This window comes from Scleropages formosus, chromosome 15, assembly GCF_900964775.1.
Source record: "Scleropages formosus chromosome 15, fSclFor1.1, whole genome shotgun sequence".
In the NCBI taxonomy this organism is placed as follows: Eukaryota; Metazoa; Chordata; class Actinopteri; order Osteoglossiformes; family Osteoglossidae; genus Scleropages; species Scleropages formosus.
Genome location: NC_041820.1, coordinates 11,633,653 through 11,704,449, shown reverse-complemented (window position 1 = coordinate 11,704,449; position 70,797 = coordinate 11,633,653). Strand labels below are relative to the sequence as shown.

General features: G+C 42.6%; 5 protein-coding genes across 9 annotated transcripts in view; 1 reads left to right on the top strand and 4 right to left on the bottom strand.

The window, feature by feature from the left end:
- The window catches only part of znf395a (zinc finger protein 395a), an 11,507-nt gene extending 4,933 nt beyond the window's left edge, over positions 1-6,574 (bottom strand). Inside the window, exons 1-7 of one of the 2 annotated variants that reach the window (XM_018733569.2) lie at positions 6,458-6,574; positions 6,263-6,341; positions 2,444-2,718; positions 1,606-1,811; positions 1,347-1,459; positions 526-731; positions 309-409 (exon numbers count right to left, since the gene is read on the bottom strand). In XM_018733569.2, the coding sequence (XP_018589085.2) occupies positions 309-409; positions 526-731; positions 1,347-1,459; positions 1,606-1,811; positions 2,444-2,641 (824 nt within the window). In that variant the 5' untranslated portion in view covers positions 2,642-2,718; positions 6,263-6,341; positions 6,458-6,574. Of the gene's footprint in view, positions 1-308; positions 410-525; positions 732-1,346; positions 1,460-1,605; positions 1,812-2,443; positions 2,719-5,204; positions 5,927-6,262; positions 6,342-6,457 lie in introns of those variants that run through there. The other variant, XM_029258558.1, reaches the window with a different exon arrangement.
- A 6,665-nt stretch (positions 6,575-13,239) lies between these two features.
- LOC108921673 (uncharacterized) lies at positions 13,240-21,277 on the bottom strand. 3 transcript variants are annotated; one of them, XM_029258735.1, is made up of 7 exons: positions 21,220-21,277; positions 18,783-18,929; positions 17,091-17,154; positions 16,670-16,730; positions 15,133-15,209; positions 14,896-14,905; positions 13,240-14,138 (listed from the first exon to the last, which is right to left on the bottom strand). In XM_029258735.1, the coding sequence occupies exons 1-7, from the start codon at positions 21,273-21,275 to the stop codon at positions 13,465-13,467; spliced, it is 1,089 nt and encodes a 362-aa protein (XP_029114568.1). In that variant the 5' UTR covers positions 21,276-21,277; the 3' UTR covers positions 13,240-13,464. The 3 variants fall into 3 exon arrangements, with proteins under 3 accessions (XP_029114568.1, XP_029114569.1, XP_029114570.1); XM_029258736.1 differs by lacking the exon at positions 21,220-21,277 and adding an exon at positions 21,045-21,144; XM_029258737.1 differs by lacking the exons at positions 18,783-18,929; positions 21,220-21,277 and adding an exon at positions 17,433-17,476.
- Positions 21,278-39,908: 18,631 nt separating this feature from the next.
- On the top strand, positions 39,909-41,817 carry il17a/f1 (interleukin 17a/f1). Its single transcript, XM_029258596.1, has 3 exons — positions 39,909-39,962; positions 40,022-40,242; positions 41,577-41,817. Exons 1-3 carry the CDS (start codon positions 39,909-39,911, stop codon positions 41,815-41,817), a joined length of 516 nt encoding a protein of 171 aa, XP_029114429.1.
- A 2,429-nt stretch (positions 41,818-44,246) lies between these two features.
- stmn4l (stathmin-like 4, like) lies at positions 44,247-50,654 on the bottom strand. Its single transcript, XM_018730965.2, has 7 exons — positions 50,606-50,654; positions 46,491-46,565; positions 46,040-46,132; positions 45,453-45,667; positions 45,165-45,305; positions 45,042-45,059; positions 44,247-44,689 (listed from the first exon to the last, which is right to left on the bottom strand). Exons 2-7 carry the CDS (start codon positions 46,501-46,503, stop codon positions 44,681-44,683), a joined length of 489 nt encoding a protein of 162 aa, XP_018586481.2. The 5' UTR covers positions 46,504-46,565; positions 50,606-50,654; the 3' UTR covers positions 44,247-44,680.
- Positions 50,655-56,740: 6,086 nt separating this feature from the next.
- Positions 56,741-67,937, bottom strand: gpn1 (GPN-loop GTPase 1). 2 transcript variants are annotated; one of them, XM_018757976.2, is made up of 15 exons: positions 67,915-67,937; positions 67,233-67,437; positions 66,298-66,391; positions 66,148-66,187; positions 64,192-64,258; positions 63,644-63,681; positions 63,456-63,534; positions 63,051-63,145; positions 62,504-62,549; positions 61,835-61,981; positions 61,306-61,388; positions 59,811-59,850; positions 58,653-58,743; positions 58,264-58,365; positions 56,741-57,524 (listed from the first exon to the last, which is right to left on the bottom strand). In XM_018757976.2, exons 2-15 carry the CDS (start codon positions 67,413-67,415, stop codon positions 57,433-57,435), a joined length of 1,197 nt encoding a protein of 398 aa, XP_018613492.1. In that variant the 5' UTR covers positions 67,416-67,437; positions 67,915-67,937; the 3' UTR covers positions 56,741-57,432. The 2 variants fall into 2 exon arrangements, with proteins under 2 accessions (XP_018613492.1, XP_018613411.1); XM_018757895.2 differs by having other exon boundaries at positions 56,744-57,524; positions 58,264-58,368.
- Between the last annotated feature and the right edge of the window lie 2,860 nt (positions 67,938-70,797).

The following is a 70,797-nucleotide window of genomic DNA, read 5'->3' as shown; positions in this document are numbered from 1 at the left end:
AGTTACTGGGCAAAACAATGAGTAAAGTAAAAGTGACCCAAACAGAAAAACAATATACAGAACCTGCCCATTATCGTCTGCTTATCAAGTATGTGTACTTTTTAAACAATCATTGGCCTGCAAATGCAGAAATGTAAAAACTGCAACAACTGAATGCAGGGAAATGTTGATCAATGCATTTTGAACAATTTTTTAAAAGGAATTATGATATGCCAAAAATAAATATATATAAATAAAGTTTAGACTTAAACCCTAGACTAAAAACTGGCACTGAAAATTTCAAGTGTGACACGAAACAGGAAACTTACCCTAAGTGCAGGGTGCGAATGTGCCTTTTGATGCCAACCACAGAGGTGAGCACCTTGCCACAGCTGGGCCACAAACACCGATAGCCCACCTTGACTGAATTCTGATGTGTGTGTGTGAGAGAGAGAGAGAGAGAGAGAGAAGCCCACCCATCAGTGAGGAAACATGAACAAATTGACTGAGAATCCCTGGTAACTCCAGCGCTGTGCCGACTCTTACTTTCCGCTTCCGGGGAGCTGGCTCATCGAACAGCACCTGGTCCAGCTCCATATCCAAGCCCTCATCGGCGGAAGGGGCGTGGCCACCATCTGCCTCGGCAATGGGCGGGGAAGGAGCGGGGCTACTGTTCCCTCGATCCCAGCTCCAGCAACCACTGCTGCCGCTGTCCGAGAGCTCCCCCCCAGCGCTCTCCATCCCACACGAGGCTGTGGCACAAAGAGGGGACAGTTGGTTTCGGTTAGTCTATGAGGCCCAGGCAACAAGTGACTAAGGAAAATACACCAATCCCACCCTGCAATTTAAATCAAAAACCTTTGGAATAAATGTCCACAACTTCACACACACAGACAGACAAAAAAAAAAAAAAAAAAAAGTCTGTATGCTACAATATTATTAAAAATTGTATACTTTTATACAAAGGGATTTACAAATTCTATTTGTTCATTGATCCATCCATTATCAACATCTAGTTTCCCAGTTTGCAGTCACACTGGTGTGGTACCTATCACAGAAGCACAGGGCAGTTGGCTAGACGGGGTATATCGTGGATGGAATACCAGTTCACTGAAAGACAAGTCTCTCACACACACACACACACACACACACGACAACTTAGAGTCACCAGTTCAAAAGAATACCACCTTTGGACTCTAGAAGACAACATATAAACTTCATACAGACCAAGGTGGATCCGAATCCATGTCCAAGCCCAGAGCTGGATGCTTTACTGGGTCAAATCAAATATCTTAAAGGCAGCACTGTACAGAGTTTTTCCATGGACCTGAATGACATTATCTGCAGTCTCCAGTATGGTTTCTCACCTGGGGCCAGTTCCCGTGGAGTGGGGCTCTGAACCACCGGACTGCATGACAAGCTGGTCAGTACCATGGCGGCCATCATCTCATCCATCTCCACTGACTCAGGGCTCTTGTAGCTGCAGAAGGGAAATGCCATGTCAGCTCGGGAAGGAGACAGGCGCCCTGAGAAGAGTGCCAGCTGACCTGACGTGACTCAGAATCCTCCACCCAAACACTCGCCAAAGGGGCGATTTCACAACACGGGCACTCCTGGTGGCTTCACCTTTTTGGCACGTCGATGCTGGAAGACACTGCGCGGGACAGGCTGGGGGCCAGGGTGTGGGCGGCTGTGGGTGTAGTCCACACGTCCTCCAGCTTGCGCAGGACGTGCTGCTCCAGCAGCGGCAGGAAAACAGACACCTCATTGTCCACATGGTTGTGCTGCTCCACAACTCCAGCAACCTCCCGTCCGCCGGCGCTCAGATACACCTGGTGGAGTCGTGGGTGCGAGAGTGAGAAAGAACGCCAGGAAACAGGACCCGAGGCCTGACCACAGTGTACCCGCAATCCTGAAAGTCGATTACTTCAGGCATCTTCTCTCACGTGTACTGTCAGACTAATGTATCGCAGGCAGTGGCTGCTTAATTTGCTTAAATTTTCCGTTTCGTTTCCTGGCATGTGACTCACAGCTGGCAGCTAGCAGTTTCATTCAATTCTCAGTAAGCGTTTCACAATTGGCTAAAATACTCTTTACTTTTTACTTTAACGGGCAACGGCGGACAGCGAAGATGGGTACAGGACATTCGTGTAAATGTCATTACTATCCACTCTGGGGGACACACATTTCATCACCATAAACCCACAGATTCCAGGAGGATATTATGCAGCTTTTTTTTTTTAAACCACACTGAATGACAGAAAACCAGAAATACATGTGGCAAATAACAGGTTCTTGAACATGCCTGAAAAAAAAATACTCATTCCATCTTCTACAAAACCATAACGCATAACAAGATACAATTTTGTTTGGATGTTTTAGCCAATCGTCTTGTAATTGGAAAATACATACATTATATATGGGCTCAGTGTCACATTTCCCGGTTGGAAAAGCAGTACTTTACCTTTTGCCCTGGGTAAAGCTTGACCCGGCTGCAAGGCTGGAATCCAGCCTGGACCCCAGGACCTGCACACACCTCATCCACCTCAGGGCCGTGGGCCCGAGCATCTAACAGCACATCCGTGGTGGGACAGGGGGCCATCACCAGCGCTCCCATCGGAGAGCGCTTCCCCAGTCGAGTCTTTGGCAGCACTGTCGCCATATCCGGCCTGTAGCTCTATCGTACTGAAGTGCACACGCCTTGCTGGGCTTCACCATCCACCGTGAGAGGATAGACAGCTGCAGAGGACACAAAAATTAGTAGCCTGCTCTTCTCTGGAAACCTACATCTATGGATGTCCCCGTTCACCGGAGGAACTGTATTCTCACGAATACAGAGGGTATGAGCAATGCAGCTTCACTACCTACTAAGTGGTGTAGTCCTCCAGGGCCTTATCCTGACAGACATAAGTTTACAAGCGCGTAACTTTAACTAACACATTCCCCATCACCAACTCCCTACAGACTGGTGAACAGGAAAAAAAACACCGAGAGTGGCACTGGGTGTGACAAACAAACCTACAGCAACCGGCCAGGTTCTATATCTAGAGACGACTTACTCCTTCGTAGTTGTAACACGTCGTAATTTCCTTATCATGCATGCTATATTCTAAAGAGCTATACACACACCTGCGTGCAAAAACGAAATATTTTTGGTTTCAGTTGGTTTGCAGGGAACGTATTTTAAACGCATACTGAAGATGTTAGCTTTGCAGCTATGGATATACTCAGTGCACATTGTTGCACTAGGTAGCGCTCATGCCTGACAGTTCCTGGGCTGAGGGTTCGAATCCAGCTCAATCTGTGTGAAGTTTAGACATTCTCCCTGTGTCTGCATGGATTTCCTCTGGTGACCCGTGGCTTGTGTTCCAGGTGAACTGATGACTCTGAACTGTCTGTAGCGTGCATGAGTAACGATGCGAGAGATTGCACTGTGAGGTGTACCCTAGAAAGGCTCCAGACAAGCACAACTCTGTACTGGACAAGCGGTTACTGATAACGGAATGACGTTAGTTAATTTGGTTCCACGTAGTTAGTCAATCACTTCAAGATGATGTTTTAAAAACGGCATGGGTAACTTGACATTATTTTTCTTGATTAATATGCTTTATTTGCATCGGAATACAAGAGTCCTGTACTGAAATTCAGCTGTTGTAGAGCATCTTGATTTAAATGTAGCGTTCCCTTCATTTAAGACAAAATAATCAACCAACATGCGTTACTCAGGCAACACAGCTGGCTTCATCAGAATCCATAGATGTCATGATAAAGTGTGGTAACCGCAAATACTCTGAGTCAGCAGAAATGAAAAAAACCCTCTGATCCCCACTAACAGATGAGAGTCGTGCCCGAGTGATAAAGTTGCCAAAAGGAAAAGGACGCCGGGTTCAATGACGCAAATCTCATGACTAACTATTCCAAAAAGCTATGGGAAAAAACCACATTAACACCTGATATTTAAAGCTGGGGAAAGGTGAAAGTGCATGCAATCATCTGCAAGCACTAAGATGTCACCTTACTGACAAAAACAAAAAAAAATGTGTCCTTTACCATATTTCATCCTGCTTTGATGTCTCTTAACGGTCATGTGCCCCCCCCCCAAAAAATTTTCCCTTCCAGTAAAGAATGATTCATCACCGAGACACTGGATTTGATGCAACAGTTGCAAACATCTTGCTTTAATCGCCATTGGCACACAAGTTCACCAGCAGCTGTAACATGACCATCTCACACCCCCCACCCCATTTTTGACACAAACTGTGAAAATCTATAACTCCCGTCGCTCCATACCCCTTTGTTATAAAGGCCAAAACTTGGGAGAACCTCATTCAGACCCTACACGTGCAGAGATGGGACACCATGAAACTGAAAACAGACGAATATGGCTTCTTAGAGCTGAACACCTCTAATACAAACAGCAACTTACATGCACTGCAACTAAAGAATGGAGGTCAGACAGCACAGTGGCACAGCAGGTAGCACTCCTGTCTCAGCGCCTGGGTGGTGCGAGAGGACGTCGTGGGTTCGATCCCTGCTCAGTATGTGTGGAGTTTGCCTGTTCTCCCTGTGTCTGCGTGGGTTTCCTCTGGGTGCTCTGGTTTCCCCCCACAGTCCAAAGATATGCTGTTCAGGTTCCCCTATAGTGTGTGAGTGAGAGAGTGTGCACTGATGCATGGATGAGTGACATAGTGTATCTAACAGTGTAAGTCACCTTGGTCAATAAGGTGTGTGGGCTGGTAACTACATAGAGTTCATTGGAAGTTGCTTTGGAAAAAAAGTTTCTGCTAAATGTAACTAGAAATGACCCTTCAAAAATAAACTATTACAAATATGTATGAGGTTGTACAAAAGGTACTGTCTTCTTTAACAAGACATCACAGTTACATTATTGTAAGACAGCAACATTTATGTTATAATAATAATAAATAAAAACATAATAACAGTCCTGATAAACTGGCCAGTTGGCCTTTTTTTTTGCAAGACAACCCACCTCTTCGCCACAAAAACTCTGGCATTCCACTACATCAACAAGTTCACAAGTCCTTTTCCCTCCCAAAAATCATTTTCAGAAACCTTTTCATTTATACACTTTACTTATTATTACTACAACGTTTAGTTCCTTAACCGACCCGTCCCGCCAGCTGCATTAATTATACTTGGCCCATTTTCTATTCATATTTTTATTATATGCAAAACTGTATCCACTCACACTAAAATTAAAATACCTGATCGAATGGAGCATCCGGGACTGAGACCAACAATCTCGTTCACAAGTCCGTGTCCTTAACCGCTAAAGATGCCTCACTTTTAGTACCGTAGCGCCGTTTTACCGAAAGCGAAGAAAGTCTTCAAGAGAAACCCTTTTAAACGTTAAAGGGGAGTGTCGCGAGCGCCCCGGTCCAGTACACGTCACGGGGAGGGAGGGGGAAGTGGAGGAGGGAGCGAGAGGGGTGTAGAGCACGCGGACGACGCCGCCCCTCCTCCCGCGCGGCTGGGAGCGACGGACACATTTCTCTCCGAACTACTCGCAACACCACAAATATCACGTGCGAATTCGTCAATGTGCAGCAAAAAGATAAAATAAGAGAGGAGACGCACGCGGCGAGAGGAACGTGTCACGAGCACAGCCACGCCGCATTGATTTAAACACAACTACCGGGGGCCTAGTGTATTATTTGTTTTTAAATACGAGCCTCCACCATACGGCATACCCAGTGAAAATGCAAACTGGAATTAGGATTAGGAGAGGAGTTAGTGTGTTACCGAGCCCCCCTCTAAGTAACAAACAAAAGCGCCAAAAAAGACCCACAACTGCAGGGATGTACAAGTACCGAACAAACTGACTTGTTTAGCGAACTGTGCAATAATTCACTTCAACAACCCACGTCCGTCAGTCCATGTTTTCTCTTACTTCGCTAAGACACAGTTAAGCAATATTGTACACACGGAATACAAACACGAAATTCAAAAAAAAAAAAAAAAAATACAAAATAGCAATAGAAACCTCACCGTATTTCACGCAAAACACACGATGCATTTGAATCATCATCACGCTGAACAAAATCATCTATTTACATTCAGTTTTTAAGCAGCAATCATGCCATGGAAAGAATCAACAGAGTATGTTTTAAAACAAATAAACGTGTTTTAATCCCTGATTTGTGCTAACTTCTGAGTGGCGAATAGCAAAGCAAAAGTGTTGCGCAGAAGGGCTAAAAAAGCAAAGAATTTGCGGGTTAGGCGTTGAGATAAACAATCCGAAGTTTCAATGGATGGTACTCACATAGGTGCCTGGCTCAACACACCCCCTCGCCGTGGGCTCGATCTATTCGGCTGGAACTTGAAAACGCTCTTTTCTACGGCTGCGGGGTGGGCGCATCGAAAACATGCAACAGAGTTTCAACCACGGATTGGAGCAGCGCTGTATTACCAATATGTCAGTGCGCCCTTAGCAAACAATAATCTCACAGCTGCTTACAGTTTCATTAAAAGTGGTTTTTGGCATGCGAAACCCGGGGTCGAATGGTTTTTGAATACTCAATCGGTGCAGTCTGTCGAGTTTACATGCGATCCTGATCGGACTGTATTCCTTTTTTTCCGCACGCCCAGCCGGGGTTTTTTTCCGGCGCTTGCCGTAAACAAGCATACCATGTGGCACGGAGGGGAGCGTCCATTGGTCGAGCGGGGCTTCGCGAGGCACACGCCCCGCGAGCCCGACTTGTTTACACTGGAGTTTGTGAGCGAGCGGGCAGCCGGCCGAGGCCCGCCGACAAGCAGGGGTGTACAGTACAAGGAGGAGCGGCACGTCATGCTCGTGTGATTCGAGTCACACCGACAGCCTTGCTCGTGCAACTCATTTAAGTCACACATATCTGAAATTTAACTGTTAGCATGCGTTAAGCAAATGTGATATAAGTTTTCACATATCAAAAAAAACACAAACACAGCTTGGCCCTAGCGGGGTCACAGCAAACCAGAGCCTAACCCGGCAACACAGGGCGAGGGGGACACACCCAGGACGCCAGTCCGTCACAAGCAAGGCAACCCCAGCGGGAGTCGAACCCTAGACCCGCTAGAGAGCAGGACCCAGCAAAGCTCGCTGCGCCATCGTTCCCCTAGCCAAAAAAAAAAAAAAAAGTGTAAACTGAAATTTATTTAAATCGACGCTTTGGTTCAAGCATATTTGATATTTATTACCACGATTAATACAATACTTGCAATGTATATGACGGTTGCATTTTAGTATTATGATGCTCGAGGCCAAATTATGCTGTGTCCACTGTGTCCCCTGATCAGGTTCGCTATTTTTGGTAAGGATGTTAAAGCAGGTCACGTCGGCTCGCGGAGTAACAAAGAGCTGTAAAAGCCTTGTACGTGCACGGCGGATGGGGGAGGAGTCCCAGCCTGTATGTTACGTAATGTACGCGCACACTGTATAGCGCGCGTCCGGCTGTTTTCGCGATAGCCCGAGCGTGTGACGTCCTCCTCAGCGCTCGCGGCGGGTGGGCGGAGCCTCGCTGTGTACGTGCCCGCGAACACACGCCGCGCTGTGGGACAAGTTGTGAAAGTCGGGACGCGCAGCGCGTGTGGCACGTCCGCGGTGGAGAAAGCGCTCGCGACGGCCATACCCACTGTACTTAATCATCGCGAGTCTTGCGTTGTCCTTGTGATGAAAACTTGAACTTTTTATTAATGCCAGTTAAACTGCTTCAGTTTAATTCAGTCCCAAATCAAATACACCAAAATAACGCATTAAATTGTAACACAGCCCTTAGCTAACCCCAGTGTTAATTTCGAACACCAATCAACGCACTTTCATTGATCCAGCTGAGTACTGTACTGTAGTAATTCGAAGTAACTCCTTGATACATGGTGTTATGGGTAGAACTGGCATTCAAACAAACAACCTTCTGAACTGAAGGTAAGACAGGAGTTCTACCCAGAGCACTACTTGCGGCCCGTGCAGTGGAAAAACCCCACCAAGAAATTATTAATAAGTTGTCCTCACTGGAGCTATTGGTTCTTTGGTTAAGAAATCCATTTAAACAGTGTAGCTTACTTGCACACATCATTCGTGTGTTCAATCACTTTTTGTGGTCGTTTAAAAAATAATTGTATACAAATGACATTTTTTATTGTGAAATGTTTTGTTCTCTCAAATTGAAAAATCATATGGCAAGAAACAACAGGTGTGTAATTACTTTCATATACAGTATTGCAGGTTTGTTAATGTAATTGCACTGATGACCTCTTTTTTTTTGCTTTCTTTTCTTTTCCAGAAGAGCATCATGTTCCTTCAGTAACCCACAGAATGGGGTGTAGAAAGTATTTTCAGAAGATAAGGCAACCTTCTGAAAAAGCACTCGTTATGGGAATAAAACAACTTGCATAATAGGAAATGAGATGCTGAAGGCATTAATACCGCACAACACTGATTTTTACTGCGGACATTTGTTGAGACTGTTGATTCTCGATGCTGCGTTTAGTGACATAAGAAGTCACGGCATCTTGTAAGCAGAAAAACCACTACAGAAGTTTCATGTATATGTCAAAATACAGGTTAAAAGTTTAGAAGAGGTACTGGGAGTTCATAAAAAAAAAAACAATGTTCTTTATTGCCAAGTGCAGGCAGTGGAAAAACAAATATTTTGACTTTAAGCCATTAGCACAAAAGAAGACAGTGTTTGCAGTCATTTTATACAAACAACATCCTGGACAAAAGGTGGGAACAATCAATTAATGAGTTAATCAATTATGGCACAGGGAGTCTAACTGAAACATCATTCCCAGAGCAACAACATAATTCCCTCAAGTAAGAGGGAATCCATTGTTTAATGGCATATGCAAGGTCTCAGGCCTGTTGTGGAGAAAATTACAAATAAATTCAAGTCTAAACAGAAGAGAGTGTACTTTTTACGATGTATGTCCTTAATATATTGCTTATTTATTACTTTTTGTCATGTAATTCAGTAAGTTTCTAATTCATGTTGGCAGTCACGCACCTAACTTAGTCTAACAGGGAAGACTTTGGGGGTCAAGTCACATACTGCTAAATATACTCTTTGTCAGCATAACAGAGTTACAAATATTATTTCTTACAGGGAATACAAAAGTGATACAGAAATTCATGAAATCATTTGGAATGTCTGTCTTCTATAATTACTGGGTGCCTTTTGAATGTTGTCTGATGATGGGCTGTCGGTAAATTATATCGCCTAATGCCTCCGTCATTGAGAGACATATAATACTGCGTTATTTGTTCTTCATCTTTTTCCATTTGCAGCCAGACTGAACATGTCTAGTCTTGTACTTTCCTGTATTAGGCCACCTTTGTCCAATTTAAGTTGAGCATGCTTTTTTCAACAATGACAGATAAGAGGCTCTGTTGACTAACTCATTGTCACATGCTTCATCATCCCTCAGCAGAATGAGCACTTCTGGGCCAGTGTTTTTTCTTCTTTTTCTTCTTTCCTCTGTATGAGTAATAGTGAATTCTGGATATTGTAGTACCTCAAAAGTAATTGAATGAAGAGTTATTATGATTGACCTTATTTTGTCAGTTACAAATAAGAAAATCAAATGCAACTTAATTTTAAAGAAATCTGTATGTCACTAACAATGGTTTTATTCTGAAATATGTCATACAGTATTGTACCTTTTTTAATAATATGTATGATAAAACAGCTTGATGCACTCTTAGGATGTTGAGATCGGACAGTCAAATGCCAAATTATACTTTAAATGAAATGTCTGAAATAAGACCAATGTCAAGACACTGGTCAGGCCTGTTTCGATGATTAAAAAACTATATTTCAGCAGTAGCTGGCCATCCACCACACTCAGCATTCTGATACACACAGCACTTCTTTCTCTACAGTGTACAGAATGAACACTTATGAAAGTATGAATGCTTTTTTCATTACAAAAACCAATAAATATGACCTCCAAGAATGCTTTTAACCTTAAACTGATTATTATTACATTTATTATATTTGTTTTCAACTGGTGCTTTACTTGGGGCAGGTTCAGCAAGCGCCCACTGTGTGGCAGGTCTGGGGTTCGAGCCCCGCTTGGGGTTTTTCGTGGTAGGCTGGCGTCCTGTCCGGGTGAGCCCCCTCCCCCTTTGGTCTTGCGCCCTGTGTTGCCGGGTAAGGCTCTGGCTCACCGTGACCCTGCTTGTGACAAGCAGTTGTTGGCAATGGTTATGTTATGTTGCATATTTAACAGTTACACATTTGTTTTCCTCAAAGCAACTTACAGTGATTTACCCCTTTATACTACTGGACTGTTTCAGGGTAAGTACCTTGCATAAGGATACTACAGCAGGAGTGGGGTTTGAAACCGTGTGCAGCCCCTTGACAAAAGCAGGCAAAAGGAGTTTAATAGTTTCAGAGCCTCACTGTTAAATGATACAAAAGCAGAGCTCTGTCTTCCCCAAAATTTGATCACAGGGATGGGTCTTTTTCATGAAACATTATTGACTTCTGCACAACCTTAAAATCACAGGTTGTCATGCTGGAGTTATGAGTTTGGCCAGTAAAATATTTCCACCCAATTACATTTTAATTTTTCATAATATTCAGGGTTGCAAATGGTTGTCATGTAATTAAGAAATGGGAGAGATATACTCAGGCCTCCACTGCTGCCTGAATGGCCTATTGGGAGAATATTACAATTGAACCTTTAAATGAGACACATTAACATGCAAAAGGTGTTTTCTCATGAGAAAAACAATTGTTCTTCCCATGGTGAAAAAAAACCTAATTTGTAGTTTGCAACAAAGGAACATTTACATTAATACACATGTTATAGTAGGTATCCAATGAAGATGTAACTTTTTTTTTTTTTTTTTTTTGCAGGTCCACGATCAGTAAAGTACATGTTAAAGACTTTTGATTTAACATTCAACGGGCATTTAATTTTTGGTACTGGAAAATAATTAAGATCCATTAATTGAATTTAATAATTAGCCTTTTGTGGGAACATTTCTAAAACCAATAGAAACATAAATGACAAAATCTACTCATCAGTCCTTTTCATTAAAATAATCTCAGTACAGCCACAGGGCTACAGAGTAATTCCCCGTTTCCCAAAATTCTTCCTGATAATATATGAAAAGAGTAATCACGAAAGCTGTCTTATCACAAAGCACCTGAAATCTCTTTTTGCTGCAGTTGTACTGCTCTTTTACTGCAATTATGAAAGCATAGCAAAAACATAACAAGCAAAACACACATTCCTATACAATGCATGGCAATATTTCCCAACAAAACATAAAAGGTTACAGTTGGAAACGGTGCAATATTTTTTCGCACGTATAAGTCATTTAAGTCAAAATTCTCACACAAATCTCTTCAATTACTATCCCATGAAACAAAACTGATCATAAATATGTGGCAGGTGCAAATTTAATCAAATTCAAATCTTGATTTGAGTATTTGAGGGATGTAAAATGTACTGTTCATTTAAAAAGGCTTAATGCTTTTTAAATACTGCTTGAAGGTCCGCTGTCGTGTAAATTTGTACACAGAAAATATTGACTCATATTTACTGAATTGATCCCTTTGATTTGTTTGTTAATTTTATTACTTCATTGCCCAGGCAACACATCTGTCTGTTCTAAGCAATTTACAGTGTTACCCATATATAAAGCTGGATGTTTCACTACAGCTATTCTAGTTCTGTCCATTGTTCAAAGGAACTGCAGCAATGGCTCCTTGGGGACTGGAATTAATGTCCTTGGGGTCAGAGTTCAGTGTTATCCGTTGTGTTATTATCCACCTATCAGGATCATTTTACACTGAGCACAGAGAACCTAAAGAGGTGAAATAAAAAGTAAAAGATGGTACATTTTCTTCACAGTGACACATGCAGTTTTTTGTGGCTCAGGTGACATAGTGGAGCCAGACTATTACAGTTTTTTAATTATGAAATTGTATTGTAAATCTCAAGCCAAAAAACTTAAACACAATTGTTTCTATAATTTAGCTGCAGAGCTGTATCTTTTTAAAATTAAGTTTTAAATTAAGTTTTTTAAGCATGTCTGCTGCCCAGCAAAAATCATTTTTAGTACTCTGGCTTCTTGTGTTATGAACATTGGAGTTGCAAACTTTTGAAGACATAAATTTTACTGTTTATGTGTTTATTTTAGGGGAGGTGCGGTGGTGCGGCAGGTTTGGCCGGTGCTCGCTGTGTGGCGGGTCTGGGTTTGGAGCCCTGCTTCGGGTGCCTTGCGCTGGACTGGTGTCCCGTCCTGGGTGTGTCCTCTCCCCCTCCAGCCTTGCGCCTTGTGTTGTCAGGTTAAGCTCCAGGTCGCCGTGACTCCGCTTGGCACGAGCGGTTGTAGACCTTGGTTAGGTTGTTTATTTTAATGCACTGACTGTGTTTTGACAGGGACGTGGTGGTGCAGTGGGTTGGACCGGGTCCTGCTCTCCGGTGGGTCTGGGGTTCGAGTCCCGCTTGGGGTGCCTTGTGATGGACTGGCGTCCCATCCTGGGTGTGTCCCCTCCCCCTCCAGCCTTACGCCCTGAGTTGCCGGGTAGGCTCCGGTTCCCCGTATGGGACAAGCAGTTCAGAAAGTGTGTGTGAGAATGAATGCATTTTCTCTGTCGGAAAATGACTTGCATTTTGACATCTAGTAATTATCTGACAGCATAATATACCAAAACACCAAAATAGGAAGCAGAGCACTCTAATTCTCCTGCCTTAAACATTGTGTATAGCCCATGCTTGAGGATGAGTGTTCAACAACAAGATGAAAAGTGTTGTATATGTTTATGACAAGAATTGCTCAATAATCAGCAAGAAATAGGAGTTTTCGGAGAAAGGGTGTTTTTATTTTCATTCATTTTAAATTTGCTTTAATTTTAATGCAGCTGAAAGCTACTGCAAAATTAAAAGTTTTACAATGCATTTTTAGTTATTACAGCTATTTTCAAGATTTTTACAGTCCTAACCTTAATACATACATCATGGTATGGCAGTATTTTTTTTCTTGCTGGTGTAGATAACAAAGTTGAAAGTGCCCAGAAGCTAACAAATGCTGTACATTTTTATGTGATGAATCAGGATTGAATGGGAGGTGCTGGAGATGACTTTGTAAATTAATTTTAATGCAGTTTGAAATCAGTAAAAGAAATGATAAAGTCATGGGTGTGTTCTTAGGGTGTACCCTGTTTTACGGCTCATGCTTCTGGGATAGGCTCCGGACTACCATGCCCCTGCACAAGACAAGTGGTTGTTGGATGGACGGATGGATGGATGGATATTTTATTATTATGCTGGTATCTAAGAAATGTGTGTGTGTGTGTGTGTGTGTGTGTAACATGTCTAAATGGAGAAATATCTGTATTATGTAACTTATTTTGGTTATGACTTTAGTAAAAGAGGTAAACATGATTTTGGAGTTAGACTTCTGGTCCCAATTGTGTTTGTGAGTTGAGGAATCACTGCATGTGGATTTTGGTTGTTCTGAAGTTTATACATTTATACCAGTTCTATTGTAATGAAGGACTCCTCAGATCCCCTGTGTGGGATAGGGGGTGGAGGTTCAACCTGTTCTTCCCTTTCTTCTTTGGGCAGTTGCGGTTGTGGGGTGGGGCTCTTCGCTTTCTTGCTTACTCGAGCGTACATGTCATTCAGCCCCCTGCCATATACACCTTCTCTGACCATCTCGGTTGGAGTAGGCGGGACTGATAGAGCTGGATCCCCCCCGTGCTGCAAGTTAGACACATGACTGGCTGGGCTGGAGTCAGGTGTCACCTCCTCTACAGCCTGGTGACTGGGGTCTTCAAAGCAGTCCTTGACAAAAGCTCCAGTAGCGGGATAGAGGTTGACATTGGCTTCACATAAGTCCCCTATGCTCTCGTACATACGCTGTGGTTTGCTGGGGTTCTGGGGAGATCGTGTCTCATGGTCTTCGCAAGACTGAACTGAGGAACCAAACCCCTTGGACTGGATCTGTGTCAGATTCTGAGAAGGGGTGGATTGCAGAGGTGTCTCCACATCCATATGTGGGGTAAAAATCGATACAGAGGCCATATCGGTTTGGCGAGCAGTGATGCTTGCAGGCCCTTCTGCTGCAGTCCTGGTCCCGTCTCTGGACAGGGTGCTCTGGGGCTCTGAGTGCTGCTCCTCGTTGGGGATCACGCTTATTTCACCTACAGAGGAATGCAGGGAAGGCAAGAAAAAATAATTTCAGAAAAAGGGTCCTCCTTTGTCTTGTGCAATATGCAAAGAATTGTTGCTTGAATACATTTACATGACCTAAACTTTGACTGATGTTCTAGTGACCTTCAGTGTCTTGCATAATACCTCTCTCTCTCTCTCACTCACTCACTCAAACTGGTTGTTGAAGTCAGGGTTGTGATGTCCAGAGCCTATCCCAGAAGCACATGGCACTAGACCAGTCAGGCTACACCGTGGAGAGGATGCCATTCCACTGCAACGCATGAAGCCTTGTATTGATAATTTACTAGTTGCAGTATGGGAGCCGTGGTGGTGCAGTGAGTTTGGCGTAGTGTTTGAATCCAGCTTAGGCTGTGTGGAGTTTCTATGTTGTCCCTGTATCTCTGTGGGTTTCCTTTGGGTGCTCTGGTTTCCCCGCACAGTCCAAAGACATGCACTTCAGGTGAACTGGTGATACTAAATTGCCCTTAGTGTGTGAATGGGTGAGTGACTGAGCATGAACATGTGGCTACCCTGCGAAGGACTGGCATCTTGTCCAGGGTGTGCCTACCTCAGCCTTGTGCCCAGCGATTCTGGGACAGGCCCAGGATCGCCACAACCCTGATCAGAACAAGCAGTTAAAGAAAATCAATGGATGGGTTGCAATACGCACCTACAGGGCAACATGAACAGAAGGACAAGCACAGAGCATTCTTGATCCATATTATGCATTTCATTTTGGAATATTACCAGAATTGATTTCGGCTGAGAGGGGGTGCGGTGGCGCAGTGGGTTGGACCGCAGTCCTGCTCTCCGGTGGGTCTGGGGTTCAAGTCCCGCTTGGGGTGCCTTGCGACGGACTGGCGTCCCGTCCTGGGTGTGTTCCCTCCCCCTCTGGCCTTACGCCCCTGTGTTCCCGGGTAGGCTCCGGTTCCCCGTGACCCCGTATGGGACAAGCGGTTCTGAAAATGTGTGTGTGTGTGTGATTTCGGCTGATGGAAATTTATCTCCTCTCCTTTCCTTTGTGTTGCCGTTGACTGTCTTCATTGGTTCTGAGGAATCACCTGCAAGCAGTTAAGGCCCACATTCGAAATTTAACGCTCTCTATTTTCACAGATGGTAGGCTATGGTTGATTTTGTCATACCACACTTCATTGCAATAGTACAAATATTTTTAGACCGGATTGTTTTCTGAACAAATTATTTTTAGGTGCATAATAACTGCAGCTGTTTGGACAAGACCATTTCCAAAACTTAGGCAATTTCTGACTGAAGACTCTGTGTTCCCCAGACTGTCTCCTGGAAAAATGGAAAATGCAGACATGTCCCGGATGATTTTCCACAGAGTTTTCTATCGAGTTTTAAGGACTGCTTGAATAATTAAAAAAAAAAAATAAATGACTATAATTTCTCACACACACACACATACAGTCTGATACCACTTGTCCCATTTGGGGTCGCAGGGAGCCAGAGCCTAACCCGGCAACGCAGGGCGTGAGGCTGGAGGGGGAGGGGACACACCCAGGACGGCACCCCAAGCAGGACTTGAACCCCAGACCCACTGGAGAGCAGGACCCGGGCAAACCCACTGCACCACTACACCCCCTGACTATAATTAGAATTAATTAAAACAATTAACAATTAAATAATTATCAGTTAAGGGATAAAACAATTATGCACAGAAATGGTGCAAGAAGAACCAGGAACAAGAGTCCAGGGCAATTTTATACAGAACTCCAGCTACCAGTAATATAGTTTCTCTTTCTGTCATTTACTACTATTTTAAGAGAACTATAGCTGGTAATGTAGTTGTTAGAGCTGCTGTCTTTAAACCCAAAGGTTGTAGGTTCAAGGCCCACCTACAACTTTTATATCCTTGAGCAACTTTCTTACCCTCCAGTAAAGTTACCCAGCTATATAAATGGGTAAATAATTGTAAGTTGGTTTGAAGAAAAATGTCTGGTAAATAAATGTGAACTCCGTTGTGTCATGTCATGTTTTCTCAGAGGTTTGACAAAGGCTGAGGAATTTCCTTTCTCATACTTACATGCGAGAGCCGAACAGCAGATACTGTCACATTAAAAGGAATTAATTAAATAATTAAAACACTCTCGGACTTTCAAGAGGCACTAAGAAGCAAATTATGAAATGCTGCAAAAGAGCTGCTTTTCTTTTTCATTTTTGGCACAAGACGAAACGTGTATTTCCCAGAAAAATCGGTTAAAGGTCTGCAGTAATTACAGGCAGATTCAAATCCTTCAGCAAAATAGAGGAAAAGACCTCATCTTTGAAAAGTGTTCGATAAATGATAAAAAACAAACCCACAATTAATGCATAAACACGCAAACAAAGTGACATGTAAAATAACATATTTCACGGAACACATTTTATTCCGCGAATCTGCTGTTACACATGAAATCTCAGTCACAAAGAGCAGTGCAGCGCTCGGTTACAAGTCCTAGTCACATGTTATGGCTAATTGTAATGGAAATCACTTATGTATATGGAAGACAACACTTTATACCTTCCTCGTCTTTTGTGATGTTGTTAATCCACGGGCTCTCTCTGACTTGCTCCAGATTCACCTGTGAGTCACAGTAAGCGCAGCACTTTAGACTTCATTTCAACAGCATCCCCACTGAAATCCTTTCCTTTTGCTGAGTCACTCGACTTGATGATGAGCAAGAAAACACATGGAAGGAAGGTTCTGTTTGGCAACATATATTTAATTACCTCTTGTCTTCTTGGTACCACAGTATGAATGGTAAGGATGTTCAGTATTTTAAGCCTTAGATGCAGAATTGATTGGCTGCTGATTAAATCGCTGGTCTAATCATGTATTTTTAGTGTATGAATGTGTGCCTTGTTGCAGATCCGAAACACTAGAAGTGCTTACAGGCGCCTGGGAACCGTGTGCAGCGGGACTGTATGGCTTCGTCACCTACCACTCGAATCATCGTGGATGGAGTCCTCTCTTTTCTAGGCCTCTCTTGCATGTGAAATGAATACCTGTGAGCACAAAAGCAAACGGTTACTTCGCAAACACAACAAAGCACACACATTTACATTCATATTTACGTCCATTCTTTTAGCTCATGCTTTTCTCCAAAGCAACTTACAATGTTAAGGCTCTTAGAAGTATTTAACTTGTTTATACAGCTGGGTAATTTTTTTTTTTTTTTTTTACTGGAGCAATTGAGGGTAAGTACCTTGCTCAAGGGTACTACAGCTGGAGGTGTAAATTTATTAAAGAATAGTTTCGAAAGAGCATAAGGAGTTTTCCTGACCTCCTGTTATAATTGTTGTCCATACAGCAGTGAAAACAACCCCACTGGCTTCCCTCCCCACCACCCTGATCGACCCTAGAGCGGATTTCCATCCCCTTCAACGTCAAGGAGACTTTTGTCTCCCCCTACAGGTCACTTTCCGAACTGCAAGCGCTGCCACACACAAATGCGTGGTTTTAGAAGGAAGGGCAGAAGGTTACAATATTTATAGGATGATCATGTATCACTGTCTAAGGAGTTCCAAAAGTGTGTCCAGACATTGCTTAATTCATCTGATCGTGCAGATCCAATGTTCGTTTGAATAAATAATTAAAACGCTTCATTTTCATTTTTCATTTTCACAGCGGAAGAAAGTTCCGTGCTCAAAATACATTTTCTTAAGAAAATAACGTAAAAGTAATCAGCCCATATTCTGTAACTTCCTCAAAAAGCAAGTATGAGTTAGGATACACTTAAAAAAAAATAGCAGGGTGGTAGATCTAACTTTATAATCAGGATTTTTTTTTTGAATGGTTGAGTCAGTAGCATTCCAGTAAGTTTATATCAGAATCAGAATCAGAATGAGCTTTATTGCCAAGTATGTTCACACATACAAGGAATTTGACTTGGTGACAGACTTCCCCAGCGCAGACGGAATACCAGGGTAAATGTGTCAAAGTGTCCGAGTGGCCTTACATGATTTAAAACACACAGTGATAGTGATATTTTTGACATTGACAGTCATATTTCTGAGGTGTATGAGTGTCAGTACACTGCTGTAGCAACTGCCGCTTGTAGGCTTGACAGATTGCTTATTCTGTATGGATCCTTGGGGTGAACACACTTGTCTGTCCTGTTCCTCCTCGCGTGTACAAAGGCTGTTGACTCTGCCGGCTGCTCAGTATGATCAGCCACAGCATACCAGGCACTTCGCTTTGCACCCACCACAAAGTGAGGTCAAAGCCCGCTAGGGCTTTTCCTTTACCCACAGCACACCTGGCAAATTGTGGAATGGTGGGGGTGGGGGATGGGGTGGGGGATGGGGGGGGCTGGCACTAGAGTTGAAGGCTTGTGGGAACTTCCCCTGAGCGGGGAACTGTCCTACTCTAAAGTACGATGTACACGGCATCAACAATATCAGGGCCTGATTTATTGATCTCCACTGTTCCAGCACCAACTGAATCAGATCCATACGGTCCACCTTCGTAGTGGCAGGCAAAATGAACCGAATGCCCCTCACCTACTTCATCTGAATAAACGACGAGAGACCTATACCATTCCTTTCACCTCATTTCACACCTTATGTAAATACAGTACATGTTTCATCTTGTCCTTTGGTTTTTGTTCCAACAAAGAAGATTGATGACCGACCTTCTACATTCGGTGCAAAGTGCAAGAGCGATCGCGAGGATAAAGAGGGAGCAGAAGGAGAGGAGGACAAGACCCAGGGAGACTGGGGCGACCTCCATGGCCGCTATCCCTGGGCCTCCCAGGACCACGGTAATACACCCTCCTTCACTGCGGGAACACAGATAAAACAGGTTACGTTAATAGAACACCTGTGCAGAGCAATGATAAACACATGGGCCATGTGGTGTTTTCTGCAGTTTTTCACAGCGATTCGTTTATGTTGGAGACAAAATTAAATGCACTTCATTTGAGCATTCTGTATGAAATCTGTATATATGACATTTCTGTTTGAACTGACATAGTTACAAAAAGCAGTCCAGAAAACAAGAGCATAAGAATAAATTTACATTCGTTATGCTTGTAGAATAAACGTAAGGAGTACAGCCAGCTAAGACTTCTTTCTGTGTCACATTCAGCTCACCATAGTCATGTGTTTAAAAATCAGATGTTCTCTAATGTAAAAAAAAAAAGATGGATTTTAATTAGCAAAATGTAAAGTAAAGCTAATTCTGGCAAATTCATAATTGCAGATATTGTCAGTTATCTACAGACAAATTGGTTGACACTATTGCAAGGCATCAGTAAAAGATAATAAATGAAAAAGAACAAACGTGTGCTGTCTTACTGGATTTAAAGCAAATCTACACTGGTTTAAATGAGCAACAGAATAAAATCAGTTTGCGGTTTAAGAAATCAAGCGTAATAGGAATCTTAGCAAGCGAATTATTAAAATAATTCTTTGGTGTGCAGGTAAAATAACACGTAAATTTCACTCTGCCATGTGTTTATGGAGCCAGTATGCACTGTATTTTTGCAGAATTTTTGTGGAATCACAAATCAAATCCAGATTAGTTTACACTACACGTTACGTGCAACATAAGAAATGCCGACACCCGTATGCATCTAACGCTATCTTGATTTTAATGTACCGTGCATTTTCAAACACTAGCTATGATGTGTTTTTTTTACGCTTTATAGATGGTAGGTGAAATCATTCTACTTGAACCTTCCACAAGGAAATTAGAGAGGCATTGACTTTTTAATAAATTAAATAATAAATTAAGAACACTGAGATAACTCCGTACATAACAAATAAAGGTCAGCGACAGAGCAGAGAATTATCTCAGCGGGTGTAAAATATGTATTTAGTGTTACTGCAACACAATGGCCTTATCCCTGCTTTCACACTACCTCCCAGTTTATAGACGGCCGCGCCTTCCTTTTCTCAGCCACCAAGGGGGGAGTCGACCAAAACAAGTGTGGTCTCACTTGAGCAAAGAACAAACACGGAAAAGGAGAAGAAAAGAAGATCCCCAGTGCTTAAATTCCTTCAGTACAGGAATAAGTGAAGTCTGAGATTTACAGAAGCGATGATCTCTTTGCTTGCTTTGCTTCTTTTCAAAACGCTATTGATTCAGGGATTTCTTCAGTTATCAGCGAAAATCAGCGTCAGAATTTTGGATTCACCTTTGGGTTTGACCGGTTTTTGCAGTTTACATTTACATTTACATTTGTTTGCTTAGTAGACACTTTTCTCCAAAGCAACTTCCAATGAACTCTGTATAGTGTTATGAGTCCATACACCTTATCCACCAAGGTGATTTACACTGCTAAATACACTACTTACACTGGGTCACTCATCCATACATCAGCGGAACACACACACTCTCTCTGTCACTCACACACTATACTGCAGATACCGTCAGCAATTTTTTGAAGTTCTGCTATTCTGCCTTTCTTCACAATTTGTTGATCTGAAAGCTTCCTCCGTTTTCTTTGCATCATCTTGCAGAACGCTGCCGGCTGACTGTACTGCGCTCCTTCGCTGAGTCTTTGCATGGCAGAGCTCACTCTGTCGCGACCCAAAGCGCTTGCATGGGCCTCTGCTCTGATCAAATGAAGGCGACAATTTCCACACCCCCGTTCTTGTTCACGTAAAGCTTTTCACCCGCGAACTTCCCACACATCGTCACCCTAAATGGGGAACCATCGGATCAAACGGTGTGATTTATGGAATGCGAAGCGAAACTCCACCAAGAGTTTACTTACTGTAGTAATAATTTAAGAAACTGAGGCTGAGTCTTGTTTGTTAATGGATTTTACCTGTGAGTAGCTGTGGTTCTTTCACTTTTCGTGTACCGCTTATATGCCTTTTAAACTGCGACAGCCGTGGAAGCGTCGCGGCCGTCGAGACCCGGACAGCCGAGCGGTGCCTGTACTCACAGCGTCAGCGGGCCGTCGGGCGTCCACCTCCCCCCGTGAGCTAACCGCTGCTCCCAGGACGTCGGCCCCCAGGAGCGAGCACTCTATACCGGGACGTGGACCACGCTGCACACCTTGCTATAAACCTCTCCTTCTTCCAATTCAGTGCATTATTCCGTTGAGCCCACCCCGTTACCTCGTTCCAGAGCCTTTGCCGCTGCAGTTGGACACCTCTGAGGGGGTGTGACGCATGACCACAGTGTAGAAAAGTGAACTTTGGCCCAACTTGCTTCCTTGTTCTCTTTCCCTCCCTCCCACTCCTTTTACACTCACACACACACACACACACAGGCGCACTTGTAACTTTCAGCTTTCTTGTTATCGCTTTAAGTCAAGAAGTCTACATATATATAAAGGAAAGGTTTATGAACCAGTTGAAATGGTCTTGATTTCTACATGAATGGCTCCTGAAATGTGATCTGATGTTCGTCTAAGTCATAATACACACACACACACACACACACACACACATTTTCTGAACCGCTTGTCCCATACGGGGTCGCAGGGAACCGGAGCCTACCCGGCAACTCAGGGCGTAAGGCCGGAGGGGGAGGGGACACACCCAGGATGGGACGCCAGTCCATCGCAAGGCACCCCAAGCGGGACTCGAACCCCAGACCCGCTGGAAAGCAGGAACCGGTCCAACCCACTGCGCCACTGCGCCCCCCAAGTCGTAATACATTTACATTTATTTATTTAGCAGACGCTTTTATCCACAGCAACTTCCAACGGATACTATGTAGCGTTATCAGCCCACGCACCTTATTGACCAAGGTGACTTACACTGCTAGATACACTACTTACAATGGGTCACTCATTCAGACATCAGTGGAACACACACACTCTCGCTGTCACTCACACAATATGGGGGAACCTGACCAGCATGTCTTTGGACTGTGGGAGGAAACCAGAGCACCCGGAGGAAACCCACGCAGACACGGGGAGAACATGCAAACTCCACACAGACTGAGGGGGGGATCAAACCCACGGCCTCTCAGACCACCCAGGCGCTGTAAGAGAGCAGCGCTACTCGCTGTGCCACCCTCATAAAAAAATAAAGACAATCTTATTTAAGCACACATAATATTTTACCATTACGGTACATGTCTTTGGTATATAGCACATTGTGCATAAAGAGGAATGTATTTGAGTTATTATCGCGTATCAAAGCCACTGTGAAACAAGTGATTAGATATCAAAGTCTTATCTCTTATTTTTTATTCTTCCACACAACAGATTCATTGAGTTGTATTACCATAAAAAACCTCCAAGCAATATTACAGTTTCTTCTTTGTGTAAGACATGTCTTTGTTTTGGGAATGTGGTTGCTTTTATCTTTTATAAATGCCCTGTGTGGATATGACCAAACCTCCAGCACATTTTCACAATGCCTGTGTTGCGTCTGGAAAACGCTGGATTATTAACGCAAAGGGTGATAACATCTAAGATCTGACAAGACAGGGTTTTAAACTTAGCAGAAATCTTTGCTCCCCCCCCAATTCATTGCATGTCACTGTGCAGCTGATTCAGATATGGTAGTGTGATGAGATGTGTGTACCGTACGCTGCGCTTATATTCGATAGAATAGAGTTCTATGACATGAAAATACATCAGCATCTTACATATGTTCTATATTCAATGTTTCATTCTGTTTTGTCCTTGTTTGTACTTCCACAGCCTTCTTCATAATGACATTTATCTGGCAGTATTACAGTTTTGCTCTTTTTCTCAGAGGCAGATCTTATTTGTCTATCGGCTCTGCTCTACAGCCTCCTTTTTTCCAACCGCAGGTAAAGTAAGTAAAGAAAAGTTCCAAGGCCCCTGCAGTCTGGATTAGTGTTTTCACATCGGTACGGTACTGTTCATTCAAGCACTGGCCCGGCAAAAGTGGTGCAGTGCCATCCAGAGGTCAAGCCTTCAAACTGCAGGAAAATGTCTTTTATTTTTACCTTATTTGCCTGGTAAATATTTGTGAACTACAGCTCCTGGAGAGGGAGGGAGGTGCAGTGGTGCAGCAGGTTTGGCCAGGTCCCGCTCTATGGCAGTCCTGGGGTTTGAGTCCTGCCTTGAGTGTCTTGTGATGGACTGGTGTGCTGTCATGGGTGTGTCCCCTCCAGTCTTGCACCCTTTGTTGCTGATTCAGGCTCTTGTCTTGTGAACCCCCCCGGGGGCAAGCAGCTTCAGATAGCATGTGTGAGTTCAGCAATGGGTTCAAACCCTGCTCTATCTGTGTGGAATTTGCATGTTTCCTCCTACAGTTCAAATATGTGTTATAAATGAACACACACACACACACACACACACACACACAGTCTGAAACCACTTGTCCCAAGCAGGGTCATGGCAAACCAGAGCCTAACCCAGCAGCACAGGGCTGGAGGGGGAGGGGACACACCCAGGGCAGGATGCTAGTCCATCACAAAGTACCCAAAGCAGGACTTGAACCCCAGACCCACCAAAGAGCAGGACCCAGCCAAACCCGCTGTGCCACCACACCCCCTCCTTACAGATGAAGTGGTGACTGTAAATTGTCGGTAGTGTGCGTGATGTCAGTAAACAAATGTGTGTGCCATCGCCCTGTGATGGACTGCCATCCTGTTCAGGATGTACCATACCTTATGCGCTACACTTCTGAGATAGACTGTGGACCATCGTGGAGACAGGACAGGACAGGACTTCATTAATTCCTGCTGAAACATACCCGCACAGCAGATCAGCATGGCGTAAAATAACAAGGTGCGCAGCTATGCCGATAAAATAACAAACAAAAAGAATAGCAAAATAAATGACACAATAAAAAAAATGAGTAATAAATAAATTAACCACTAAATAATAAGATAAACTAAATGCTGTTTAATTTTAAAAATTGTGTTTATCCTGGCTATTATTGACTGAATTTCATTCAAGGAACTGTCAACTGTAGCAAAACATATGCCCCTGCAGTATTTGTTCAGCAATAACATAATTTCCACCCTGCTATTACTGCAGACGAAGCACTAGAGCGTAGCTGGAAGTACCTAGGAGCATCCCCGTGGTCTCCTAGGTCTCCGGTCTCCTTTGTTGTTATATGCCGAAGGGGAAAGAGCTCCGGCTACTTGATGATGCAGTTCACTACTTCCAACAGGACAAGCTATTTCCAGCTGCTTCTGCATCTCCGAGGGTACGGCCCCATTAGCTTAACGGCGAGTATTTCACCAGGTTCAGGCAGGGTAATGGACTCTAAGTGATTGCTAGGAGGTACAATAGAAAGCTTCTGCTTTGGGCAGGTCACCATAGGCTAACATGATACTTGTAGGACCTGCAACAGGATTGCTGACCGAACAGCTCCCGCCCATCAGCCAACAGGAGTTAAAAGGAGTAGTGTAGGAACGGACAGACGAAGACCAGACGGAAGAATTTTACACTACTTGCACCCAACTGAAAGCTGCCCTTTGCCCCGTCCCCATGCTGGGTCATCCAGGCTCCTCGCACCTTTTCTATCTGCAGTAAGATCGGGTGGTTACGGGGTGGGTAAGATGTAGCTGCAATGCTCACATGTAGATCATTAACCGGAGCAGAGGAGAAGTAGTCCGCATTCCGAGGCAGAGCGTCTCGCAGCTGTGTGGGCAGTCCAGCGCTGGCGCCATTATTTGGAGGGAATGCACTCTGAATTCTTTACTGACCGCACAGAGCCCACTTGGGCTTTCAACACCCACACGGTTCTTCTCCATAGTCCGGCTGTGTTAACCGGGGCAGCTGGTAGCATCGTGGTTACAACTGCTGCCTATAGAACCGAAGGATGCAGGTTTGAATCTTGCCTCCGGCTGAAAAACCCTTGAGCAAGGCACTTACCCTAAATTGCTCCAGTAAAATTACCCAGCTGCATAAATAGACAAGTAATTATAAGTAGCTTAACACTGGAAGCTGCTTTGGAGAAAAGCGACAGCTAAATGAATAAATGTGAATATTACATTGCTGTGAAGACCACCGTATCACCTGCTGGGTCTTACAAGCGCTCAGCAGCCGGACACAAATATTTCACGTTTCGACTCATCGGTCCATAAGGCCAACCCGCGCTCCTCAAACATCCAGTTTCTGTGTTTTCTGCCCAGGCAAGTTGGTTTTCAGACAGAGGTACTCAGACTTGTGACTGGTCATTTCTGAAGAGATACAAAATCATGCAACTGGGCAGTGAATCGAGTTCATGCCGTCAACAGCTCAAACATAGTATTTTTGACCTTTGACTTGAATAAAAGCAAAATACAATGTTTTCTGTAAACACATTCATGACTTTTTCTAACATTTTTTCTCAGAGATTATGTGTAAATCCCCGAGCAGGAGCTGTAAATGTGTCATAATTTTGTTTATTTTGTTTTTGTTTTTTTTTCAAGATGTGAACACTAGAAAGGAGTACAACAGAAATATTAACAATCAGTCTTGACAATCTAAAATTTTCGTACCAGAGACAGTGCCTGAATATTAAAATATTGAGATGATAGAATTAATTTGGAAGACGTTTTTATGATATGAGATATTGAGAGAATATTCTGCTTTCAACGGCTGTTGCATATCAGTAAAACTTTAAAATCCGCAAAATCTAACAAATAAAAAATAATATCTGTCATACATTCTTACATATTTAAGTTTACAGTTCAAAGCACCACATATTTTTGTTACCACAAGTCATTTTTATTTGCCTCAGAAACGCAAATCAAATATGAAAGAACTAGAATGTCATGTGTATCCCTATTTTTTATGCATTAAAAACATACACACAACGTATAACATACAGGAAGAGGGCACATTCAAAACTTCAGACTGACGAGTTATTAGGCACAAAGTTAAATTTATTTAAAATGACTGAGCATTTTCTTAGATGTCTTATTATGCATAAATGTGATACATATTAGGAGGTTAAATTCAAGATTATCATGATTTACAAAGTCGATGCAGCAATGCAAACCACAAATTACAGAGAACACATCACCTACTAAAGAGATCATAATCATTTAAATACTAAAAATGTGCGTTACCTACCTTTACACTAAAATCATTGATCGAAGCGGAAGCAAAATGGAATATTTTCTGTACTTAATATGAAGGTTGTTGAATAATTTACTAAAAAGAAGACTCATAATCAGGTCTTATTTAAGAAATCCTGCGTTTCACGCAGATGCAGCCGACGGAGATGGAAATGAAGGATGCCTGATAGCCGTTCAAGGGCTTCACCAGGTTAAGCACCAGCACAGTCTGGTGTATCGGCACCGAGATCAACTTCTCATCCAGTTCGATTTGATCAGGGTTAGTCTTTGGGTTTATACAGTACGTGAAGCTGCACACAGCTTCAGTGATGGTCTTGGGGATCCGGTTCTCCTCGTGGTTTATCCTGAAATAATAAGGGCGTTTTCATGCCATTGCTTCCCACTAGGAAGCAGAACATGAAGATACCTGGACCTTCCATCTGAAATGTTTGACCGAAAGCAACTCACGTCCAGGTCCAGGCCGAGAGCGAGCGGTTGTGGATGTCTCCGTTTCTGTTCTGGAGCCCCGGCTGGGCTCTGTGGTAGCCTCTGGGGATCTTCAGGGTGTTCCCACAGACTGTTTGCGGACTGGCTTTGCTCAGGGTCACCTCCATCAGAAAAAAAACTGTGCATACCGTCTATGAAGGCAAGGGCAACAACATTAAATCTTGAAAGGCATAGAGTGTTATAAGCAAAAAAACAAATGAATAATTGGTTTGTGATGACATGAAGAGCTTCTGAGAGCTTTGGCTGAGATCAAGTAGAGTGGAGAAGAAGCTTCCATGATGCAAATTTACACTGAGAGCCATGTTTCGGCAAGAAACTCAGTGTCACAGCCCTCTTGTGCGGTGGATGGAAGATAGAACCATGGAGTCAAAGTGCCGGCATACAGGGCCATCGGTACAATAAAACACCTCCCACTCTTTGCGACACTTTCTGATATTGATCATCCGATTTCAGCGCGAACATTATTACAAATTCATGAAGAGTTTTTTCGGAAATAAAAAAGTCTCACGGTTTTAACTCACCAAGTAATAGCAGATTCTGTTCGAGTGAATCATCTTGTCTTTTTCTCAGCTTCACCGAGGGACACAAAGAAAATTACTTGTAACAACCATTTCAGGCCACTTTTTATCTGATTTTCAGGTGACATCACAAGCAGAACTGTTGAAAAAAACAACTTTTTCCTTGACTGGAAAGTGATACCAGGTCACAGGTGATAATCAGATGTGATAAGGATTTTATCTTTTCTGCTGGACCTGAAGGCGTTCTGCAAAAAGTGTAATCAACGCAATTTATTAAATACGATTTTTCATGCTTGTATGTGGGTATCTACACAACAGCGATAAAATCCTTTTCAAATATGGAAAAGCTGTTCGAAAGAACGTCTGATATACTTTTATACACGATATACATTTACGAACAAAACTCAAAAATGTGTCATTCTTTAGTAATTCAATCGTTTTTGCAATTTCTTCTCAATCACTTGAATAACTAATCCTGACATTATGTTATTTAACAAAAGATTTATGTGGTTAGAGGTTATGCAAAGGTGTTCCTTTTTCTTTTCGCCTCCTATCAGTCCTAACATTGTAAACACAATCTTTTCGTGTAGCGCAAGGGTCACCGCTCACAGTAGCTGGAAGTCAAATGCAAAGAAATCATGGAAATTGCATTTGCTGAACTTTTTATACTACTTGTGTAAAAATGAGTTAAAATGCACTTGGGAAGGAAGTGATATACATATATACACAATCTCAGAGAAATATAGTGCCTTGAAGTATTCAAGTCCCTAAAAATTTAGCACCATTTTCTGGATTTCAAAAGAAAAATTAGATGTTCACCCACTTGCTGTTTTTAATTGAAATCTATGTCATGCTGACAGTCTATTTCAAAAGCTAAAATTAGCTATTTTCCCTCAGATATTAAAAATAAAATGTAAAATTGAAAAGTGCTGGGTGGGGGTACAGTGGCACAGAGGGTTTGAGTGGGTCCTGCTCTCCAGCGGGTCTGGGGTTCAAGTCCTGCTTGGGGTGCCTTGTGATGGAGTGGCGTCCCGTCCCCTCCGGCCTTACACCCTGTGTTGCCGGGTTAGGCTCTGTCTTGCCGTGACCCCCGCTTGGGACCTATGGTTTCAGACCGTGTGTGTGAAATGTGCTGTTTGCATAACTTTTCAAACCCCTATACTCCAAAAACACACACACACACTTTCTGAACCACTTGTCCCATACAGGGTCACGGGGAACCAGAGCCTACCCAGCAACACAGGGCATAAGGCCGGAAGGGGAGGGGACACACCCAGGACGGGACACCAGTCCGTCACAAGGCACCCCAAGCAGGACTCGAACCCCAGACCCACTGGAGAGCAGGACCCAGTCCAACCCACTGCACCACTGCACCACTGCACCACCACGCCACTGCACCCCCTACTCCAAAAACAAAAAGTATCAAATAGTTCCCAAACAAGACACATTTGCCTCTTTCTTGGACATAATTGAATAATTCACTTCTACCAGTGAGCAACTGAAGTACAGGTCACATTTTCTGGATATAAAACTGACTCTGTGTGGGAGGAGCCATCAACCAGGCTATGAACACACTTTGAAAATGAAGCCTAAAGTGCATACCACAGAAATAAGAAATAAAGTGATCCAAATGCAGAAGTTATTTAAGAATCATGCCCAAGTTAATCGAAGAAGCAAAGTTGCTGAAACTGGCGTACGTGTGCATGAGTCCACAAAAGCATTCCATACCACTAGCCTATTTGCAAAGGTGGCAAAGAAGAAGTTTGTCACAATGCATGAGAGGTGCCCAGCTAGGATGTGGGAAAAGGTGTTGACGTCAGATGAAACCAAGATAGAGGTTTCTGGCCAAAATGCAAAGCACGGTGTTAACGTAAACCTACCATTGCCCTGCCTCAAAAAACACCATCCCTACAGTGAAGTATTGTGGAGGCAGCATAATGATGTGCGGATGCTTTTCATCTGTGATTTTTTTTTCACAAAAAAATACTTATTGGAAGAAAATGTGTATGTATCTTTTTGGAATCCAGAAAATGGTGCTAACTTTAAAGGGGCTTGAACACTTTTGTGAGGCATTGTATATTAATAAGAAAATTTCATTATTATAATAAAATATTATAAAGCTTGAAATGACAAGGGTTTCATCTGAGCACTGAGCACCTGTTACTTGGACCAATGGCCTTGTCTTTAATATGATCATTAATCAACCTTGAGACAACTTTGAGTCATAATTTATGTGTCTAGGTAAATAAGGGCAGTGCTGTTATTGTTTCCTTTTAGAAGAGGGGTGGGAAAATTCTTTCAGGGCGTCCAGGTTTCCTAGCTACGCCCCTGCTCATGAGTGAGACAAGCAGACATTCTTGCTGGGGCATGCAGACAGATAAAATCCTGTAGATATTGGGGTGCAGATTCCTTAACCATCCTGTAGGTCACAACCGCTGTCTTAATTCAGGAAGCCACAGGATGCTAGTGCAGAAAGGTGAGGACCTGAGACACTTCGGAACACTATGGTAGCCTGAAAACAACTCGTGGCGTGGCTTTCACTATCAACTGGAGAGGTCTGATGGAAGAGGTCAGTAGAGCAGAGAGGAGAGGGTTACAGTAATCTGGTCTGGATGCACAGGCACAGCCTAGAAGGTTTGAGTGACATCCTTAGCTAGTGTGTGAGAGCTATGGCAAGGCTGTGACACATTTCCAAAATATTCCTTTCGCCTCGCTGGTTTAATTGTATAGTTTCCTCCCATTTTAACAGATACATGAACTTCTTGAAGCTCTTGTGAATCAGCTTCAGTAGTCAAATACCTTTCGCTATGCAATGTTAAGTAACTTGGAGATGACACCACAGGAAGTACCTACATTCACAGAGTCACCGCGAGACTTTGACACTGTTGACGCATAACTCAAGCAGTTGTTCTGGGGATTGATGAATTCCAGAACATGGGGACAACTGAGTTTTTAATCATTTTTATTAGTACTATTTATCTGGACTGGTAATCTGACCTTGCCACCGCTTTGAGAAAACGCTTTTTCAAGCCATCTGTTTTGTAAGAAAAGTTTTCTCACCCCTTTGTGTAGCACGGCATCAGTCTTCAACCCACGCACGCATGCTGAGGTCATCATGACCGAAAGCCTTACACTGCACTTGCGGTAGACACTCTCCACGCCCCCAGTGTTCCGTTGACCATGATTTGGAATGGGCCTTCTGTACCTCAAACACCTCATCTTCCTCAGAAATATTTGGATGGGAAATCACCTAGACGTTTGTTTGGTTTTTCCATGTTTGGTTGAACAGGATATGGTTTTTTATGCTCAAACAGAACAAAAGAATATCGTTTTCAGTGATTTTTTGGAATTATTTAAAAAGTTACAATCGGCAAGTATGACTGCTAGCATATTGCGGCAGCTGTTAGTGAAGTGCTGAGAGCTGCTGTCTTTAGACCCGAAGGTTGCAGGTTGGAATCCCACCAGCTTCTGTAGTACCCTTGAGCAAGGTACTTACCTTAAATTGCTTCAGTAAAGTCACCCAGCTGTCCAAATGGGTAAGAAGCATAACATTGTAAGTTACTTTGAAGAGACATCTCAGCTAAATGAATAAATGTGAATATTGCCAAATTTAATAGTATCTGTGCTTACAACCCCAGTTTGATTGAAAAATGCAGTTTCCAAGGAAGATACTAAAAAAGGGGTGTTTGAGGGATTAGATTCAAGGAGAGCAGTTGATATAGCAAAAGGCTGAAAGATGTGACACAAGTATGACATGGACAAAATGCTATCTGTGACACACATTTTTATAATGATGGCCCATGGATTTAGATCTGTTTGGTCCTTCTGCTCACATTTTTAATTTTTATTGTTCAATGGCTTAATTGACATAATTTTAGCAAAAATATGGCAATATGGAGGCCCCAGAGGAAGTCAGCACAGCATCAGAGTCAGCACAGGGGACCAGGTAGAGCAGTAGTTAAGGGAATGACTTTGTTATCTGAAAAAAGAAGTTAAAACTAAAATGTGAATAAATGGGTAAATGGACAAGAACAGTTACATCAGTCACATCGCTCTGATATGTCAGATACATGTGGTTTACGGACAAAGGTGCTACTAGTCTTGTAATAGCAAAATAAATAATAAAATTTTGAGCAAACGCCAAAGGAAAAAACTGAATGAAACAACTAAAGGTAATTGCAAAAAATGCTCTTTTCTAAATCTATGGAATTTTCATAAAACATACTATGGGTGGCACAGCAGGAAGCTGGGCTGTTCTGGTGTACATTAACATTTACATTTATTCATTTAGCAGACGCTTTTGTCCAAAGCGACGTACATCTCAGCAAAAGTACAATTTATGCATTACATTGAGAGAAGGAGACATAGCTGCAGACTTGAAAGTCTCAAGCAAACCTAGTTTGTTCCCTACAACTTGCTACACCAAGGTTCATCGTTCAAGTAGGTGTATAAGACACAGACAAATCCCGATACCCACACCAATTTTTTAAAAAAAAATTTTTTTTCTTTATTAAATGTTATAAGATACACAAATGAGCAGTACAATATCAGAGTAATGGCTGAATAAAGGTTGTATCTGGTGATGCTTCTGGAGTTACGATGCGTGAACAGTTCCGCCATAGATGATCTGAAGAGATCTTGGGCAAAGTGGATCTGGAAAAGGTGGGTTTTCAGACCCTTCTTGAAAACAGACAGAGTTTCCGCAGTTCTGAGTGACAGGGGAAGGTCATTCCACCCCAACGGACCCAGAACCAAGAACCTCTGAGCTTTGCCTTTCGTGCGCGGGACCACCAAGCGAGCAGAAGTAGATGAGCGAAGGGGACTGGCTGGGGTGTACTGGTTGATCAAGTCCTGTAAATAGCGGGGAGAAGTTCTTTTGATGCATTTGTACACAGTAACCAGGGTTTTGAATTTGAAACGGGCAGCTATAGGAAGTCAGCGCAGAGAGATGAGTAGAGGAGGTACATGGGAGCGCTTTGGCAAATCAAACACAACTCGTACAGCAGTCTGTAGAAGCTGCAGAAGTTTGATGGCATTAGCTGGAAGGCCACACAGAAGAGAGTTGCGGTAGTCCAGACGAGAAGTCACCATGGCCTGGACAAGTAGTTGGGCGGAGTCAGTAGTGAGGTAGGGACGGATCCTACGAATATTATGCAGGATGTATCTGCAGGACTGGGTTGTGGCTTCAATATGTTGAGAGAATGACAGACTTGCATCAATTGTAACTCCCAGACTCTTAGCAAAGGAGCTAGGCAAAATGAGTAAGTTGTCCAGTTTGATCGAGAGGTCGTGACAGGAGGACAGGCCAACTGGAAGGTAAAGATTCTCTGTTTTGAAGAGGTTGAGTTGTAGGTGGTGATCATACATCCATGAAGAGATGTCCGACAGGCAGGCAGCAATGCGTACGGAGATGTCTGATGTACCAGGTGGAAAGGAGAGGAAGAGCTGGGTATCATCAGCATAGCAGTGGTATTTGAATCCATGGGAGGCTATGACCGGACCGAGGGAGGGGGTGTAGATGGAGAAAAGAAGAGGACCCAGTACCGAGCCCTGCGGAACACCGGTTGAGAGAGGCAGAGGAGAAGAACAAGAGCTCCGCCAGACCACTTGATAGGATCTCTCAGAGAGGTAGGATTCAAACCATCTGAGTGTCGCACCTTTGATCCCAAGCTGGTTAAGAGAGGACAGTAGAATCCGGTGATTTACAGTGTCAAATGCTGCAGACAGATCGAGGAGGATAAGGACCGAGGAGAGGGAGGCAGCTCTAGCAGCTTGGAGAGTGTGAGATATCGTTTGAAGGGTGGTCTCAGTGGAGTGACCAACTTTGAAACCAGACTGATAACCATCAAGGAGATGGTTCTAGGTGAGGAAATCGAACAGTTGATCACAAGCTGCCCACTCAAGGGTTTTGGACAGAAAAGAGAGGAGAGAGACCGGTCTGTAATTTTCAACTAGATTAGGGTCCAGGGAGGATTTTTTTAACAGAAGTGAAATTAGAGCAGTTTTGAAGGCAGCTGGGAAACAACCAGAGGAGAGTGAGGAGTTGATGACAGAAGAGATGAAGGAGGAGAATTACGGGGAAATGTTCTGAAGGAGTGATGATGGGATTGGATCAAGCGAGCAGTTGGTGGCTCTGCGCAATATCAGGAGGTCAGCAACTTCAGATTCGGAGAGCAGCTTGAAGTTGGAGAGGATAGCTTTGCAGGGAGGTCCTGCGCGAACCGGGTAGATTGATGGTGAGAATTTATCAGTGATCGCTTTGACTTTGTCTCTGAAAAACAGTGTAGATTTGAATCTGGTGCAGTTGACTCAGAGTTTGTTCTCTCCATGTTCTTCTGGGCTTCTTCAAAGTGCTCCAATGCAAAGACACGTATTTCTGATGAATTCGTAACTCCATATCCCTCATAGGGGGCACGGTGGCACAGTGGGCTTCACTGGGGCCTGCTCTCCCATGGGTCTGGGGTTTGAGTCTTGCTCGGGGTGCCTTGTGACAGGCTGGAGTCCCATCCTGGATGTGTCCTTTTCCCCCTCCAGCCTTGCTCCCTGTGTTATCAGGTTAGGCTCCAGCTCACCACAACTCTGCTCGGGACAAGTGGCTTCAGCCAGTGTGTGTATACAGCTGGGTAATGTCTACTGGAGAAATTTAGGGTAAGTACCTTACTCAAGGGTGCTACAGCTGGAAGTGGGACTGGAACCTGTGACCCTTGAGTCTAAAGGTAGCAGCGCTAACCACTACACTAAGAGCTGTCCCGGTAAAAGCATCCTGGGCTCCTGTAAAAATGCTCTATAATTTCAAGGTAGTTGTAATTATTCTCATTGGAGTTGAGCAACTGATCGCCACATGTTTGTCCCAGCAGCCATACAGTGAACGCAAAGTGATCTACTGAAATAGCTGCCCATTTTTTATCCCTCCCTTCCCTACTTTTTCTATGCCACTCTGCTCATTCTTTTACTACACATTCCTCGGAAAGCATGGAAAGAGGCACACTTCAACCGAGAGTGGATATAAGTTGCATCAGTCTGCAACTAATATATCATACACACTAAGCCACCCCTATTACTATTACTCATCATTCACTAAGAAGAAAAAAAAAACAACAGAGCACACTAAAACACAAATAAAAAATAAAATCAGGAAACATTATTTGGAAGACATGATTGGCAGGTTCCCCTCATCCTGCTGCCATAGTATTGCACAAGTATATACAGTATCAGTATATACTGAATACTAATATAAACATGTCACTTTTATTAATGAATGTAAGAAAACAATGAAGTTACTAAGTATTATTGTCTTTGTGCATATCAATGTAAGTGAACATGAACATTTTACTTTTGCTAAAAGTTGATCCATGCATTCTGAATATGTGCTGTGTTTCACAGTCTTTACCCGTACACAAACTGATCGCTATCTGTCTTCAGACATACTCAGCAGTTACAATATCGCCTCTTCAGTGACCCTCTTTCCAACAACCCATTTGACTAATGCACACATATGCAAAGCTTTTTATGCAAAGCCTTGGTTGAAAACTGCAAGGTGTCTCTCTGTATATATATTTATACACTCATGTTAATTTTATAATTTATATATTTGCATCCATATTTTGTTCATTCAATTGTTTTTACATATTGGTAATTGTGCTAATTTTCATTTGTTAATATACAGTTTTGAAAAGTTTTTCTTCCTTAAACATTTGCAAAATAATTTGTCTTTCACATCTGTGACATGTTGCCAATGTAATGTTGAGTACTGCACTGCGCAAGTTTGTGTTTTACTACAGTTTTAACTGATATATCAGTTAAAACTAAACTCCTTAAAGGTCTGATGTCTCCAAGTTATTATGTTTTAGATTTTATTTCTGAAGTGTCATTTTCAAAAATTCAGTCCTGGAAAACTAAATTTGAGATATTTTTATTGGGAGTTTAAAAAATTAGGTTGGAGATCAGCCAATAGGTTCCCCTCATTCTGCATAATTAAACCAACAGTATCTCACGATCAACAACCCTCTACTGATGATCTAGGGCCATGAGCTACAGTAAGAGTGAATCATTTCAGTAATGATGAGGTTCACATCTCCCAGCCCTCACCACCGTTAAGGACTATATGCACTATCTCCAAATCAGCCTTGACTGAGCATCTTTGACTGTTGCACTTGATAGATCTCCACCTTGATATTACATCCCTGGGGCAATGTAGAGGTTTCACCGTATTCTCTGCAGCTTTGCATATTCAAAATGCACTTTTTCAGCTTCACTGGCTGCCCTATTTTCTACTGGAGTTCAGTTGTTTTTCCTGCCTTGGGTAAAGGTGTTTACTAAGCAAATTGTCCATGTAATGAAAATCATATTAATGTAGCTATGATACAATAAGGAATACAAATGAAATTGATTTTATTAGATTCTTAACTTTTTATGGCCAGAAAACTGTTCCACTGTTCAGGAAATTTTGGGGTACTGGGAAAAAAAAATGAAGGGTCATCAATACTTTGAAAGCCAGGGCTTCCCCTAAGGTGTACGTGTGGCATGGAGGCATATTGAAATTGTGCTGAACGATTCCACATGTTGTAGCATTTTTGCTGCCATATGAGACATGTATTTTATGATAACCCCCTCCTCTAGAGTATCTGTGGTAACCCAGCGGTTTGGTAAGCATAACACACTGATATTCATCTAGCAGATATACTAGAAAGGTGCCTGAGAAGGTGTTCTTCACCTGTGTCATCCAGGGGGCATTTAACAAGTTGATTGATTCTCAGACAAAAGAACAGTGTTAAATTGAAAAAGAAAGAACAGTGTTTCTGCATTAAAGCAGTTTTGCAGTGAAAAGTGGAATAAAATTCCTACACAACAGTGTAAAAGACTGATTGAGTGTAGGAAGTGTATGGTTGCAGTCATTGCATTTAGCTGGAGCCACCAGTTATTAAGGATACAGGGCAATAATTTTTTCATACAGTGCCACTTGGTGTTGGATAACTTTACTCATGAAGTAAATGAATAATAAATGAAATACGTAAAAAAGTTATTTGTACACTCAGGCACCCTTTGTTTAGTATTAGATTTTGTTCAAAGCAGGAAATAATTTGGTGACATAAACTGTAACAATAGAGGAAATCAGGAAGGGAGAAAATAATTTTTTCATGACACAGTGTAGCAAAAGCTAAACAGCTACGCCTTTGTTTTATTTATAGAGACAGAACATGTGTCTGAAACAAAAAGATGCAAGAAAATTGGGGAAAAAAATGACAGGAACGAGAAGGTTTTGAAATTCTTGGTACAACAAAATAGCTGGCATCGTATCAATAATGGTTTGAAAGTTAGTAGTTTTGCAAATTCACTTCCAAATTTAAAAAGAAACCAATGTATGAAGAGAAGTACGAGTGTGACGTTGACATGTTTTTGTTCCATCTACTCTTGCGGTTGCGATCTGTGCTATCAATTCGATTGAGAGCACAGCATTATAATAATCTGGTTTTCAAGTTCGTGATTCGTGACAAAATGTCGTCAGCATCATCCTGAGAGCAGCTTTCTAACGCTGCTTACAGTATATTCTGCAGATATGGTCATACGGAATGGTTTTTGTGTAGCCACAGCTTGTAATAAGCGCATGGAAGTTTTCGATCAGATAGTGTAGCTCTTTAAGTGCTTTTTCAGATTATGTCACCAAGGTACCGATCACAACGTCTAAAATCTGCAAGATTTCTTACGTTTACATTTACACGCAGATTTATTTATTTAGCAGACGCTTCTCTCCAAAATTATTTCCAACGAACTCTACATAGTGTTATGAGCCCACTCGCCTTATTCACCAAGGTGACTTACACTGCTAGATACACTACTTACCCATCAATATAAAACGTTAGGTCTTTTACCGCAGCATCAGCAGCATCATAAGAATTGAATCATTCTGCTTTCAGTGTGTTCGGTTACGTTCAAGGGATATAGAGCACGCTGACATTGCCCATCCTTCCATTGATCTAGAGCCTATCCCAGCAGCGAAAGTCATAAGGCAGGGTAAACCCTGGATGGAACCTTTGTCCTAGTGCAATCACAAACACTCATCTAATCACACAAACACACGCAAATGTAAATTTAGTCACCAGTTCACCTGATACACATGTTTTGATTGTGAGAGGAACCTGGAGAACCCAGACAAAGCCAGCACAAACATGGGGAGATATTACTAATGTGTGGTCAGCATTCATCACGTGAACATTTTGGTTCCTTTCATAGAGGTTTCCAGCACGTGTATGTGTATTAGTGACATGCGGAGCTGTGTGCCGCTATGATTTGTAAGTCTGTAACCTTCATCATAAAAGCTTTTCAAATTTTTGCCCATTGAAAATGTAACGCATTTAACGTGATTAATGAAGCACGCCGTGAGGAATTAGGGTAATTCGGTTTCCATAAATTGCACGTACGTAAATCAGGAAAGTCCTGACTTCCTGCAGTCGTGGCCTGCGAAGAAGCTCTCCGCCATGACTTACTGTGTGGTTCTGGAGTTCCTGTCTATGCCGTGACCTCCTTTCGTTCATGTGTGTTACTGACTGAATGGTTCGGGGACTCGTGTACCCGCAGAAAGCACCTTCTTTAGAGCAGCCCGAGCGACCTCATTTTCAGTGAACTCGACAGCACTTTCCCCTTTTATTCTTCAAGCTCCAGGGACCAACACTGACGACCTTTTTTTTTCCCTTCAAAAATTAGTATTACTTTCAAAATGGCCCGCTTTTGGGTTTTGATTAACAAATAAGACATAAATGATGAGTTCTGAACAAAATCTGTGGCCAGTTTTTGAAATAAACGCACCTCGGCATGTGAAAAAGTTTGGAAAAATTTTTGTGTACTCTTTTGGTGATAATAAATACAGCGAGTCGTCCACACGAAAAGCCTCCCGCTTGCGTGCTTGAATAGTCTCCTTGTGTTTTTTTTTTTTTTTTTTTGCTGTCTGCACCAAAGTAGCATAGAGTTCATGTTTTTTCACCCTTTAAAATATATACATATATTACACATTTTACATGTACAAATATACATATAGATTAATATTTTCTTAATATTGAATTCTTTTGTTTGATCAAGCCAATTTAAAGTGTTAGCAACTACGTATGAACATATAATGCATTGTCTTTTAGTAGGACCCAGTAAATGTGTAAAAGGATCAGCAGTAAAACTGTTTTTAAACCACTTTGAATCAATAATTATTGACTATGATTAAGTAATTAATGTTAATGCACCACATCCAGACCTCGGCAAGACTGCGGTTCCTTTTTAAAGTGGAAGATGACAGTTGACCGTTCCTAGACATTCAGTAAGTGGCATTTCCAGGAAACGTGTGTGTGTGTGTGTGTGTGTGTGTGTGTGAATTCTGTGACTTTCCAGCACTTCGCCAACAAACATTTTGGCCACATCAAACAGGCCCATTCCCACACGAAAGAACCTTTCTACGTTTTAGTGTGTGTAGCACCATCTCCCGCTGTGTAAATCTGAACCCTGGAATTAATGTTACATTTACATTTATTCTTTTAGCAGATGCTTTTCTCCAAAGCGACGTACATGTTGTACAAACACAATTTGTGCATTACATTAGGTGAAAGAGACATAGTCGCAGGCTTGTGATTCTTCAGTAAATTTAGTTTGCTTCTTTCCACTATATGCACCAGTGTTCATCACACAAGCAGCTGCATGTTAGCATATAAATAAGCAAAACCGAAAAGTAATAACGCAGATCGCTGTCAATAACCTATTTTTAAGAAGAACTCATGCACAATGCCTCATTTTTCAGAAGTGAGGACAGACAATTCCAAAATGATCAAAAAGCACAAGGGATTATTGCCCAATTAGAAATTAGTCAGGGTGTCACCAGTTTAATTTTCAGCTGGGATGATTAGAACTTAATTAAAAAGTCACTGTGGCCTATGGTGAAATCGTGTGCAGTAAATCAAATCATGTCAAACACCGACTCCGAGAGCTGCAGATTAACTTTAGAGAAACCCTGAACCGAACGGTCGGTAACAGCGCATGCAATCTTTTCCTTGTGGTGGCACTTATTGGAATCTGACAATGATTTGTCATTCTGGTTTCCTCTTATCTGATCTTCTTCGCCACTTTACGATGTGCAGCATTAACGGAAATACTTCTATAACCGCTGACGCCTTTTAAATCCTCATATAAATATGTCCGGTACAGATGCGAGATATTACAAAGCCGCAGCTACAGTAAGAACGACGTTAAAGGCATCTATCGAGGATAGTAAAATATGCCTTCGGTGCTCCATACGAGGACTTTGATGGTGAGTGTCAGTCGTTGCCTGCTTGACAAAATAGACTAGATTCTAGAGTTTTCTTCACTCAATCTAGGTCACAATTTGCCTGTGAAGTGTGAACCTCCTGTCGCAAAGATCAAGGGCTGTGCTGCAGAATGAACGGAACAAGAGTGTCTTTCTGTTTCGGTGCACTGGGGTGATGTTTTATACATTGGGACTCGAGCTCTTCTTTACCCTGGTACATACGTGCTGGGCACCTCCTCTGGTTCCAGGTTGCTGATTTGCATTGACATTTATTCGTTTAGCAGATGCTTTTCTCCAAAGTGGCATACATCTCACAGAAAGAGATATGCTGATGATCACTAAGGACATGCTTAAACAACTAGTAGTCCATACAAACATTTTTTAACACAGGGTTGCAGAAAGCTTTAAAAACCGGACAAGGTTTAATGAGTTGCATGGAGAAACTTTAATGGAGTGTGAGATTGCACCTGGACATGTGCAATAAAGCTGGACATTTGAATTAATTCACCATGACGAATGAATGGATGAACTGGCTGTCAGTGATACGGAGCAGCTGTACTCTAGCAAAGCCTTCGTATGTACTTGAACTGTTGAGGGTCGTCACTTTAACACTCCTGGCGCTGTTTTTCCCAGGTTTTCTGCATGCTGGCTGCCCTTGCAGTGCTCATGGGGGTCGATGGGCTTCCCCGAAGGAACTCAGGAAAATCAGGAACTCAGCATGGCAAGATGGGGCAGGAGCTGCAGACCTCATCCGCGGTGGAATCGGTAAATCTCCTGCTAAATATTAGCACCACAGGCACCTCGGTCCAAGTTCCCGAACTGAGCAACCGCTCCTTGTCTCCATGGACATACAGGTGAGCACTTTCGGGACACTGTCCCTTTAATTAAATGTTCTGATCAATTGCTTGCCATGTAAAGCAATTTGTAGAGCACTATCAAGGATTTTCATTTATTTCAGTAAAAATCTGTCTGACACCTGTAAACGTTTGTTTTTGCCCATCGGATCAATATTTGAATTTGGCCCATGTAAACAATTGTATATCTTTATGTTCAAATCAATTCATAACACAGACACTGTCTGAAACTGCTTGTCCTAAGTGGGGTCGTGGTGAGCCAGAGCATAACCCGGCAGAACAGGGAGCAGGGCTGAAGGGGGAGGGGACGCACCCAGGACAGGACGTCAGTCTATCACAAGGCACCCCAAGCGGGACTCAAACCCCAGACTCACCAAAGAGCAGGCACAGGCCAAACCTGCTGTGCCACCGCGCCCCCTTGAATTCACTTCAATTCACTTCAGTTGAATTCAAATTATTTTTAAGTGAAAGCAAAGTTATTAAACATACTGCTTCTCAGAGGCAGGACAAACCAAATATGCAAAATAGATATTTATGCTGCCAGTTGCTACAGGGAAGAGGGTGCAGTGGTGCAGCAGACTTGGCCAGGTCCTGCTCTCTGATGGGTCTAGGGTTCGAGTCCCACTTGGGGTGCCTTGCAATGGACCGATGTCCCGTCCTGGGTGTGTCCCCTCCCCCTCCAGCCTTGCATCCTGTGTTGCTGGGTTAGGCTGCGGTTCGGTGTGACACCCTGCTTAGGACAAGCAGTTTCAGACGGTGCGAGTTTCTACAGGACTGTTAAATTACATAGTGAATGACAACGCTTTATGAGTTTTCATGGCTCTACTATATCACTATCACTATTTCTGAATTTAACAGTCTCTTTTGTTGTATGATGATACATAATTTTACAAAACAGAACAACACCTTCAGTCCATCAGATTTAAAACTCCAGCTTTCCCCACTTTTGTTTCCAGTGCAGCATATGTGACAACTTTCTGATTTAATGTTATATAATACGTAACATCATTGGAAGAAGACAGATCTTCAAACTATGTGTCAATATTAGCTTGCACTGTGGACTTTCTGGAAATATCTGTTGTATATTATTATCAGTAGTATTAATTTACAACCCCAGGTTATGCAAAAAATCTGAATGAGTTTGATCAGGTACTTTATTGATAACATGGTCAGATAGTACTGCATAAATAACATATAAAATGTGAATTAAGCCAACATGGAAAGGTTATAGTTACACAATTAAAAATAATCCATGCCCTCATCATGAAAATGGTTAACGTGAGAGTAAAGAAATATGCACATTACACGTTTTCTCCCTCTGCTCACGCTTGCAGCACCATCCATGACGAATCAGTGTTTCCTTCATACATGGCTGAGGCTAAGTGTTTGCTCACGGGCTGCTGGAATTCTGCTGGAGAGGAAGTCATGGATCTCGAGTCCAGGCCCATTTACCACCAGGTCCTGGTCCTGAAGAGGGTCCACGGCGACAGGGGGGCCTACGTGTACAAGCTGGAGACCAAGTCCATCGCAGTGGGCTGCACCTGCATCCGCCCAGTCGTAATCGAGCACAAGTAGCTGCGTTCTGAGGTGGAGCGTGGGCCCTACAGCAGCCCTTTGGAGTGTACCTTAACCCTAACCCTAACCCTGAGTGTAGGCTTTAATTACTTGTGCAATGTGTTTCCTTACTCGAAAAAAGGGATGCCAGTCTCAATCCACAGCAGGCTGGCATATGCATTCAAAAAACAGAATTTAAAAATAATTTTTTTTTGAACATTTAGTAGAATTCCAAAAAAAATCCTCATCACATTGTTAGGCTTAGCTTGTGTTTTTTAAGCGAAATATTTGATTGTTTGGATAATTTGAGAGGTTATTTTGCTTATTTTATGCAAGGGTAAATCAAAAATTATCCGCACAAATGCAAATATGTATTTCGTAAACGTTATTATGGATACTTTTAACTTACTCTCATAATTAAGCAAAGCAGACAATACACTTCAACACCCAGATCTCTGCAAACTTTGTGACTGACACCCTGGTTGTCCGGTGGTGAAATGTGACGTGTGTTTTGAGAGCAGTCATGCTGTTTACACAAACTCTCAGTTATTCTGATGTAGCTGTATAATGTACAATGTATATATTATTTAACTTATTAATATATTTAATGTCAGGCTGAAGAACCTCAGCCAGCTTAAGGTTTCTTTTAATTTTCTACTTATTTATTACATTAAAAAGGTGAATTGCAAGAGCTATGTGCCCTTCAATTGCAACACGCAATCTAGAAAGGTTGCCGCAAGAGGATTTTGGAATGGGAAACCTTTTCAAAGGAACCGATGGACTGGCCGAAATTTTTTTGAAAGTCAAGCAATTCAATAAAAGAACATGCAAGCATGAAATTGTCTCGTACTTGTTTTTTGTTAGTACTTGTGTAGGTAGGCCAGAGAGAGAATACTCGGGAAAAAGCAGTGATATGTTTGAAAACATCATGCAAGTTATGTGTACAGACATTGAATTTAGCAAAAATATTTGAAAGTATGAGGTCAAAAAACTAGGGAATTATCAGATGATTCAAATTCATTTACTTAGACAGCAGCGAGCACTGTCTGGAAAACCAGTTTCAGTTGATAGATGGTTTATTGAAGTTAAATGTTATACAGCTTACCTATCAAAGGAATTTTCACTGTTAATATTATTACCGAAGTTCTGGGAAGAAAGCAAACAGAACATGTTACCTGCTAACTGTAATATGTTTTCATAGTGGGTGTACAAGTAGACTGGTACAAATATGACTGTATACGTACGACATGCAAATGGATTAGGTGCAAGTATACAGTTTGTGTGTGTGTGTGTCTGGGTGTGTGATGGTATACCGTTTAGCGTTAGGGTATGTGCATGGTGGTATACCCTTTAGGGTTAGACCACATGCATGGTCCTATACCATTTAGGGTTAGGATACATGTCAGCATACATAGGGTTATGTATAGGCAGTTGATGCTTATTAAGTTTATTAAGGTTTATGTATAGCCAGAGTACCCTTTAGGGTAATCATCTACCCAGGAAGCAGAATACTAAATGTAACAGCAGGCAGTACAGCTGGTTTTAATATAAAGCTGGGAAAATCATTTCACAGTCCTTAAAAGTTTGATTATTGAATATGCAATTTTTCCTTGCAAAGACTGTGCTCTTAGCCAGCACAGTACTTGTTGCTTTGGTTACAAAACAATAAGAAAAACATACAGTGAAACATTCAGTGAACAAAAAAAATGCTCAGATAATTTGCAGAATCCCTCCATGAAATAGCTTTCAGCTTGTCAGTGTCTTAATGCCTCACTTAGAGAGATCAGTAAAGGGTTCGTTATGACGCTGAACAACACTGGGATTTCGAGTATTGAACGAACTTGTCTTTACGAAGAGTCTCATCATGGCTTTATGACTGGCAAAACCTCAAGGGTTTCAGATGCTTCCTTTCAAACCCTTGGGATGATGAGGTTTGGCGAGATCAAATGTAATAAACCTAATACCAAAGCTCTGTAAAGACCAGGTATGTCTTTATACAGATAGAGTGCTGTCTCCTCCTTGCTGATGCAGTACCCTTGATGAACGCACTCACCCTAAACTGCAACAGTAAAATTTGCTCATTTATCATGAGTAAATAACTGTAGATAGCATATTATACAAACCTAATACATTAAGTTGCTTTGCATAAGTTGCATCAGCTTCAATCATAATAATAACGCTAATGATAGAAAGCTCAACTAGAGCTTCCGTAATAACACCACAGGAACACAGCAGTATTGTACAGCAAATGTTTTAATGCTCTTTAAAATATATTTCTGTACATTACTGAACAGCCATATCAAATGTGTCCAGAGCAATGTTAATTTCATTAACATTTATACTGGCTTTGCCAGATTCTCTTTATAAAATGAAAGGAAAGAAACAGAAATTACATACAGACTGCATATTGTGAGCTTAAAGCACATCACGTGAAATCCACTCGGCACTGCTGAAGGAAGTGTGCACTCACTAAAACTCAATCACTCACACACACACACACACACACACACACCCAGACGTGCGCGCACAGTCAAGCACAGCTGGGCCTCTTTGAGTAGATCTTAAGACGCACACTCGACCGCCTCTCACACTGTTGGCACTGTTGGCGCATGAGCAAAGCACAGAGAGGCCCTTCTCTTGGACCCCAGAGTCAGGTAGTGTGAATTTTTTGTTTTTTAAATCCGGGATGTTTTCCAGGCAGGACCGTTTTCAACACGTGTCCCGTGGTTCATCGGTCACCATGCTGGCGAGAAAGATCTCCTCTTCTTGCTCTGTTCAAGCAAGGTTGAACACAGTCCATTGTTGTAGCAAATGTCACTGAGCTATAAAGTCAGTCCTTTGGTTGAATTTGCTCTGAAATCTTCATATTCACTCCAGCTGGGCCTCATGGAACCTGGAACACAGGAGTTGAGATTCACAGAGCAATGAGAAAAGAGGCTACATAGAGGACAGCACTTTTCTCTCTTTACACCGACCTCATTGTATTCTAATACTAATTGTAGGCATTTATGTGATTGAGCTACCTGTATGCCACTTTTTTCACTCCATTGCTGCAGATATGTTACTGCTAACTACTGATGCTAACCAGTATGATAATGCTGATGCTGTAGCATCTATCCATCCATCCATCTATCCATCTATCTATCCATCCAACCTTTAAATGTCTTCAGATTAACCGAATCCTCGCATTTAATTTGAAAATAGTGTTTAACAGCGTCTTCCTGTGTTTCTTCAATTGTCCTCACCTCCTCCGCGTGCTTCTCCTGAAAGAAAGAAAGAAAAAAAATGGTTCAGATTCATGCTGATGTTTCCTTAAAATTTTTTTCCAGGTATTGTTTTTTTTTTTTTTTTGTTAAAAATCAAATTACCTTCTCCTGCAAGTGCTCCACGTTCTTCTCATGCTCCACACGAGACACCTTGACAAAGTTTTCTTCAACGGGCCTTTGCGTAACTTCATTTTTCCGCTCCCCCTCTTCAGCTCGGTTGCTATGCAGTTCGGCCTCCTTACACTGGGGGGCGACAGAGTTCCAGTTTGAACCCAGGTTCGCGGTTCACAGGGTTTGACAGTGATGTTTACGAATCCAGTATTTGTTTATTTTTTATTGCCAATTGTTACATGTATTGCCATATATTACCTTCGTCTACATTCTGCTCACCTTTCTTCTCTCCTCAGCAACATCTGGCTTGTCCTTGACCTCCTCCTGGGATGGATTTTTATAGTCAGGTGATGAGATGCTGGTTTCAGGACCACCATCAAAGGAAGGTGGTTTAAGGATGACTTCGAATGCTTGCCCAGATGCACGCTTGTTCATCTCGACGACCTCCATGTCCCTGATCACGCACCAGTTGAGGTCCACGACATCTGCAGAGGCTGCATCAAGGAAGGAGAGCAGCAAGTAGAAGAAGTGTCATGAACTTCAACATGAGAAATTTCACAGTGAATGAGGACCCCAGCGTGTCACCTAAAACCTTCTAGTTAGAGCCCCAAGACAGACCTTTCCCTTTTACTCTTGAGAAATACACCATAAAATGGTACAGTAGAATATCCAGGTATATAAATGGTTCAAAGCACAAGATGCTTAGGATAAAAGAGACGAAATTTGGTGTCATCGTGGTATGCACCATTTTAAATCATTCCTCCGCTTAGAGATGATGCTTATGGAAAAGTGATGCTTTTTACCCAAACTGAACCATTTGAGTTCTAACGGTGGAGCAGAGTACTGTAGAGCCGGAGATGCTTCACCTTCTGCTTCGCGAGGCTTCTCCTGAGGCTCACGGCCCAAGCAGGAGCAGAAAAGGGAAAGCAGGGGGAGCTCTTTCATCTTCTCTTTGTACGCTGATGGAGACAAAAGAAGCAGCAAAGCCGTCCATCACAGCAGATATTATCAGATCACACGTAGAGAGAGTCAGTTCTCCTTGCTGAACATGTGCGCATATTCCGACAGTTGGCTACCGCGACATTGTATTAGTAGAAATACATGAAACGATGGAACAATTTCTCCCTACATTCAAGATCAACTAGAAATGACCGGATTAAACCGTTTTAATTTCAAGGAGCATTAGATCCTCTTAGTATCGGTGTTTGCGGCACAGTCCATCATAACCGTCTTTATTATAATGTGCTTTTTATCCATTATTTGGCCTTAATAGTGTTCTTTGCAAGGTGAAAAAAATAACAGTTGATTTCTACATACATGTAAGAGTCATCTTGTCGCTCCACTTAAACGTCTGACACCCGGGAATGTGCACGGGATCTCAGAGTGTTGTTCCTGAGGAGACAGACAGGACGGCGAAAGGTCGGACACGTTATAAATATCCCGTAAGCATTACGAGCCCGACACCATTGATTCGGAATCAGCGTGAGGCCTCCGTGCCGTTCGAAGGGGACCCGCATGACAGCTGACTCAAGCACAATCAGTTCACGCACAGTCTCCAGCAAGCGTGAACCCGCTATTTTATTTGGATTTCCATTTACGTTTACATTTATTCACTCAGCAGACGCTTTTCTCCAAAGCGACGTACGTCTCACAGAAATACAATTTGTGCATTACAGCAGGAAAAAGGGAGACATCGTCGCAGACGTGTGATTCTTAAGTAGAGTTACTTTCTTTCCACTATATGAACCGATGTTCGTCGCACTAGTAGGTGCATAAAACTCAGACGAATCCTGATCACCTTCCTACAAATTTTTTTTTTAATAAGGTACGCAAGCATTTATGTACAATACAGGAGTAGCGGCTGTTCAAAGGCTTAATTTGTTGCATTGTGGTCGGTTGCATATGCGTTTCATCTCTGGTTCCTGGCTCCTTAATGTACAAGAAAAATCAGCACAGAAATTGAAGTGAACTCTGCAGACATGCAGCCCTGCCAAAAAGCAAAAGGGGAAATGCAGCGTTGATATTATTGCCAATCTTTATTTCGATGATGAATTTATCCAAAGCTATTGATTTGCACTGTGCGTACAGACAAATACTCTTAAATGAGCATTTATCTTATGATTAGGGGTATTATTGCAGAAATGGGATTTGAACTAGCAACATTAGAACAATGTTTTGGCCTATTTTCTGGCATTAATGACTGCTTTAATACAGTCTCTTAGAGCACTCGGTTCTGGTAAAAAGTTGCACCCCTCTCCTGGAAGGACCGTCTTCACCTTGACCGCGCTGCCCCGATCCCGCACTGCAGTTCGTCACAAAGTTTTTCTGTCGGGTTGAGGTCGGAGTCCCGCGCTCATCATTGCGACGTCCCGTTCTTATTCTCACCGCTTGCTGCGTGACCCATTTCCATTCAACGAAAAGTTTGTCCCGTGACTTTTGGCAGAATGGTGTAAATATCAGCTTGGTGAAGGTCTATAGATACGTTCATTCGCATCTCATGTGACGCTTTCAAAGTCTCTTAAGAGTGGCATTTTACATGTTTTGCTTAAATTAGACTATTAAATCTGAAAAGGGGCTTTTTGTGGAGAAAAAGATATAAGCAGGTCACCTTAAATGAAATACAGTGCTTCCACACAACTCTTTTCCCGTTGTTGCAAGTATTTTAGTTATGATGATAATAATAATGGCTATGAATAATTACTTCATAGTAAGAGGAAATAGAAAAATTTGAGGGGAGTTTAAATGATAGAAGAGTAGCAACTACAGTATGAAAAAATATTTTGTTATTAATCTATTAAGAGGAGCAATTTTGACAGAATTTGGATCAACTCCTGAGTCTGTGAATCAAGCCGGCAAAAAAAGATCAGAGAATTTTGTGTGGACAGAGCGATCCCCTTCAATACCCACAAGCAACGTCTACTTCCCTCCCGCACTGTGGGTGTGTCGCAACCGTGCGGCCATAAATCACAGCTGCTGTGCCCTGTGTGAGACCAGTAAGAGAACAACACCCAGGGCCTGTCCCATGGCTCAACCCAGGGTTCGAGCCAGGGTCCCTCCCAGCTGACGGAGACTCCATAGCACCAGTTCTCAGGCAGTGAGTTGCTAACATTTACATTTATTTATTTATCAGACGCTTTTATCCACAGCAACTTCCAATGAACTCTATGTAGTGTTATGAGCCCACACGCCTTATTCACCACGGTGACTTACACTGCTAGATACACTACTTACACTGGGTCACTCATCTATACATCAGTGGAACACACACACACTCTCTCTCTCTCTGTCACTCACACACTATGGGGGAACCTGAACAGCATGTCTTTGGAGTGTGGGAGGAAACCAGAGCACCCGAAGACTTACACTGCTAGATACACTACTTACACTGGGTCACTCATCCGTACATCAGTGGAACACACTCTTTCTGTCAACTAACAAGATGTGAGAACAAAATTCTGCACTTAATCGTTTGTGCCAAATTAACGTCACTATGCTGTAAGAAGAACCGAGCAAAACGAAGAGCACGAGAAATAATTTCTAAGAGTACGCTTCTTCAAATCTGTCCCACAATGTTTCTTAAACTAACGGTTTTATACATGCATTTTCATTTAAAACCGTTCTCTAAGCTGCTTCCCCCTCAGTTTAATTGCTCTCGTTAATGTTATACTGCACTCCCAAACACGTTTTTATTTCCAGTCTGAATCTTAACACCAACAGCAATAGGTAACAATAGGTAACAATAAAGAGAGAATAACTTTTAAAGAGTTGTAGGCCCACAGTTGTATTTCTCTATTTTCGATCAGTCCCTTGTTGACTTGATGGGGCCTACATTCCAAACCTAATTTCACAGCATGAAAATGTTCATATTCAGGGCTCCAGTAAAACGTAGTGTACATCAGCAACATACCTCACTACACCATGAAAAGCACAATTGAATTACATGAAAAAGTAATACCTATAGGTGAATTAGATAACAAAGAAGCATCTTAATTGTAGTTCCTATAAATGACCTGTAAAGTGCAGCAGGATCATGTAAAATATGTTCCACAAGTTGTTGAATTATGACCATAGAATCTTAGGCTGCAAGTTTGGTAGCTGATGATAATGTGCCATTTATTGTTCTTTTATTCTATTTGTCACATGCACAACCAACATTTAATGACTGTTTTTGCTTTTTATAGATTCTTTAGATACTTCTGCTGAACTCCGGTGTCTGCGTGGACTACGGGTGACACATGGTGTTGGAGCCTCAGTTCTGCACCTGGCTGATGAGTCAGTTGGGTTCACAATTAGGCCGAGTCACCCCGTCCTCCACATTCAGTGTAACACAAGGCTCATTTTTATATAAGGTGTAAAAAAAAAACAACTATTGAAAGAAAGAATTGTAAGGGGTGGGCTCTAATACAAAATGGATTCATGCAATTACGGAGGCCTTTCGCTCATGGTCATGGGCTCTTAATGGCAGAGGCCATCCCTTCTGGTTTGTCAAATTAATTGGGGATAATGAAGAGATTTGTCTACTGTGTGCTGTAGATAGAGCGAGAAAGAGTGTGTGTGTGTGAGAGAGAGAGAGAATGTGAGAATACTGAGCTTCTCTGAATCAGATCACTGCTGTGCACCCACATCCCCATCTCCACAAGTCCCACCACCCCAACCCACTGCAAACTCCTCTTCCAAGCAAAACTCTGATCAATATGAATGCCCTGCAGAAATGTGCATGTAATTATCAGTCTAATTAACAGCTTTTTTTATTTTAAAAGTTTGGGAAATGTTGTTGCATAAGACACTTTTTGCTGTCCTAAAGCTCATCCACCATCCATATTTACTCCTACTGATGCACACAACACAAGGATCAATGCATTTAAATGGCCTCGTACATATTTATCTTTTCAGTGAAAAACTGTTTACAATTTGGCTTTTTTTCTTCTAAAATGCAAATAGTGCATCTGAGACATTCAAACTGCATCTTTCATAACAAAACGAAACTTTTAATGAAATGCATTGTTGCTCCACAGAAAATAAAAAATAAAATCAAAAGGATACTTTATAAATGCTTTGAAGTAAATGGTTTCTCTCTGCAATTTGTGCAGTACTTTCCATTCCCAAACTCCTTTTTTTCTCTCATGAAATAATTTCTCCAAACACAGAAAAAAAAATAAAAATTCTTTTTTCCCTGCCATGCACGAAACACGCATCCAAAGAACAGTTGCAATAGATGCATTATTTCTGAAATCACAAAACGTGCGGAAAAACAAGTTAGTTTTGGACTGCAAAAGCAAGTGCTTTTCAGACTGCAGAGACACCAAAAAAAAAAAAAAAAGCAAAGAAAGATCCGGTTCTATTCTTGTCTGGAAAGCAAAGGTTCAATTGCAGTGAGCAAACACCCTTGTACATGATGCAAAGATCCGGTGTGAGTCGGGGTGCCGACTTACCCCTCCTGAGAGAGTCGCACTCTTCCGCTCGGCTCCTTCCTAAAGCTGCTGCTGTTCTGACACTGAGCTCAGCAGCAGCAGCACCGCCAGCATCCCCACACGGTGACATCACCTCCCAGCCACGCCATTGGACGAGAGGGATGCCAGCTCCTCATGGGCTAGCATCTTCCAGAGGGTTGTGCAGGGGGGCAGCGGGTGTGGGGGGGTTACCCGTTAACTCTTTGTTGCAAGCGGCAGAGATCGGTTATGCTGCACATGAAATCCGGATTTTCTAATCTATTCACGCATATGAAGGGACGGTTGAGGTGAAAACACGGCCATGAAGATGATGCCCTCAGCTGCACACGTCTCAGCAGGCAAATCTGACTGAATGCGAGAAATCACAACGACAGGGTCTAACAGCTACGAAATGCACCATGATCAAGGAATACACTTGATACTTCATACGCATGGATTTCCAGAACTAGGTACTGCAACGACTCGCTTTGTCTACGACAGAAGGAAACGTGCGGCTTTCGAAGCATTGAGTTCCAAGGGACACACCTGCAGGGTCCGCCAGAAGCGAACGTATCCGTGCGTATATGCTAGTATATTTAGATGCATCTAAAAATAAGCGCTCAAAGGGGCTTATCGCTCATCTGGAGCACCTTTTCCACCGCCGTTTCGTTGGCGCGGCGATCACGTGCTGTGTGCCAACATGCTAGTCACAGCTAATCTGAAGGCTTGCCTCTAATGTTTGAGCAGTCTGTCTGTCAAGCCGCTTGTTTATTCGCCCCTGTACTTTTCCAACATCTTCTCTTTTTGTCCTTTCTTTGTTCCACGGAATGTCTTACGCATTTCAAGAGAGCCACCATAGATGCAAATACTTTATTTGTTCTGAAGGAAATTGCACGAGGCTACAGCAGCATTTGTACCACAAAATATTGACATGGTGAACAATACCGGTAAAAAAAATTAAGAACACAATTGTGGTAAATGTGCAAATAAAAAGCATCACTGACGATTTGGTTCCACCACGAGAGCGAGAGCACACATAACAGAGCCAAATGGCCATGGGCAGCAAAGTTGGACCAGTCTATTGCTAACGAAAAAGGAAATAAATTAGTTGGGGCTCAAATAATTAAATAACAATATAATCTCAGCATGAGGGGTTCACATCTTACCCTGTGTATTATTGTATAAATAAGTATACCAAATGCATAGTTTCTGCTCTACTTTGCAATCTCATGCTGCAACTTTATTTTCGCTTCTTCCAAGACTGCGAGTGACTGTGTGAACCATTGATGTTATTCTTGGTTGCTTTGCTAAAGCCTTAACTGCCATGACGTTCTCAGCTGCAGCCAAAAAAAGAAAAAAAAAGTGAAATAGAAATGTGTCGCCTTGGATGCACACAGCAAATGAGAATATAATTTTTCTTAGTTTGAAATTGGATGATCGGATGAAAAGGCCTGACTGTGACCAAGGTCAAGATAGAGCAGCCAAGTTCCAGCTCGCTAGTAAAGATGAACTTCCCACACACTTGAGAACTGCTGGATTCATCTTTCTCAGAAATTTTAGGAAAATGAAGAAAACTGTGACCTGATACTCCTTTCAGAAAAACATGAAAAATAAAGAGAAAATCTCTCGAAAGACATATTGTGGCATGCGGCGCTCTGGGTTTGGATGTAGGGAAGGACAACACACAGGAAGAGTTCATAACAACTCTTCTTTTAGAACACCAGCACACGGAAATAATCCTCTCAGTCCAAGGACCCGGTTCCCTCAAGGACCTGCATCTCAAGCCAGCCTACCTAGCACCCCTGGGTTCTCTCCCTCTCACTGGCAAACATGGTCACCCCTATATTTTGCCCGTAAGTCCCCCCACTGGTTGCACACTTTATTCGCATTTCCCATAATGCAACTATTTACAATAAACAGGTTTCCCACTGACCCTCAGGGTAACACAGGTCATTATAATATTATAACCCTACTGATGGCTGTAAAATGTATAACAAAACTGTTACTATTATCAGATTCTGAAATGTAAAAGTTTGTATGTAATAAGACTCACTGTTGTTCTAAACAGAGAAATCGTTGGTTGCTTTAGGTATTGCGGTTGCCAGATGCCAAATGAGCGATAAACTGAGCCAAAACAAAGGACTTTCAGACCGATGCTTTGAGAAGGATCTCAGAGACCGACCGGTTGTTTTCTGTTCCTCCTTAAACACACCGTCTTTGTGTCAGAACTCAGATGTCCAGCCAAGGCACGACGTTATAACAGCAAGAACACAAACACTGACAATGAAATGAACTCCTAGGGAACTAATAAAAAATACTGATTGCAATGAAAATCAGGCATTAAATCTGAAGATGTTAATCAGAGAAATTCCACTGAAAATAAGGAAACAATGCAGCTGTAGGCACTGCTACCAGATGGAATAGCTGCTGAAATGATTTATTCCGAAAGTGTTGTGACGCGCTGACAGTGTGGTGAAAGGCATGGTGAAACAAGGTGTACTGAAATAAGGTGCACGCAATATGAGCTGGAAACGGATGCACAAGCAGCGCCTTCCACGCGGTGTGTCCAGGCTCGCCTCTGGCTCTGCTGGGGATTTTGGGGATGCGGGGGAGGGGGCTTCTCTTTTCGACGGAGGTGCACACCTTCTTGTTGTGCTGCTCCGCTTGCATGGCAAGGGTGATGTCATCCAGCTGCCTGGCTGCGGGGCCATCGTGGGCGACACGAGCCTCCCCCGCTACCCAGGCGCATAACAAGGGGGATGGGGTAGACGGGGGCAGGACGGAGGGGAGGGGAATAAGGGGAGCTGCAGAGGAAGGGGGCGGGGGGGGGCAATGCAGGAGTAGGGGAGAAAGATGAGGGAATGGAGGAATTAGGGAAAATTGAAAGGAGGAATTGAGCAAAACAGGGATGATGGCAGAATGAGTGCATATCCCTTGGGGGGGGGGGGGGGGGGGCTTTGCACCTACCACAGCAGGAGACACGATGGTTCCCAATACATGATAACCCAGTCTAATCCAATGACATAAGGCCAGGGATGAGGGAGGGGTGAGGTGGATGAAAACAGTGTGTTTGCAAGGAAAGTCTCATCATCAAGGGACTATCTTCTGGTGATGTCATTTCCAGCCAATCCAGAGAGCCCTTTATTATTATACCGTGCAGATGCATTTAACTCTTCGGCACCCGTGCTGCTTCAAACCTCTGCATAACCCGAAGATTCTGGACAAATGCAAATAAACAGCTGTGTCTAAAATGCTGATTGTTGACAGATTTCTTATACTTTTTTGTAGCTAGTCTTAATTCTGCAAAGAAAAAATTTAAATAAAAGGCAATCTGAGAAGAAGAGGTTGCATGCACATCAAGACGTCTCGGCTGCAGCGATCATACATGTTTCATGACAGCATCTCCAACACGTCTCACACACACAGATACACAGTAGCCCAGGGTGTGTGTTTACAGGTAGGAACGCGGAACAAAGCCAGACTGCATGAAGGCCATGTGCTTTGAGATGATGTCATCACCTTCTGCTGATCACTCACTCTGACAGCGAAGCACCTTGAATAATTCACGAGGCTCCTTTCTTTTTCCACCACCCCAGTATGGAACACACGATCTTAGAAAGCAAAGCCTACTACCTCACACCTCCTGCATTTCCCACACGTCAATTACTGAAGCACGTTGCCAGTAAGAGCCGAAAGCACTGCGGGGTGCAAAATGCCCTGCTTTTTATAGCAAGATAATACTAGTGCAGGAGTCATTCTAGTGCCTCGCAGCTGTGGAGCTGTGCGCTTACCTGCAGGTTTGAATCCCGCTCAGTCTGTGTGTAGTTTGTACGTTTTCCACCTGTTCGCATGGGTTTCCTCCCACAGTCCAAAGACACGTGTTTCGGGTGACTTGGCGACTCCAAATTGGCCGTAGCACGCGAGTGCGAGTGAACATGTACGTGTGATCATTGCCCTGGGACAGACTAGCATTACATCCAGGGTGTGCGTTGTTTCAGGCCCATGGCTTCCAGGATAGGCGCTGGACCACAGCGATCCTGCTAACTAGTAGAGCAAAATGTGAATCCTGGTCTGCGGAAGTATGCATGGATGCCAACAGTACACGAGAGAAAAAACATCAAATGACATTTTAAAAACTACATGCATAGGAAACACAAAAACTGCAAAATTCGAATCAATTTTAAATCCAAGTAAAAAGAAAAACCAAAAATGATTATTTTTAGACTAGTCAGAGCAAAAGATTTCCTTTGATGCTGCGGTGATCGATGCGGTCCTGCCCCAATTATGGCCAAGTGCAGTTTCCATCGTGTCGCAGGATGCCGTCACTCAAAGCTTAGGTCACCCTGCAAGGAAAAGTCAAGAGGCGATGATGGCGAGATGGGTTGCCTCAGTAGTATAAAACTTTGATCCATACCTTTGAAGTGATGTCACATTTTGGACACTTTCCCTACCTGTAACCAAAAAAAAAAGGCCAACAAGCCCTTTCCAGCAATGGCTGTCTGGGTAGCATTCTGACATTTTCAGTTCAGACTGGCAGGTTTTTCACACTTTCGCCAGCCCCAGGCCTGACATTTCTCCCACGGGTGCCTGAAGGACAGGCGGCAATCTGCAGCCCACAGGAGGTGCGGATTGGTGAGCCTCCGCGAAGAGCCGCATGCAGAGATGACTCACGCTCCGAAGGCCCGACCGCCATCCGCCATTGTCTCTCTCTCGGCACAAACCTCGGCGATCCGGATGAAATCACCTCCCCCCCCCCCCCCACCCCACCTGGAACGAGGCGGCTGCTGCCAGAGCGTCCGCTCTTCCTTTCCGCCCACTGGCTCGAGCGAGACACAAGCGATGTGACAAATCCTGTCACCACGCGCAGGAAGGCGGTCACGAAGCCGCTCTTTAGTTACGGAGACCGGCTTAAACGAGTTTCAGAAGCTCACATCGTTCCTCACCTTCTTCAGCGGGAACTTTGATACCGACTATGAGTACGCGCACTTTCCAGTCATTGAGCTCCACATATAACAGTTCTGTCCCAAAGAAGGGTGCAACCTTACCCAGTTGCACACTTGAGCAACTCGGGTTAAGCACATACACACAACACACACACCTTATCCACTAACCTTCTGGAAACAAGTCTGTCCTTAGGCACCATTAACCACACTTCTTGTGCTTGTCTGTGATTTTTCTTCCCATGAGGCGAAATCAGACCCTACAAATTAGACAGGATGTAGAGCTAATGCATGCACTATTAATAATAATAATAATGTTCAGCTCATTCCTTTGTCCAAAGTGACCTACACAATGTTAAGTTTGCAGACTGAATTACAGTACCGATATACTCATTCATACTAATTTTTGCTGCATCAGCTCAGGCGAAGTACCTTACTCAAGGGTACAACATGGGGAAAGGGGATTCAAACCTGGCTTCTTGGGCTCCAGGGTATATATAAGCTATAATCACTATGCTACCTGCTGCTCTCATAGGCAAAAATTAGAAAGCACTAATGTGCAAGAAATATACTGCTTGGAGTGTCAGCATAGGGAATGGTTCATTTCTATTAAACCTCTGAGATGCAAACCTACATCTGTGTCCAAAAAAAAGTGTTTAGTTGTGGTTGTGTACATTATAACAAGGTGAAACAGGAATCAGCCTTGATGTTCCACATTAAATCTAGTGCTGCATCCATCCATCCATCAGTGACCACTTGCTTAATGCAGGGTCAGAGCCTAATTACAAAGCACTGGGTGTCAGGCAGGGCTCAGACCTACAGTCCAGCAGGTATGAGACCTGTGCCCTCTAGTTATCCATCTACCGTTTTTTTTTTTTTTTTTTTTAAAAAAAAGAAAAAGAAAAAAGTAAGCAGGTGATCCTGCAGCTCCACAGCGGTACAGGGCACAGCAGCAATACACCCCATCCAGTTTAACTACAAAGCACCAGGCAGAAAAGCAATCAGACACACGTGTATTCAGGATTCAAACCAACAACCTTCAAAAAGAACCCCTTCTGTTGCAGCCAAAGGGGAGCTTTACGCTACTGTTGTACTACACAAATATTCAGCTACAATATGTCTAGAAGTGTAACTTGCTCCTGATGGAACCACTGGCCAGGCAGCAAGAAATTAATGAATGCAGCGAAAGGGAGGGAAACGTGTGTTCTGGACAGCGGGTGAGAGGACACTCGCAGACGGAGGCAAGGCGTAGGCCCTGGCGCAGGCCCTGGCGCATCCGGCTGCGTGATCACCGTGCCAGCGCAGCACCCACACTGAAGAGGCTCTGCTCACACACTCACTGGGCCAGGGCCTTAACCACATGCTTCTGCACTTTTATTCCACTGGTAGCCCGAGGCCAATCCAGTTATAAAACACACTCTTCCAGAAGAATACACCTCTTACATTTCACAAACTTGTAAGAGAGCACAGCTATTCATGGCCTTTATGGAAAAATACATCTAAAATAATCCCTTAGGGTATACTATCCGGAAAAGAGCATTTCGAAAGGAAAGTGGCCTTTGGTCGTTATACCTCTCCAGGAAAAGGACGAAGACGGAAAGTCATCATCATGACAAAAGAGAAACCACTACTTCCTTTTAAATAAGTGCAATAACCAGCCTGCTTCAGTCATGTGGAAAAACTTGTAGCTCCCATTCACCGAAAGGTTACTTCCAAAGTGTCTTGAAGGCTCGGAACAAACCTGAAAAAAGCTTCTGATAAAAATAATAATAAATATGTACAATCAAGAAGCGGCAGTCCAACAAGCAGCTTGATAGCTGATCTCCTGTCTTTGCAGAGTCACTGTCTTCCTGGTCAAGGTGTGACGGGATGCGACATTCAAGCTGCCCTTCACACATTCTTCCTGTTGCGCATGTCCACCGCTGTTTTCCGCTCCTTCAGGAAGTTACCGAAGGCTGCGGCCTCCTTGCTCTCCTCTGTGACTGTGGGATATGGGGAAGCACCAGTCAGTCGAGGGTCCTCAACAATAAAAAGAAGCTACATGCATGTGTATAACACCACAGGCATCACTACTACTGCAAGGAAAAGCAGACAAGCCACACACTTCATTAAACTTGGACATTTTTAACTATTTATAGTACATGTTGGTGATTGTTACTGAACCAAATCATTTTAAATACATTGCTGAAGGTAGAACAGCAGGGCCCATCCCAAGACTAGAAAAAGTCATCCTCTTTTACATCTGTGTCCTTTATGGGTCCTGTTCACATACTTCTAGTACAGGTTAAGAGGATAGTCACATATTACAGGCCTGTTGAAGACCTTAAGGTTTTCTCAGCCTAAAATTGAAATTGATATTCCCTTCTGAAATGTGGTGGGCTTTTCTGATATTCTTTTAAAAATAAAAATAAAAAAATGGTCATCCTTCATCGGACTCCTCTTTTTTTTTTTTTTTTTTTTACACTACAGATCTGTGTATAAGTTATTGTACAAACTAACCATCTGAACCGGTAGGTGAGGCACATGGTTGGAACATGTGCCACAAGCACTGTGACCCAGAACTGCTGCTCTACACATGAACAATACGAACAATATTTAGAGCAACATATCGGATGCACAAACACATGCAGACGCAGACCCACATGCCCAAAATGAGGATATGGTTCATGCACAAAGGCTCCGTAAGAAATGGCTGGACATCTCTCCGAAACTAATGCCCACCATTGTGGTCAATGTCATCGGTGTCGCTGTCAACCTCCTCATCTTCATCATCGGCAATCCCTCGAGAAAATATGAGATCACTGGGTCCAGCAATGTCCGAGGCTTCTAGGTAAAAGGGTGCAATGACGTGGGCGAAAGTGGGAGAGATTCAACTAGGACAACAAAAATATATCAACGAAAAATAAATCGATGAGTTTCTGTATGCAGATGAAAAGCTGTCATTCGGCAAAACCCATAGTTATTACCGTAGTTCGTTCAGCAGTTGCAGGTTTAATGCCACTCAGCGCCTTTGACCTGCAACTCAACTTACCATCTAACATTCTTTTGGATATTGATCATTTTTAAGAGTTTAGACACCAAACTTCAATGTGGCTCTGCAAAAATCTAACCTGCTTTTGCGCCAGTTTCCATGGGAACAGTTCCCATGTCCTTCCGTAGGGCTTCCAGCTGTTCCTGCTGTTTCTTGTTCTGGGCTTCAGCCTGAAACAAATTCAGGGACCCAGTCAAACACAGATGCTCAGATATTAGAATAACATTAATATCAGCCATTTTTAAACACTTTGTATAAGTTTTGTAGCTTTAGCAACTGTGATGGCTAGTAAAATCACACAAACTTAATTAGGTGTGGCACACCTGGGTATTGCATAGGTGATTTTCCCCAGAGAGAACCAAAACAGGATCAAGAATAAGAAAACCTAATGTGCGATGTGCAATAATTTTGTTATTAACTAGAACGAATCAAAGAAGCGAATACGCCGCCCCCATCCTGATTTAGTTCTTTTCAGTCTTAGCCGTCCACCCACGCTTGCACAGATGCCTACAGCACAGGATGTGATATCCTCCAATTAATTCTGTGCCAAGCAAATGCTTTCTTTAAACACTACGCATATTGCAGGAGAGCTGGAGCTCAATGGAGAAGCAGAACACCTCTGGCCGACGATACTAAACAGCCAGGTCAGTGGGGCGTACTCATGTACCGAGTGGCTGAGGTATCCAGGGTGTTGCACCCTCCCATCCCCATCCTTGATGGACAAACAATGCCAATTATGTAACAAGGTGAGGACATTTACACTTTTGGCCTGTAACAGCAAGACATTTCACTCACGAAGGTAAAAAATACTTGCAGCTGATAATCACAACTCCATTAGCACTAATTATCTATGTAAAAATATGAATATTCATTCAATATCCAGCACGAGTAACGAAGAATGCACGGTGAAATGAGAGAAATACTGAGCAGCAACCTTGACGTACAACACACACAAACGCAGAATTATTCATATCCTATTTGTATCATACTGACAGCTTTCAAATGAAAAAAAAAACAAAAACGTGCAACTCAGGAGAATAAAGTCGAGAGAGATTTAACACATACAAAGAGGATACATGAAGAACTGAAGAAAATGTGTGGTTGTGGGAAATGAGTGGCCGCCACACTTCTTAGGTTACATTAGAGAAGTAACTACTGCGTGCATAATTTCATGTGAAGGTGGGAATGACCGAGTTTTAACTAAACATACTAGCGCTCTCAAAAATCTGGTACTTACCAGCTCTCTGCGAAGTCTTTCATATTCAGGACGATATTCCCTGAATAAAAGAAAGTGAATGGTTTCACAAGTATTTAATTATAAAAATGACTACTGCAGCAATCAGGTTACAAAAAAAATTATTATAGTGTTTTAATTCAATGCAGATCGACACAAAGAAGTCAAGCTTACATGTTGAACATTTGGGCTCTAACCCTAACCCAGCAGCAAGTCATTACCTCATCTTTCAATGCAATGACTTGCATTATATTTTCCAGATATGCTCTGAAATTACTTAGAAAGGCGCTTTAAAGCACTTAAATAGGTCTACATTTGCATTTGACAATGGTTAAACATTCATGTATGCACTATATTTTCAAATAAATAAAAATCTAGGTCCTTTTACGTATGATCAGTGTTTGTCCTTTTCGTTTTGTATTCAGCATAGAAAGATGCAGCTGTGCCTTTCACTAATATCTTCAACACATCAAGAAAACTGAGAGATCACTAAATTTCTACCCAGGAAAGTAAGAGTTCACCATGGATTTAACAGCTTGCTTTCCATAATGTTGGAAGTCAGACTAACAGTATGCACATTTTTGTAAATAATGGTGTGCAGTGTGTGGCCTAATGCAAGAACAGTTTAAAATTACATTACAAGCATCTGCACATTTTCACTCTGTCTGTGACGACACTTTTGATCAGACCAATCAGCACACCGACAGTGTTTTTAGAAACTAAATACTAAACTTTTGAAATGGGAAGGGGACCCAAAAAAAAAAAAAAAAAAAAAAAACCGTGCAGAGAATTCAAAACCTGTATAATAAAAGTTTAGGCATCAAGTATGACCCATGTATTGAGATGTGGAGAACCAGCTCCAAAGTTAAATGCTTGCGTTCCCTATCAGCATTTATCAATGAAATGCAATAAAGTTTACTCGCGAGCATCGTGTAGCAGATGTTCCAACAGCCTGCACGACAGATGAAGTGCTGCCACAGAGGAAGAAAAAAGGGCCACCGTTGTTATAAAAGGAGCTCCATCGCTATGGCGACGGGCCGCTGACTCAGTAGCACCCTGCATTGAGCTGCTCCCTGGGCACACTCAGCTCCGGTAGCTTAGCCTCCTTGCCTGCTAGGCTCTGGGATTATACACACGGGTGTCATCGGCGTTCATATCAGTGAGGAGTTAGCGAGTGCGTGAATGCTTTGTGTGTCGAGTTCATTTCGAGGACGGCGTTCCAAAGGGATGCCGCTTGTTTAAAAATAACTTTCTAATTCCTCTTCTAATTAGACACGCAACGGAAGCTGAGAACATACACCTCAGATCCCTTTCCAGCACAGCATACCGAGGACATGAAGGTGGTCTCCACAGACCATGGACAGCGCTATGGACCACAGGGCAGAAGGTAGCACGGTGCACATAGCAATATAATAATTAATCGTGGAGCATGCTGCTCAAGAAAGTGGGACTTGAAAAATGTATTTAAAAAAATGTAGCCACGCGCTTTGTCACTTACGTCTCGTACTCCTTTGCGGCTTCAGAGACCTGGACAAACAGCTCATCCAGGCCGCTCCCCGTGATCGCTGACACCCCCACCACCTGTAGGACACACACAAGGGAAACTGTGCTGCAGGCCAGTGTCAGAGGGCACACGGGGAGACTGACACTGAGCACTGTCCTTAAAAAGAAATATTTCATTACTCTCCTGTTCAGCTGATGTTTTAATTCTAAGCACTTCACAGTATTGAAGCAGTTGTTTATTTTACTGGGGTAATTCAGAGTACTTTTCCAACTCAAACAGCTGTGAAGCATAAACCAGCAACCTTCTGGTTACAAGTTCATATCATTAACAGGCACACTACTTGCTCCTCCCATGACACTTGCTGAGTGCGCAGCTACACAGATCTCTGCAATCAATGTCATCAATACCGCTTCTCACAACAATTACTGCCTTTAAAATTGACAGGCTGCTGTGTAAGGAGCAGGTATCCATGGAGTTTACTGTTTATTTAGAGCACATTCATGCAAAGCCCTCAAATACATACTCGCAGGCTGCTGTAGAACTCATCAAGCACCAGACTCATGGAGCGGGTCAGGTTGCTGACGTAGGACGTCTCCTGGTTCAGGGCATCCTGAAATGCTTCAAAATCCTGCATCCACTCAACAGCGAAGCTGTGATCGATTATGTCTGTCTGAAATACCGAGTGGAAAACCCAATGGTTTTATGAGCATCTTCTAGAACAGTCAACAGGAACATTTCAAAAACCTTTTTTTCTACAGCAGTAATTCAGAAGAAAAAAAAGATTATCATGTTTCACATGTTTTTTTCAAATTTGGCTTGCACAAATTAATGTACATATGTATTAATTATATTTAGGCTTGACAGTAATTTCGCCTAGGATGAATCAAGAAATATGAAAGGTGTACCTAGACTGAAATTATTCAGGTTTACTCACTACGTGACTCATTATCCATCTGTGCAACAGCATCCCTTTAAATAAATCACATCTTCTTAATCATCAAATGACAAAAAACCTTCAACCTTCAATTCCTCTAACTGCAACTGATAGCTCAAAATATGCTTTAAACAGATAGCAGTTGGGGACAATTTAGGCAGCATTTGATTTACTCAATGAAACAGACATAGCAGTTTTATTCCTGCAATGTGGGGGGTTACCATGGTTTCAGGCTGTAGAGTGAACAGTGAGAAATACCTTGTTCATGATAACAATGAAGGGGAGCTTGGTCTTGTACAGAATGCTGCAGGAACACAAACACATCCAAGGTAAGAAAGATTGAGAAAACTTCCATTGCAAATCCTCTATTTTTACAGTGGGTTTTATGGTTTTAAAATTGACACGAAGCACAGCATTCTTGTGAATTTTCCAGAAATTTAATTATACTGCCTTTTCGGTTTAAGAATTTATCCAATTGGCAATGTCCAAATTTAATACAAAACTGAATCCAACTCTGGAAAGCAAATAAATTGACAAATTTCAGATACAATCAGACGAGAACCTCTGTCACATTCCAGTCCGAGTCTCTACAGCTGATGAAGGCAATGTGAGATGCTGATTTATCAGCTCCTATGCCATCCTTACTGCTGAAGCACAATGATGCCCACATTTAAACGTTAACTCAAAGCAACATAAATGCATAACAAAACATTAACATAAAGTCATATTAGCTGCGGGTATTGTATAACCAAAAGTTTCAGGTGACATATGGCCCAATTAATGAATAAAAATGACAACTACTGACCTGCAGGCATAGAGCATATTGGACATGAAGGTCACAGGGTTAACACTTCGAGACGTATCCATCACATACACTACAACACAGGGAAACGAGGATGCCTAGAGAGAAAAAGTGTATATTCAGCTGAAAACTGTCATCATGATTCTAGCTCAATATACTCATTGGCTGACCAACAGATTGGGCCGATTTTGCTTGTTAACTCTCCATTACTGGACTAGAACAGTTCAATGAAGTGTAAATAAGAGCTTCTGGACAGTATGGTGAAGAGCCTCACCAAACCCTGCAGAGACCACGTAGCATGTTAAATACAGAAAGTAGCGCATTATATCTCATAATGATTAATCTTAATCAATTAAGTGGAAAGGAAGAACAGATACAATAGCAAAGACTGAGATTTCACTCATATACCAGAGCTTCAGTGATGATGGTTCCAGAAGCTGACCACGTGAAAACTTCAATTTGCCCTGGTGTGTCAATTAGGACATACCTGGAGAAAAACAGGAGTCAGTTACATTATCATCTCCCTCCTGCAGTGTACTTCACATCACAATATGCAGCAAAGTCATCTACTGACTGCTAAATTGCCTTGAACTTACTGGTGATAGCTCTGCTTTTTCTCAATGAATTTCATGACCTGAACAACAACAAGGAAAGAAATCCATTATTATACGCGCATAACACCGATGAATATATATTATATATATTTCAAAAAAGGGGGCGCGGTGGCGCAGTAGGTTGGACCGGGTCCTCCTCTCTGGTGGGTCTGGGGTTTGAGTCCCGCTTGGGGTGCCTTGTGACGGACTGGCGTCCCGTCCTGGGTGTGTCCCCTCCCCCTCCAGCCCTACGCCCTGTGTTGCCGGGTTAGGCTCCGGTTCCCCGCAACCCCGTATGGGACAAGCGGTTTGGAAATGTGTGTATATTTCAAAATATATATTTAGCGACATCTAGTGGCAGAAAAAAGTGAAGCACACAGGGAAATACACAGGGAACACAATGTACTGCACCAAAAAATAGTGTCAATCTGCAACCAAACATTGAAATAATTAAAGAATTAAAACTAAAATTAGTGATTTTTTTTAAAAAAGCTAAAACATAAAGGGTAAAGCAAACAATGAGCAAGCTTTATGTAAGTAAACTGTGTTACCTGGTCAAACCTGGTTGCAAACAGGTTCAAAGATGTGACAATTCCTCCATTAGGACCCAAACCATATCTGTGTCCATGTTAAGGGGAATTTTAAAAATCACTGGTTCGGACAAAGCAGAAGATTACATACAACCATAGAAAATAATTAAAAGACATACTTTAAGCAAATACGGAGAAGTCTGAGATAACACACACCAGTAGTGGGACTTATAGTAATACATTGTTCCTCTACACAAAATGATCTGAAATGATACCAGTTTTGAACTCTGAACCCACAGCTTTAATTTACTTATTTTTATTTAGCTGACACCTTTACCCTAAGAAACTTATAATGCTGAGTTCGTATGCTACCTAATATTTACCTAGGGCAACTTCACTGCAGTAACTTAGAAGTACCTTCATCAAGAGTACTACAGAAGGAATAGGATTCAAAGCAAAAGCTGTAACAGTGCAAGGCAAGTGCCACCCCCCAGGAGTGAGTACTAGTAGAACATTTGCATACAGCAAACAAATTAATTTTTATCTGCATATTTTAACTTACCTGACTGTTGTTAGACATGATTTCTTATTATTCGTGTTATTATCGTTAGATTTCATATATTGTGAGCTGTAATATACATTATTGTAGCACGCTGGGGTGGTCTGAAGGGGGCAGAGCCGGGGACGGGCCAACAGCAGCTGAACTTAATCAATGCCCCTATTTCTTTCTCCAGCCCGGCCAGCGAGAAAGAGAGCGACTGAGAAGCCGATGTCGGAGACAACCCCGAGACATCGGCGAATCAGGACACGACCCCGACCCCAAACGCACCTCCCCCCCCCTTCCGAGTGCCCTCACGACCTACCAGTTCCCTTTGCCCCCATTTACCCCCTGTCCCATCTGTGGACCCACACAGCTCTGAATAAACCCCCCTTTCTCGCAACCCTTGTGACTGTGCCGGCGCCTCTTCCTTACAATTATCATATTATTGCGTTAGCGATGAGGCGGCCTACAGGGAGGAGGTGCATACTCTGACACATTGGTGTCAGGAGAACCACCTCTTACTCAACACCACCAAGACCAAGGAGATCATCGTGGACTTCAGGAGGCAGGAGAGGGAACACACCCCCATCACCGTCAGCGGGTCACCGGTGGAGCGGGTCACCAGCTTTAAGTTTCTCGGTGTCCATATCACCGAGGATCTCACATGGACCATTCACGCTAATGCAGTGGTGAAGAAGGCCCATCAGCGCCTCTTCTTCCTTAGATGGCTGAGGAAGTTGAGGATGAACCAGAACATCCTCAAAACCTTCTATACCTGTGCAGTGGAGAGCATCATTACTGGCTGTATCACCTCCTGGTACGGTAACAGCACTGGCCTCAACCGCAGGTCTCTCCAGAGGCTGGTGAGGACAGCCAGACACATTGTGGGGGTTGAGCTTCCCTCCCTCCAGGATATCTACAACAGGCGGTGTGTGAGGAAGGCACAAAGGATCATTAACGACCCCAGCCACCCTAGTCACGGACTGTTCCACCTACTCCCCTCAGGTAGACGGGGACAGTTTCTTTCCTCAGGCCATTATACTGTTAAATACGCAGGCTGAGACTAAAATTCAAATCCGCTGTTTTATTTCCCTGTATTCTCTGTACATACATATAGATAGTTTGTTTTTTATTTCTCTATTTTTTTAATTATTTATTTTTTATTTATTTATTCTTCTGTTGTATAATCTGCAAACACAATTGGTATATACACTGGGTTTTTAACGTAACTTATGACATACTCTTAATACTGCACTTTCTGGAGCTGCACTCAAGATTTTTCACTCTTCTCTACATGTTATGTTGATGATGATGTGACAATAAAGCTTGTATTGTATTTGTTTCATATGAATTATAGTCTGTACTATAATTTACATTATCATAGTCTGTGAAACTATTAAATATTAAAGTAAATGTATTCACGAAAAAAAGGATACTGCTTCATGACTTCCTTGTAGTTGACAGTGTCACGGATATCTGAAAGGAAAAACAAAGTAAGGCAAATACCCCGACACGCAGCGAAAAAGTTTACCATATATTTACACTGCTGTTGTTTTGCATCTGCGTGTGAAATGTTGGGTACTCACCGATGTTGGCCGGAAACGGAACCTCGTGGACAGCCGGGTCCAGGTTGATCACATAGGGCGGACGCTCTTTGGCGTACAGGTGGGCCGTGAGTCGCTGCAAGGACAGGGACGTTCGTCAGTTTACGGGAAAGCGTCTGCTAAATAAATAAATGTAAAAACCGTGCCAGAAAACTGTGAAGTGCGACTGTCGCTCTTTCTGCCCAAGTAGTCACTGTTAGTTACATCAATAATGTTCAGTAACATTTCAATAATCTAACACATTTTTAGGAACTGCCAGTGTTGTTCGGGTACCGCACCACTAGGTGTCAGTGTGGAGTAACAGCGAACCTGGATGTTCCTACTATCCCCGTAACACCCTGCAGGTTCACTGTGACTCCATACTGACACCTAGTGGCGAAGGACCTGAGCGCCACTGCTCATTACATCCTTCATGTGTATATTGCTGTTATCGCTGTAACACAGATGTTTCATTTAATTGAATAATTCTTACGACTTAAACTGACAGGGAATCAACTAATATAATGGCACAACGATTCACCCGTTCATACCGAAAAGTATTCTTAGTATTCTTACACAGCAGCAAATCGGGCTGGGATTCGAACAAACCTTCACTTCAGACTGACAGATGACAACCCTAACCACCACGCCACCTGCTGTTGGTCTCATATACTTTTGATAGAACTCCAAGAGGTCTGAGTTTGCCAACAATGAATGATAACTCAGTCAGTGCGAGCCAGCAGCAGTCTCCACGCCGGTGCAGCTGCCAGCTGCCGTGCGGAGCATGGAAACACGTAACACTTAATAATTAGCTCCTTAAATTCCCATTCTGCAGTGAAACGGACGCGTGCTGTGCTCTGAGTCTGATACCCGCACAGCCACCGGCGCCGTGTTGTGCGGCGGGAACGCGCACCCACCAGACGGACCAGTCACCTCACCTGAACGAACGTGGTTTTCCCGGAGCCCGCCATGCCGAGCACGATGAGGCAAAGCGGTTTCTGCTGCGCGCCGCTCGCTGCTGCTCGTCCCTCCGGTTGGGTCGAGCCTCCGGCTCCGCCACCCTCCTCGTTTCCCACTAAAGGTGCGCCATCCATGGCCCTACTGCTCGCTGCGTCCGCCATGCTTGTTGGCGGAAACCGGCTGCTGTCGTAAAGCGACAACAACAGTCGCAAAACAGTAAGATTTAAGTCTCGGTCGTATTTACGTCCGCTGTCGTAAAACAATTTTCTATTGTCGCAAATAGGGCTTCGCTTTCACATTTACTCTGCTTAGCAGACGTTATTCTCCAAAACCACTCCAAATTAACTCTGTGTAGTGTTATCTTAATCACCCAAGTTGATTTACGCTGCTACATACTCACATTTATTCATTCAGTTGACACTTTTCACACTGACGTTTTACTCTTTTTTTAATCATTCGGAGTATATTCGTAATTAACCTTTGTCAAAATTACTGACTCACTAAATTAATTACACTCCAGAAAAACCTTTAACTTCAATATTTTATTCTGTGTTTACAAAAACTAATTTTAAAAATTTGAGGTTGAAGATCTTTACGCGACAAGAAAAGTATTTTTTTTTGTTATTTGGTGCCTGTATTCGTGGTATCAGTGGAACTTACCGTTAATTTGGAAGCGCCTAGATCAGGGGTGTCCAAACTACGGCCCGCGGGCCAACTGCGGCCCGCGGGTCAGTTTTTATTGGCCCGCAGCAAATTCTGAAAATATAATTGAATATGGCCCGCACATGGCGCTTGAGCTCAACTCTGTTGCACTTCTCAGTTTCAACACTAGATGGAGCCAGTCACAGAAAAGGTGCTTCTCCACTAAACAAAATTAAGCAAAGAAAAATATTTACTTTTTTACTAAATATTTAATATTTAGCTTCTCTCCCTCCCTGACTTCTATCAGAGTTTGGATCATGCCAAGTTTCCTCTGATGAGACGCCACGCAAAAAGAATGATGAGCCTGTTCGGCTCAACATACATATGTGAACAAACATTTTCTCTGTTAAATCAGAACAAAAGCAGACTGAGATCCAGAATGACTGATAGCCATTTCTGTGAAGTCCTTCGTGTCTCAACCACCAAACTTTCTCCTGACATCCCAGCCATCCTTCAATCCAAAGGACAGCATCACTGCTCCCACTGAGAGCAATGTTCTTCACATTATAGGTGAGTTAGAAATACACACAGTAATCATGTGTCAATATGTCACCTCTTGTGTGTGGCCCGGGCCTTTGCTTATTTTTCTGTATTTGGCCCTCACCAAAAAAACTTTGGACACCCCTGGCCTAGATGAATGGCTCCAGAATAGACTCCGGACCACCCCGACCCTGTAGAACAATGGTCGATGAAAACAGAAAATTTTGCTGTAATGTAACCCAGCTTGCAGATTTTTAATTTTTTAAAAAATTTTTGTTAACACAAAGATGTAATTGATTAGAAGCTGAAAGAGATTGGTCTCAGACCAAAATTAATTACTTCTATTTTGACCTTCTAGGCCAAGGCAGGAACCCCCCCCTCCCCCTCCCCCGAAGGCAGACACATATAATGAAAGTGCCCCTAGAGGGCAGGACACACTCAAAAGAGTTATAGGGCATGCAGAATTCTGGAACAAAACTACTTTTTTTTTTTTTTTTTTTTTTTTTTTTTTAAATCTAAGGCTGCATTATTTAAAAAAAGAAAATTCTAGGGCAGTTATACATATTATGCGGTATTCACAGAAATCCTAATGGTGCATGTCAACCTCTGGCATGTAGCCTGCATGTTAGAGGACTACATTCTTCAAATAATTAAAAATCCCGTGTGTATTAAAGGAATAATGAAATATTAACAAAAGAACAACTTTTTATAAAAGTTCATGTGCTAAAAAGTTTGCATCATTAGTGAAAACAAGTCCACTGCCATTTCTAAAGAACATGTGTGCAACAAACAGTTTTTTACAATATAAGGGTTTCTAAAAAGACTTTGAAATTATAACTTGGATATATTTAATGTCGATGAATTTGCTTAATGTGTCTAATTTAAAGAGAAACCTTTCTTTAAAGATGCTGCCAAAACTATGGAAAATATTCTGCGTGCCAACAATTGCCAGTGGCTTTAGTTTAAGCGAATAATGTAAGAATGGGGGGAACTATGCCTTCTGGAAAGGACCCAATTTTGGAATCACCGAAAGCCACAATTGTGGAGGAACATCAACGCAGGCTGTCTGACCTCCCCTGTGCGCACCTCTGCCACAGTCCAGACAGATTGTTCATCAGCAACAATAACAATGTACTGTAAAATTGTAAGATGGTCAGCAATTATGGATCATAGACACACAGTATAACAATAATAATTCTGTTCACAGGACATTAACGATATGGTGCAATAATACTCCAACCCAGACTTTTCTTTTATTATGCAGCTTTCCTTTTAAGTTCTAACTCTCTAAAAGTAGCACTAAAACATAAATCACATTTATTATTCTGTGCTTTAGGTGTCACCATAAATTTTGAAGCGATTCCGCGTTTTACCTCTTTCCTGTGGGACTTGATAGATATAAGATAGGAACTATAGATCAAGAAGCGGTCATTCTGATTTGTTTGTAGAACCTGTTCTGGGGTCAGTTTTCAACTGAAAGCTGAGGAGCGTGTGAGACGCCAAGACAATATTCACTGATATGACTCCTGGGAGGCCAACTGGGAAAAAATCCAGAATTCTTTGATTTCTTGCAGTTGATACATGCTTTTGGGAATGAGAAATGCTAAAAAAAAATGAATGTGGCTCTTTGCTTTATTTTTTCCTTAATTATTTATGGGTGATTTGTTACTTCAGGTTTATGTGGAAAACCAGCGGTGGGGAACAGATCATCTATATTTGTACTGCTGGACAAATGTTCGGCTCGTAAAGAGAGCAATTTTGTGCTCATCCTTTCTATACGCTGAGTAATATTTCAGCTCAGCCATCAATATAGTGGCTTCCAGATTTTCCATCTGCCCACGAAGCTGGAAAACTTTCCCAAATACAAGAAATTTGAGGTGTTTGATTATTTACTGACATGCTTCTTCAGTTGTGCTGTAAACCTTAAATAAGTTTGATGATATTTGTTGGCATGCTAATGTCATATTTTGATTTGGGTAGCAGAACACACAAACATAGATACATAGACTGTATGCATACATGACCTAAATGCATACGTGCATATCATTATCCTTCCTTGTGCATCTTTTTCACAGCCGGTGTAACACTATGTGGTATAATGGTTCCCGAGATGGAAAAACCCATAGAAGAACACGTCAGAACGGTCAGCACTCTGCAACAGCTTTTGTCTTCATTTTAAAACAATAACATCATCATTTGCTGTATGCAAATGCTGTGCCATTTTCTGCTTACAGAGGTTTTATTTTTCCCGTCATGTTTGCCGTGCAATGTCTTTGGAATGGGGAATGAATCGCTAAGAATCATGTCATTGCACAAAGTAAATAAGCTGTACATGATTTTACTGGGCCTTGCCACTTTGTT

Bases quoted from the DNA above. Each gene is read 5' to 3' on its own strand.
- LOC108921673 (XM_029258735.1), bottom strand. From the start codon at position 21,275: ATGCGTCACACCCCCTCAGAGGTGTCCAACTGCAGCGGCAAAGGCTCT. The intron at 17,155-18,782 runs GTCGGTCATCAA...TTGTGCTCACAG, and splicing joins CTTTGCACCGAATGTAGAAG to GTATTCATTTCACATGCAAG. The intron at 15,210-16,669 runs GTATAAAGTGTT...AACTGCTTGCAG, and splicing joins CATCACAAAAGACGAGGAAG to GTGATTCCTCAGAACCAATG.
- il17a/f1 (XM_029258596.1), top strand. From the start codon at position 39,909: ATGGATGAACTGGCTGTCAGTGATACGGAGCAGCTGTACTCTAGCAAA. The intron at 39,963-40,021 runs GTATGTACTTGA...TGTTTTTCCCAG, and splicing joins TGTACTCTAGCAAAGCCTTC to GTTTTCTGCATGCTGGCTGC. The intron at 40,243-41,576 runs GTGAGCACTTTC...TCACGCTTGCAG, and splicing joins TTGTCTCCATGGACATACAG to CACCATCCATGACGAATCAG.
- stmn4l (XM_018730965.2), bottom strand. The intron at 45,668-46,039 runs GTGAAGCATCTC...TCCTTGATGCAG, and splicing joins GAAGCCTCGCGAAGCAGAAG to CCTCTGCAGATGTCGTGGAC. The intron at 45,306-45,452 runs GTGAGCAGAATG...GTCGCCCCCCAG, and splicing joins TTGCTGAGGAGAGAAGAAAG to TGTAAGGAGGCCGAACTGCA.
- gpn1 (XM_018757895.2), bottom strand. From the start codon at position 67,415: ATGGCGGACGCAGCGAGCAGTAGGGCCATGGATGGCGCACCTTTAGTG. The intron at 66,392-67,232 runs GTGAGGTGACTG...CTGTCCTTGCAG, and splicing joins GGAAAACCACGTTCGTTCAG to CGACTCACGGCCCACCTGTA. The intron at 66,188-66,297 runs GTGAGTACCCAA...TTTTCCTTTCAG, and splicing joins TCCGTTTCCGGCCAACATCG to ATATCCGTGACACTGTCAAC.